The 72,089-nt window shown below is 34.4% G+C and overlaps 2 protein-coding genes and 3 pseudogenes across 2 annotated transcripts in view; 4 read left to right on the top strand and 1 right to left on the bottom strand.

Moving 5' to 3' along the window:
* The window catches only part of LOC103551488 (olfactory receptor 6C3), a 936-nt gene extending 801 nt beyond the window's left edge, over window positions 1–135 (top strand). Inside the window, exon 1 of the mRNA XM_008521021.2 lies at window positions 1–135. This exon is cut by the window's left edge and continues 801 nt beyond it. Coding sequence (XP_008519243.2) covers window positions 1–135 — 135 coding nt within the window.
* A 20,145-nt stretch (window positions 136–20,280) lies between these two features.
* Window positions 20,281–58,617, top strand: LOC103551514 (olfactory receptor 6C76-like; annotated as a pseudogene).
* LOC139083403 (olfactory receptor 6C75-like) lies at window positions 21,256–26,198 on the top strand (annotated as a pseudogene).
* LOC103551515 (olfactory receptor 6C74-like) lies at window positions 30,831–31,787 on the bottom strand. The gene has a single exon (XM_008521039.2). The coding sequence runs from the start codon at window positions 31,785–31,787 to the stop codon at window positions 30,831–30,833; it is 957 nt and encodes a 318-aa protein (XP_008519261.1).
* LOC103551486 (olfactory receptor 6C76-like) lies at window positions 41,426–42,369 on the top strand (annotated as a pseudogene).
* Window positions 58,618–72,089: the final 13,472 nt, after the last annotated feature.

Here is a 72,089-nt window from a genome sequence, read left to right as displayed (position 1 = left end):
ACAAAAGGAGTAGCTATTCTGAATACCTCTGTGGCCCCCATGCTCAATCCCTTCATTTACACCCTGAGAAACCAGCAAGTAAAACAAGCTTTCAAGGATGTGGTCCATAAAGTAGCGTTTTCTGCAACTAAATGAATTGGGGATTTTTGACAAAAATACAGGACGTTCTACAGAGCATTGAAGGGAAATCTTGAAATTCCTAAATATCCATATAACTATACGTGTTCTTCATAGTGTCTTTATATGCCACATTACAGTTAATTTAATATTTTCCCAGAGCATGTTTTCTACTTCCATACCCAAGTTTCTCCATTGAGTGACTTATTGACTTGTTTAAAAGTATAATAAGGCTTATTTGTCCTACAGAATTTTCTGGAAGTGAAATGCATTTCTTTAAGACATACTCTATGGTACAATGTAAAAAATAGTTTTAATTCTGTTAACATCAATCCCTAAAAGGTAGGTATGATATCACATTGTACTTCAAATGTAGAGTTTCAAAATTAGTTTGTATTTTTTTCTGTATTTTCAAGACAGATATTGATAATTTCCTAACATTTAAAGAACCTACATGTTCTGTAGATTCAGAGTTATTAAATTCAGCCCTAAGAGTCAACATGTCCTAGTGCATTACACTTTAAATGTAGAGCTTTATACTTTGTGAACTTCAGTGGATATTTTCAATGTAAATATTGATCATGATATTAAGTATTAGTTATAGAATTTCCATGTTATCTAGTACTTTTTAGAAAATAACCATATTTTAAAAAATGCAAAATAAATACAATAAAATGAAAACACATGCCACTTTCCTGAGCTCATTGAGCATCTTTATGACAGTTATTTTGAATTCTTCGTCAGGTGTTCATATACCTCCATTTCTTTAAGGTCTGTTTATGGGGATTTGTTTCTTTGATTGAGTCATTTTTCAGTTTCTTGTAACTTTGTGTTGATATCTGCACATTTCAAAAAACAACCACCTCTCCCAGTCTTTTTAAACTGGACTTTTACAGAGGAAGACCACCACCATTCAGTCCACCTAGAGATTCTGGGGTCCTTTCAAATGTTTTCCGAGGATATTCCTAATTAGAAGATTTTGTCCATTTTTTAGATGGATCTTGTAATCTCTTGCGCCCTCTGTTTTTGTCTGCTGTAACACTGGTACTCGAAGCAACAGCATGTACTCTGCTCTTTTCTGTTCTCAGCAGCATCCAGGCATCTAGGGTAAGTCAGGTCTCATAAAAACTTCAAGATAGGCTACAGACACCAATCCTTGGGCAGCCCCTCAAAAGCCCAAACATTGGACCCATTCTCCACTCTTCTCTTCTCCCCTGAGCGAGGGATTACCGAGCGGTCTTGGCCCTCAGTCTGCTGTAATAGATCCTCTGGAATATGAAATTTTCAAAAAACCCTTTTATAGTCTAATAAAACATGCTTTCTTTGAATTAAATCCTTCTAAATTAGTTGCATTTCACTATGGGCTAGATTATAGTCAGAGTTTGGTAAACATTTAAAAACATTTGTAAAATGTTTTATAAAACATTTGAAAATTATATGTAATGGTAGTTGAGTGCAGGGTCCTGTTTCAGTCAACTAAGTCCAGTTCATTAGTACCATGATTTAAATCTTCTGTATTTTTACTATTTGTATAATTACTGAGTTATTTAAATCTCCCAAAACAACTATGGAGTTGATTCTTTCTCTTTGTAGTTACGTAAATTTTTTTTTAAATATTAACACTGTGTTTCTACGCAGGCACAAATTTGGAATTGTTATATCTTCTCTGTGAACATGTTTTTTTTATCCTTATTGAGAACCACCAATTCTTTTCTATCAAAAGTATACTTTTTTCCATAAAATCTACGTTGACAAAGATTTAGATAGTTAGACCAGCAATTAAAAAATATATTGTCTACGTGGCACATATTTTATCTATCTGTTATTCACTTTTCAGTGGATGCTAGCATATTATATAGAATATCTGTAACTAGGTACAGATTTTTATTCCTTGATCAAAGTACCTAGTTATTAGGTATTCCCAATGAGGCCAAACATATGGATAGAGGAAGAGGATGTCATGCGGTAGAAATTTGTTCTGAAGGAGTCTAAATCATCAATTCATAAGCCTTACTTATGCCTCTGGACCTGCTCAAGTCTGATCTCCTAAGCACTATCTCCCTTTGATGATAGATTGCTGTTGTGAATGGCCAGCATTATATCTCAGAGGGTCCAATGACACTCAATTCATTATGGGAAGCTCAAATCTAATGGTCAGTTGATGTCCTATGGTTTGGTCTTTAGTCTCTACTCAGAACCAGTAGCAAGCCAGGAAGTGTTGTTCAAAGGCAAAATGTATGTGTGCAATAGGCTGCTCCAAAAGCACAGTTTCTGTTTTGAATTTCCACTTGTGGGGAAGCAGAAGTGCCGTATAGCATCCTATTTGTGATTGACACTTCAAACAGCATTAGAATTTCTTGGTCACTTGGTCCAAGTGGAAGAGTGCTAATACTAAAACCAGTATTAAATTTCATATGGAAAAACAAACATGCAATATTAATTAGGAAATCTTGAGAAACAAGAGAAATATGAGAGGACTAACCATACTAGTATTAAAATATAACATGTTCTCAGGTATGAAAACAGAGAGATCAATGGAGTAAAACATGTAAATGATACATTTCTGAGTTTAGGTATTTGTATATTTTTAACTTCTGAGATCTTCTTATTGTTTCACATATTTGAAATATTTAATTTAAAGTGAAATGAGCAAGAGTGGGAAAAATCCTAAAATCAATACAAACAAGTGAACATAATTCTAAAATAAATTGATAATCATGTACAGGGGAGAACAAAGAATTGAGGCAAGTGATTTTTTCAAGATAGCGTTTTGACAATTGTCTAGAAACTGCAAAAAAAAAATTTTTTTAGTAGGTTTGTTGTGCTAATAATAGGAGTATAACAATTCAGAAACTATTTTATGTATGTTGTAGAATTGAGTAATTGATAGGTTAATAGATTGCTGTTGGAGCCAGGTTTCTCACTGCGGAGGAAAAGAGAAACAAATGTGATATAAGAGAAAAAGTCGGCAAATTCTGTGTTATTGGTCTGGAACAAGAAATGTCAATGTGAGACTATTATTGTTTTAAATGTAATTCCTTTCTCTGTTCCATGAAAATTCCAAGGAATAATGATAACAGAATAGTAAGGAGCCCGCAAAGCATGCAGGACTTGGGCTCTAAGGACAATATTTGCTAAAAATAACCCCTGAGAACTGGAGAAATGGTTGATTCCAAGACTAAACTTTGAAGGAACAGGATGGGCTGGAGTGTCTTATTCCAAAAAAGAAGTGTGCAAAAAAGTGTCGCAACATGTCAAATGATATAGGATTCACTTGGAAGGAGTTCCCACAGACAATATCAGGACAAACGAAGCACTGAAATGAATAATGCCAAAAATTGATAATAACACATTAAATAAAAAAAGGCACTAAGAAATAAATTAACAATAAATTGATAAATCAATAGGATTAGAGAAGATAATGCTGTTCTTTGTGGTAAAATCCCAACTAATAAATGTAGAAGGAATGACAGATTTAGAAAAGTATTAATGTGATACTAATGTATATTACTGTTAGTTAGATTAGGGAAGGAATAAAAATGAATAATCAGGTAAAAGTTCATTAGACAATATAATATTTACTCTGATAATATCACTTTACAAATTACCTTTTTATTACTTGGGGGGGATGCCTTTACAGTGGAGAACTTTACAGTAGAGAACCACATGAACAAATGATACGTGTTAACATCCTTGATAATATAAGGCTGACAAAAAGTGTTTCTTAATGTGATGCACTGAGAAGGTGTTTCAGTCCCACTGACTAGTTGACTATCCACTTACAATACTACACAATCTTAATTATGGTAGCTTTACCTGGTAGTATAAGTACACAGGTTTCCTCCTGTCTCCCTTCTTCAGAATTCCCTTGGCTGTATTGTCTTTCAATTTTTATTGAGATTATATTCCATTGAAGAAAGTACATATATATTAAGTGTGTAGCAAATTGAATTATGAAAAAAATGTACACACACGTAACCAACAGAAAGAACAAAAATAGACCATCATCAGATATCCATTTAGAACTGATATTATTATTTTTCTCTTTTAAAGATTAGCACCAGAGCTAACAACTGTTGTCAATCTTCCTTTTTTTTTTCTGCTTTTTCTTCCCAAATCCCCCCAGTATATAGTTGTATATTCTAGCAGTGGGTCCTTCTAGTTGTGGCATGTGGGACACTGCCTCAGCATGGCCTGATGAGCAGTGCCATGTCAATGCCCAGGATCCAAACCAGCAAAATCCTGGGCTGCCAAAACAGAGCGCTCTCACAAACTTAACCACTCAGCCATGGGGCCGACCCCTAGAACTGATATAACTTTTATCTAATACCTCTCTGATCAGAATTTTTTCAATTCTTTGAAATTTTTAATACTCGGTTTATTTTGAACCAGTTGATAACCCATCATATGGTTAATTTTGGTATGTATTGCATGTGTGGGGATATAAAATAAAGCAGGGAGGAGTGACATCAGCAAGATGGCGGAATAGGAGGTTCCAACTTTCATATCCCCACAGAAACACTAATTTAATAACCATCCATGGGAGAAAATTCCTTCAGGAGAGCTCTGACATCCGAGAGAGGGTACAGCACACCAGTGGAGCACAGAAATGAGAAAAGAAGAGTTGATAAAGGTAAGAATAACAGTTTCACTGTTTTGGTGAGGACATAGATTTTAACATTTTTGAGTAAATACTAAGGAGAGTGATTGCTGGATTGTACAGTAAGAGTAAGTTTTTGGGGGAAGAAATCATCAAACTGCCTTCCAAGTGACTCTCCCATTTTGCATTCCCATCAGTAGTGAATCTTTAGATCATGTTGAGAAGAACTGACATCTTGACAATATCGAGTCTTCCTATCCATGAACAAGGGCTGTCTCTCCATTTATTTAGTTCTTCTTTGAATTTTTTCATCAGAGTTTCGTATTTTTTCTCCCAGAGATCTTATATGCATTTTGTTAGGTATGCATTTTTTGGGGGTGCTAATGTAAAATGATATTGTGTTTTTTGTAATTTCAAATTCCACTTGTTCATTGCTGGTGCATAGAACAGTGATTGACTTTTATGTATTAACTTTACATCCCGCAACCTTGCTGTAACTGCTTATTCATTCCAGGAGTCACTTTGTTGATTATTTTGGATTTTCCCCATGGATGATCAATTTTACATGAAAAGAAACAGTTTTCTTTCTTCCTTCCCAACTTGTGTATCTTTTATTTCCTTTCCTTGCCTTATTGCATTTAAAAGTCCTTCCAGTATGATGTTGAAAAAGAGTGTGGTGAGATGGGCTATCCTTGCCTAGTATCTGATCTCACTGGGATAGCTTTGAATTTCTCTTCAATAAGGATGATGCAAGCTGCAGGTTTTTGTGAATATTCTTTATCAAGTTGAGGCACTTCCACTATAGTCCTAGTTTACTGAGAGTTATTAGCATGAATAGGTGTTGGATTTTTGTCAAATATTTTTCTGAATCCGTTGGTATGATCATGTGATTTTTCTTTTTTAACCCATTGTTATGATGGATTACATTAATTGATTCTAAAACATTGAACCAGCCTTGCATACCTGAGATAAATCTCACATGGTCACAATATGCAATTATGTTTATACATCATTGAATATGATTTGAAAATATTTTGCTGAGGATATTTTCATCTATGTTCATGAGAGATATTGGTCTGCCATTTCCTTTTCTTAAAATGTCTTTCTCTTGTGTTGGTATTAGGGTAATCCTGACCTCATGGAATGAATTAGAAAGTATTCCCTTGGCTTATATCCACTGAAAGAAATTGTAGGGAATTGGTATAATTTTTTCCTTAAATGTTGGATAAAATTCTCCAGGAAACTTATCTGGACCTGATACTTCCTGTATGAAAGGTTTTGAATTATTTCTCCAATTTCTTTAATAGAGGACTGTTCAGATTGTCTATTTATTCTTGTGTGAGTTTTCACAACTTATGCCTTTCAAGAAGTTGGTTCATTTCATTGCAGTTATCAAATTTGTGTGCAGTGAGTTGTTCATAGTATTTCTTTATCATTTTGATATCCATATGATCTGTCATGATGTCTCAGTTTTTCATATCTGATGTTAGTAATTTGTGTCCTACTCTCTTTTTCTTAGTTTGGCTGGAGACTTGTCAATCTTTTTAAAGAATCAGCTACAGGTTTCATTGACTTTTCTCTATTGATTTCCTGTTTTCAATTTAATTGATTTCTGCTCTAACTTTTATTTCTTTTCTTCTGCTTACCTTGGATTTAGTCTGTTCTCCTTTTGCTAGTTTTCTAAGATGGCAGGTTAAATTAATGATTTTAGATCATTCTTCTTTTCTAATATATGCATTCAATGGCATAAATTTCTCTTTAAACACTGCTTTTGCTGTATCTCACAAATTTTGATGAGTTGTCTTTTCATTTCATTTAATTAAAATATTTTTATATTCACTTTGAGATTTCTTCTTTGTTCCATATGTTATTTAGAAGCATGTGATTTAATCTCCATATATTTTTGGACTTTCCAGTTGTCTTTCTATTATTGATTTCTAGTTTAATTCCATTGTGGAATTAAAGCAGACATTGCATGATTTCTAATCTTCTAAATTTGTTAAGGTGTGTTTGAGGCCCAAAATGTGGTATATTTTGGTGAATGTCCCATGTATACTTGAGAAGATTCTGTATCCTGCTGTTGTTGAGTGAAATAGCCTCTAGATATCAATTTTATACAGTTGATTGATGGCATTGTTGAGTTCATTTATGTCCTTACTGATTTTCTACCTGGTAGATCTGATCATTTCTGATAGAAGGATGTTGAAGACTCCAACTGTGATAGTGTGTTCACCTATCTCCTTTTTGCAATTCTATTAGTGTATGCCTCACATATTTTCATTTTCTGTTGTCAAGTGCATACAAATTATAAACTTTTATGTCTTCTTGGAGAATTAACCCCGTTATCATTATCTAATGTATTTCTTTGTCCCTGTTAAATTTACTTGTTTATATCTCTGTTCTGTCTAAAATTAATATAGCTGTTTATGCTTCCTTTTCATTAGTGCTGCTATAATATATTTTTATTCATTCATTTACTTTTAATCTGTATGTGTCTTCATATTTAAGGTTGGATTCTTATAGACAATATATGCTTGGGTTTTGGTTTTCCTTTGACTTTTCATTTTTGCATTCAGACTATTGACATTTAATTATATTCAACATGTATCCAATATATATTTGGATTCATATCTTTCATATTGATTGCTGTTTTCTATTTTTGCCCATGTTTTTTATACCTATTTTTGTCTTCTACAGGTTTTGCCTTTTTTTGTTTATTTGAGCATTTTATATGATTTTATCTTCTCTCTTTTCTTAGCATATTGGTTATATTTTTTTTTTTACTTTTTTTCATGGTTACCCTATGGCTTGCAGTATACATTTACAACTAATCCAAGTCCATTTTCAAATAATGCTATATGACTTTATGGATAGTGTGAATACCTTATAATAACAAAATAACCCTATGTCTTCGTTCTCATTGCTGCCACTCATTTCACTTATATATAAACATACATAAGAATATATACATATGATACGTACATAGGCATACACAATCAAACACATTGTTGGCATTATTATTTTGAGCAAACTTTTATGTATAATGTTATTTTTAAAATAATATATATTTTTTTACCATCACTTATTCCTTCTTTAATGTTCTTTCTTACTTTATAGAGATATGAGTTTCTGACCTATATTATTTTCCTTCTCTCTGAAGAACTTCTTCTAACATTTCCTTCAAGTCACGTGTACTGGCAACAAATTCCCATAATTCTTTTTATGAGAAATACTTTATTTTTTCTTCACTTTTGAAGGCTTATTTCACAGGTTACTGAATTCTAGGTTGGTGGCTTTTTTCTCTCAACATTTAAAATATAAACTCTACTCTATTCTTGCTTGTATGGTTTCTGAGGAGACATTCGATGTCATTCTTATCTTTGTTCCCCTGTAGGTAAGGTTTTGTTTGCTCTGGCTTCTTTCAGGATTTTTTCTTTATTTTGATCTTCTGTTCTTTGAAAATGATATACCTAAGTGTAGATTTTTGGCATTTCTCATCCTTCGTGTTCTCTGAGGTGGTCTGTGGTTTGGTGTCTGACATAATGTAGAGAAATTCTCAATCATTTTTGTTTCAAATATTTCTTTTGCTATGTTCTCTCTTTCTTCTCCTTCTGTGTTTCCATTAAATCATTGTGACACCTTTTGTAGTCGTCCCACAGTCCTAGATATTTCTTCCTTCTTTTTCCATCTTTCTCTTTGCTTTTTGTTTTTGAGGATTCTTTTGATATATTCTCTAGCTAGAGAGTCTTTCCTCAGCCATGTCCAGTCTACTGATGAGGCCATCAGAGGCATTCTTCATTTCTGTTACATTGTTGTTTTTTATCTTTTGCTTTTCTATTTGACTGTTTCTTTGTATTTTCAACTCTCTACTTCCCTTGCCCATCAGTTCTTGCATTCTATCAACTTTCTCCATTAAAACCCTTATTGTATTAATCATAGTTGTTTTAAATTCCCAGTCTGATAATTTTAACATCTTTGCCCTGTATTGTTCTGAATCTTTCTCTGTCTCTTCTAATTGTCTTTTTGCCTTTTGGTATGCCTTGTACTTTCTTCTTGACAAAAAGACGTGATGTACTGGCTAGAGTTAACTAGTTTAAGTAAACCTTTGGACATGTGGTGGTGAGGTATGGGGTGAGCGAAAGCATTCTATAGTCCTATGATTAACTCACAGTCTTTCAGTGATCCTGTACCTCTGGACTGTGAACTTCACAAGTGGTTTTCATTTTTTTTCTTCTCATTTAGGTGAGAGAGGATGGCTAGAGTGGGCTGGATTTGAATATTTCTCTTCTCTTACATGGAAGAGTAGAGGACACTAGAGTTGGGTGTTTCCCTTACCCTGCTTCAGTTAGGGTCTGCTTAGCTAGTTTTCCTTGAGGGCAAACCATTTTAGGAACAAAGTGCTCTGGTTTATTTCAGAATGGTTCCTTTTCCCCTCCCCCTGGCACATGCATGAGGTAATTTTTCTCTGATATTTACAGTGTGAACTGGTCGAGCTCCTGGAATCAAATCTCACAATATTGTGGTGGTCTCACTTTTCTTAGTATCAATAGAAATTTAACTCTCCAAGTTCTCCACACTAAGCTTCCAGCAACTTATCCTTTATAGTTCATGTTTTCCTGCTCTGGGACTGGTTCCCATGGCTGTTTCTACTCATGAGTCTCTGCTCCAGTAAAACTTGACTCCCTGTATTCGTCTGTCTGATTCTCCATACTTGAGGGCAGTGATTTACCCTATGTCTTTCCCGCTCCACAGATCCAAAGAGAGATTTTGGTCTCTTTTTAGTGGTGACTTCCAAACCCTTACATGCGGAAATGGAAATCACAGTGTCAGATCTCTTTGAACACATTATTTTTTTGTTTAATCTCACATTTCTATATGTTCTTTGCATGACTATGTGTCTGTCCAAGCTACTCCATCTTATAGAAACAGAAGTTTCCACATATTATATCTCATTTAGTACTTCCAAAAATTTGGAAATTCTTTCTTATAAACCTGTTTTAGAAATGAAGAAAGTAGGAACTTTAATAACTTTTCCAATATTGCAACATGAATAAATGGCAATGCTTGAACCTATTTATCTTGGATCTAAGATCCCATTTTTTAAAATCATACTGCCTCCCATTGCTATTATTACATCATAAGCAATTACATATCAAGCTGAAAACATTTTCTGAAAATTTTGACCCCTGAAGATCACAAAAATTATCTATAATTGAAACTTTAATATAAATTAAAAATATCTATTAAAATTACTCTTTTAATAAATATACTAGTTATATTGGCTAGCTGTGATACAAATATTAGATCATCATGAGCCACAAGTTAATCTCCAAGCATACTTCTATTGAATATTATGGTTGACTTAGAATAATTTAGAATATAATATTTAACAAGTAAGGAATCACTATTTTTTTGATAATTTTTGGTGTACATGTGATTCAGCAGAAAAATTAGGAAATGATGAAAATATTATTTTTATAAATTCATATTAAAAATGACCAAGAAATAATGAGGTCAATAGTATATATTAGTGCATTGGAATAAGTTTGCTGGTAAAAAGTGGTTTGGTGTAGTAGAAAAAGTTTTGAACTGAGAGGTTACTTTACTTATATCCATTCTGCATTTGGCCCTTTATTATATGACGTTGGTTGTCAATTTTGTCTCATTGGTTTGCCCTTGATTTTTAGTAAGCTACATGAAGGTGGGCGTCATGTCTCTTTTGATTGCATTTTATCCCCAGTGCATTGTGTAGTATCTAAGCATACTAAGTCCTCAAATATTTGTTGAATGAATAAAATAGTGAGTAAATCAATAGACTTCTTTTTTGTCATTTCTAAAATGAGACTGAAAGAAATATTAATTGTAAATTCTTGCAAAGTTTCTGTATGCTTTTGTTAATTACCGGGATCAACCTAGCACATCAAATGAAAAGGGACCTTCTGGATCGTAGATCCCTCTCAACAATTAGCCCCATTGCTGTCATGGGAGAAAGTTATCAAGTGATTCTTGAACAAGACTGAAGAGTTCAACGGGTGTTTAGTCCAAAAGTTCTCATGCCTTTTGATGGGAGCTCACCAAGCAATAAATTCTATCTCATTCTTCTTTTTTTATTGCTCCATATTTAGTATTTTTGAATAATTTATTTGATGCTTAATAGCTTAGAGAGCCGCATTTATGGAGACATTTTATTATATGAGGAGGGAAAATGTAATGTTTTTATATAAGATTAAGTCATCCCAGTATTTTGCTCAGGAAAACAAAAAAAGCTCTATTCTTAAGAGAAGTCTGATTTAGGAAACTCAGGAAATCTTTCCCAAAACCTTTGCACAGTTCGATATTTTATCATTCAGATAGTATGCAAAATATTCCATCTGCTTCTGGTCTCCTTATGCCTTTTCTGTCTCTTTGGACATTGTCCCCCAAGTTTCCTGTTCCAATATCAGCACAAATGTTGATAACATTCTTATTACCCTTATAATGTGTTTTCCTTTCGGACTTCGTTGACACTTTTGATTCTCTGGAACATTTCCCATAAGCCTTGGGCATGTACGGTAGATAAAACCACATGCGGCTTATGCAGGTTAAAATTCAAATAGAAATGACGTCCAGAAAGGGCCAAAGTAACAGCATATCTAGCTTCTCTTCACTATTTTTGTTCCCATGGTTACAATGGAAAATGTATCAAAGAATATTAACTATAGAAATAAAATAATTCCAAATACATTGAGAGAGAGAGTGATGTTTAGAAATGCTGGATTTCTTAACCCAAAACTGAAATTGGGTTAGGTTAAAACTGAATTTCCCATATTTATTTTTTATCATTTCAACCAGCTGATGGAGTGTGTTTGTATGACAAATGGAGGCAAGGCTGTAAAGTTGAAGCTGATGAAAAATTTCCTTTTCTTACCACAGACTCATTAATTCTTATCTCAGCTTTTCATAAGGTTGAGTAGAATAATTTGGGGTTGCTATTTATTTCTGTGTATATCAAGGATTATGAAAAATGAGCATGATTACATTTCCTGTTTGTCATAATAATTTATTTCTTTATTAATTTTCAGAAAATTGGGGGCCGGCCCAGTGGCGCAGCAGTTAAATGCGCACGTTCTGCTTCTCTGTGGCCTGGGGTTCACAGGTTTGGATCCTGGGTGCGAACATGGCACTGCTTGGCACGCCATGCTCTGGTAGGCGTCCCACATATAAAGTAGAGGAAGATGGGCATGAATGTTAGCTCAGGGCCAGGCTTCCTCAGCAAAAAGAGGAGGACTGGCAGTAGTTAGCTCAGGGCTAATCTTCCTCAAAGAAAAAAAAAAAGAAAAAGAAAATTATTGTCTCTGAGTTTGGTCCTCCTTGTTGAATATAGGTTTAATAAGTAGCACAAGCTTCAGTTTCAGGCAGAAATAGTTTAGAATGCCAATTCTACCATTAAATACCTGTATGATCTTGTTTATGTTATTTAACCTCTCTCAGAGTCAGTTTCTTCAAACTTAATATAGGGTTGTTTCAATGAGTGAATGAGACAAATACATAGATCCTTAGCATTGTCTCTCAACTAACTTCCTTCAAAAATGTTTACTATTCTTATTTTATAGTGGGACTATCTTCCTGAAATGTGGAAATTGTTTTTATTTTTAGGAATAATAAAAATAATAGTATCCACTCTCTGAGAGTACATACTATAAAATTTTCGTATAATTTTACTTTTAATTTAAATTAACCCTCATAATAATTCATTTTTTAAAATGAAAAACTCTAAAACTCAGAGAAAATTGCATTTTTAATCCCTTTCTCTTTAAATGCAAAGCCCACAGGTTGTCCCTATAATCTCACACATTGTAAATTAACATTGTCTGATGTCATACTTCTTATGAGAATTCCTTTTCTTTTTAAAGTTAAAAATTATCTTCAAATATAGATACTAGTTAACAAACTAAGACAATTAGGGTATAAGTAGAACATCTCTATAAAAATCTACAGATTTTGAGATTGATTTAAGTACTCTTTTTCCTTCATGATTCCTATTCATGCTGGTTGGTGCTTTTGTCTGACTTGATCTAACTTGCCTTTCTATTGGGAAAAAAAAAGAATTCCCTTTTTGTTCAGAGGACTCAGGGAAACAGAATTGTGAACCAATTTTAGGAATATTCTAAGGCAGTCCTAAACTAATAATCTAAAAAAAAAAAGTTGTCCCAATTAAATACCGAGGAGGTCAGCTATTGCTGGAAGTTCATTGAGTACTATTTCCTTCCTCGTAATGGAACTATAATTTCTACACTAAATTGGAAAAATTTGAAAATATTAAAGTTTACACTTGATTGATAATTGTTGGTTCTTAATCACTCTAGAAATATGTATCATAAAGATCAGATACTTGTAGATCTGGGAATTAAAAGAATTGTAAAGTTATTACAAAAGATATGAGGAAGTCTATGCTCGTATTATTGGATGACTCAGCTCTCCCTATAACTCTATACCAGCTTCTTAGTGGCTATTATAAATGTTTGGAACCTGTATGAGCATTTTGATCACCATTATCAGAGGTCAACAAACTTTCTCTGTAAAGAGGGATATAATAATAATTTAGACTCTACAGGCCATAGAGTCTCTCAGGCAGCTACTCAGCTCTCCCTGTTGTATGAAAACAGCCATAAACCATGTGGAAACGAATGGGCTTGGCTGTCTTCCAATAAAACATTTTTTAAAAAATTGATGATGGGCCAAATTTGGCCTTGGAAGCATAATTTGCCCACCCCTGTCTTAGATTTTTCCATAAACATTGACCCACTTATTATTTCACATTGACTATAAGATTACTTGACTAAAATGTGAAAAATCAATAATAGATATAAGATTTTAAAATTTAACTCCAACTTTTATTTTTTTATTCTGAATATGAATGAGAATAATCTTATAACACATTTCCAGAGAAAAAGAAGAGGTAAGCCTTTCTAACTAATTTTGTGGACTTTGATATCATCCTTGATATCAAAAGACAATACAAGGAATGAAAAATCACCAGCAATTTGATTCATAAACTAGAAGATCGAATTTTAAAAGAAATCAATAAACCTACTACTTCATGTTACACATGATTTTATTCCAAAAGTAATCTATGATTAGAAAATCCATTTGTGGGGTTTACCACAATAATAGATTAAAGATGAAAGAAAAGTAAAATAAAAAGGAAAACACATTCTCTGACAAAATGCAGTGGCTATTTATGATTTTTAAAAATGTTTTAGTTTAATAGAGAGAACAGAACATTATTAACCTGATAAAGGTTGTCTACCAAATCAGTAGCGTAAAATACCTGTGCAGATATCACAACCAGATATGCTGTATGCTGCTTGTTTGCCTCTAATTTGAACAAGTCAACTATGAAGTGATATTTTGGAGGCAATTACAGGTCATACAAGTATGGGCAAGGTATTAAATGATAACCAAAGATTTTTTTGTTAATTTTTCCAGCTGTGTAAATTACATTGTGGTTAAGCAAGAAAACAAGCACACATTTTAGAAATTCACACTGAAAGTATATAGGAGTGATAAGGTACAATGTTTAGGTTTTCATTTAAAATACATTGGCAAAGGGAAAGAAACTAAAAAAGATAAAGCAAATATGAAAAATCTTCAATTATTCAAAATATTTATTGAGTCTGCTTGATCTGTACATGGGATTTTTTTCCAGTTCTCTATCCTTGTGCGTATTTGATAATATTCATAATTAAAAAGTACAGCAGACACCATGCTTAAATTTTGAAACAATAGCAGCATCCTTTGTAAAATCAGTTACGAGACGAAAACGCCCACTGGCACTGCTTTCATTCAGTACTCTGTTGGAAGTTCCATCTGGGGCAACAGCACAAAAACACAAATGTATTTTAAAATATTGGAAAGGAAGAAGAATCAGTCTTTATTTGCAAATAACATGATTTTCCACCCAAGACCTTAGTGCATTTACACTAAATGTTTCTTAAACCTGAAATTCTGCTCTTCCAGGTAACGGCATGGCTAACACCCTCAACTCCTTCAGCTCTCTGTCTAGATGTCACCTCAGTAAGGCCTATCCAATGACACTTTGCAAAATTATAGTAGCTCCCCACTTCCAAGTTTTTAAAATTTTCTCCTCCTTTACAAAATACTTATTATCTTATAAGATACTATATAATTTACCTATCAATTAAGTGCATTGTTAATTGTCTGTATTCTCTCACATCCCTCACCACATGAAACCAGGGATCTATGTCTACTTTGTAGACAAAATTATGTGCTCTCAGCTGTGGTGTGTGGAGCCTGCCTGTATCACTTCCCAAGAGCCAACTGTGCGTGTCTCTCCTCAATTCTTTATTCAGTGAGGTCTTTTTAGCAGCTTGAAATCTGCCATCGTGGGAGACTTTACATCATAGAAATTAACAAACTCTACACCTCTACCCCTCACTTCTATCCCCTGAGAGGCAGTTGTTTGACATTTACCAGAAGACACCAATCCTCTTCATTTAGAACATGCGTCTGCCATGTGGTGGGTCTTCAATACATATTTTTAAAATAAATAAATAAGTTTAAATAATTTAGAATGGTTCCAGGGTGACAGCAATCAAAAGCATTGACTAAATATTTTATCCAACATAAACACTATTTATATAATAATGTATATAACATTGACTTAGCTTTTAAAACAATATTCAAATAAAATGTGTCTTTCATCATAGCTAGAAATAATTAATTGAATATTTTCTAAGGCATTTGGTGTTCTTTTTACTTGTTTTATTTTCCATTAGGCCGTTTGACAGCTGCTTTTTATTTTGTATGTATTGACTTTTCATGAAGTCAGTAATAGCTCTCACATTTTGAGCATTCTAATGGTACGAATTTCCAAATGGTGCAAATTCATATTTGTTTCATAAAAACAAAACATCTTTTAACTATTTGGGTTACACCTGGTAATAGATGAGATCCAACACCATCTGACAATAAATGCATTTCTGAGATTATAAACTCAATTTATAGAATAAGAATTCAATTAAATGAGGGTCCTCAGTAAATGGTAGGCCAGTCAGACATCCTGCTGGTAGGCTTGCCTATAAAGGCTAATAATATATCACTGGAATTAATTAGTAACATGTTCTGGAATTCATCAGCAATGTAATGTCTCAGCTCACACCTTAAATAAATGTCCATTTCATGGTAGATTTAAGTCCACATTTTTCACATTTTGTGTTTGTTTTTATGGGTGATTTCATTTCTTAAAATGGTTCTCAAAGGACAGTACTAAATCCCTGAGGCTCTTATGAGCAAAATCACTGGGACGTGATTCACAGAGAAAACACCTGTTAGGTGGGTTTTTTTAAGCATGAGTCCTAGGTCCTTTGGAGGTGAGTTTAATGTTAATGAGTCCACAACGTAGTACATCCAGCAAAAGGACGAGGAGATCCACTGCTCTGTGTGAGGCCTCTCCTGAAAGTGCTGGATAACATCTGCAGCGTGTGACGATGCTGGGGAAAAGACGGAAAGCAGATAAATTCCAGATTCATATGATGGAATAAATTTTTGTTTAAGAAAACATAGTGGCAGCTTTGTTGTGAGGTTGAAAGCCAAAGAAATATATGGTCATGTTACCAACTGTTATGAAAATGTTAAACTCTTCACAACTGCTGCTAGTTGGCTAAAGATTTACAAAAGATGACAAGGTGTGAAAAACGTTAAACTTTCAGGTGAGGCAGAAAAACAAGCTGTGGAAGAGTTTTAAAAGAATCTGCTACATATTATTCAGAAAAAGATTATGTTGAAGAGCAAGTTTTCAATGCTGACGAGACTGATGAGACATTGGCAAGCTAACATATACAGCAAAAATTATGGGAACCATATAATAACAAATGGTTTTGGTTGATGAAAATGTTGTGATGGGGCCTGGCCCCATGGCCTACTGGTTAAGTTGCCAGTTCGCATACTGCGTGCGGACATGGCGCCACTCGTCAGGCCATGCTGAGGCAGCATCCCACATGCCACAACTAGAAAGACCCACAACTAAAATATACAGCTATGTACTGGAGGAATTTGGGGATAAAAAACAGAAACAAAAACTGCAAAAAAAAAAAAAAAACCCTCAAAATGTGATAGAGGCTTGAAGGAATTCAATACTCTATTTGCCTAGGAGCAAGAGTTCAGTATTGCTAATTCTGTGTTTCTGGCAACTTTATGGAACATAACTACCTCAAATAATGAGAATTAACTCTCCCCACAGACACATTGGTATATAAATGTAATAGATATGTGTGCACATGGATTCATGTGCCTACAAAGATTTCCCATCTCTGTTCACTAATAGATCCTAGGAAGAACTCAAAGTTTTTGTTTTTTTTGGAGAGATTAGCCTGAGCTAACTACTGCTAATCCTCCTCTTTTTGCTGAGGAAGACTGGCCCTGAGCTAACATTCATGCCCATCTTCCTCTACTTTATATGTGGGACGCCTACCACAGTATGGCTTTTACCAAGTGGTGCCATGTTCGCACCCGGGATCCGAACCGGCAAACCCTGGGCTGCCGAGAAGCAGAACATGTACACTTAACCACTGCGCCACCGGGCCAGCCCCTCAAAGTTTTTTTAAAAAAAAGATAAAGTCAAGTTGAAAGGACTTAGGAGCCAACTTAAAAAGGCGGCCAGAGGCGAAAGCTGAAGAATTTTAAAAATAAAATAAAGAATATACTATTGAATTATAACCCAAAGAAAAGGAATTAATATTCATTAGTGCATATTGTTATGAATAAATGATTAAATAACTAATTAAAAGTGGAAAAAGGTTAACTGTTTCTTACAGAAGAATGCCAAACAAGAAATGTAGAAAAAATGAAGGAAATACAGAATTGCTATCTTAAAAAACACAATAATAATTTCTGCAGCAAATCACTGTAGAATGCTACAATTAGGAAAATTAGAGAAAATATTTCATAAGACTTTTTATCTGGTGGGGGAGAAGACTTTAGGATGTACTAAGGAGCGTTACTTTGTTTACTATTGAAGATAAAATGAAAAAGCAGAAAGGAGTATATTAATATGCAATATACAATTTTCACTCATTTTTTTAAGTTCTCTTTTGTTTCTTTACAGTTTACACATGTCTATTTTATTAGTTTTTATTTTTTAATTTTGTAAAATGAGGGCAAATACCAAATATCGTATATTTATTTATTTTTGTGTGTTAGGAAGATGGCCCTGAACTAACATCTGTGGCCAATCTTCTTCTTTTTACTTGAGGAAGATTGTCACTGAACTAACAACTGTGCCAATCTTCCTCTATTTTATGTGGGATGCCACCACAGTATGGCCTGACAAGCAGTGCTAGGGCTGCACCTGGGATCCGAACCTGCAAACCCCAGACTGTCGAAGCAGAGCGCATGAACTTAACCACTATGCCGCTGGGCTGACCCTCATATAGTTCATTTTTTTACTATGCATACTGGATAACTAGCTGATAAACAGCACCACTTCAATCACTGGGGAAAAAATATGGTCTCAGGTGTGAATTTGAAAGTAAAGTCGAGCTAAAATACTATTATATGGATTTTTTTTGGGGGGGCATGAGGAAGATTGACCCTGAGCCAATATCCATGCCAATTTTTCTCTATTGTGTATGTGAGATGTCATCACAGCATGGTTGATGAGCTGTGTGTATGTCCGTGGCCAGGATCCAAACATGCGAACCCCGGGCTTCTGAAGCAGAGCACGGGAACCTAACTACCACTCCACCTGGCCGGCCCCCATACATGGATCTTATCGTTAGTAAACCGATATGACATACCATGGGTTTAAGACAATCTTCAATGGATTTGTTTTTAAAGGATGCTTTAAAAGATTAAATTGCTTCTTAACTTGTTTATTTATTTATTCTTAATTTAACAGATTTAATGACTTATATTCTGTCAATTTTTATGCACGTTCCATTAATTCATTACAGACAATATTGATAAAAAGCAGATGCTGCTAAAAATTTTGAAAGCACATAAATTGCTATCTGTTATTGTTTAAAATTATTATTAAAACCACTTGCTTTGCATACTGTACTGGTTTACATAGTTCCCTTCAAATATTCACGTCATCCTGGAATCTGGAGATATAAGCTTGTTTGGAAATAAGAGTCTTCACAGATGTAATCAAGTTAAGATGAAGTCATATACATTAGAGCAATTTTCCATGTATCTTTATTAATAACATGTTCTCCATAATGTATAATATTAAATAACACTTTGGCCTACAGATAGACATCATATAAACACCATTGTGATACTGTTTGTAATTAAATATGAGCTTGTTTATGGCACCTTATTCAAGTTTTCAACTTTGAGCAATAATAATATAATAGGTTGAGTTAAAATAGCTGCTGTGTTTTAATAGGCTCTTTCCTCAGTATGACCTCTGCACTGCTTAATTCACACATCCTGAATAACCTCATTTGTCTCCCAAAGAAACAGTAAAAATCAATTTAGAATCTTTGTTCAGAAAGAGTCTGGCATTTTAAGGTTATTAAATACTCCAGTTTCCATTTGATTTAAACTACTTATATGTCTATGGAACTCCTAAATTAAATGTCAAAGTAAATATGTCTCAAATAATGAATATAAGGCAACTATTATAGATGTCTTTTCAGATCAAAGCAGTGAGTAACAAGATGATGCCAGGGGAGAATATTGCTTGTACTGAACATGAGAAAATGAATCTGAGATTTCAAAAATAATGTAGAATTCTCACACTTTTCCGTAAGAAGTGAAAATTGTCCCAAGAACTATCTTTCTCATCTCTGTATTCTCAGAACCTAAGCTTGATCCCAACACATGATAAGCATCCAAAAAAGTAGTTATTGAATGAATTAATGATAGTGATTCCAATCAAAATCAGGTTTTTCTATGTCATCATTCAGTGGAGAGACGTAAAACCTTAAAGACAAGCCTGACATCTCCCGTGGTGTAGAATAATGGAGACCTCAGCCTCAGTCTAAAACATCACAATGAATTCTTTTTTTTTAAGTCTGAAATGGTTTTATTTTTTGGATTGATGCCTGAGCTAACATCTGTTGCCAATCTTTTTTTTTCCTCCTTCTCCCCAAAGCCCTCTAGTACATAGTGGTATATTCTAGTTGTAGGTTCTTCTGGCTCTGTTAGGTGGGATGCCACCTCAGCATGGCTTGATAAGCGGTGCTAGGTCCACGCCCAGGATCCGAACTGGTGAAACCCCAGGGCCACTGAAGCAGAGCGAACGAACTGAACCACTCGGCCACTGGGCCAGCCCCTACAATGAATTCCTAATATTTTCCTTGAGATTAAAGAAAAATCTACCGTTCACAACTTAGTCTGTTGCCATTTAGAAACTGCTAACCTCTATTACTTTAAGTCTCTTCTCCTTGTGAAGCTATGGATTATTATGAAAATGTCAGTACTCCTCTATATTTTTTGCCTCTGATTTCAGGCCACTATCACCCAAATATCGTATTCTAAACTGTGTACTAATTTGGACTATTGTTTAAGCTTGGTGACTTGAGAACACCTGTCTCCATGGTGCCATTTGTTTGTTCATCAACAAATCCCCCTGAGTCCATTGTAAATGAAGCAGAAAGAATTGTGGCCAGGGCTAGCCGGAATAACATTTCCTCTGCACACAAGATCATATCATCCTGCCCACCAAGCTTGGGAAGACATTACTCAGCCTTCAGTTCAACTATAACTTATTTCATTTCAAGTACCAAGATAATACTTCTTAAGTGGCAACAGGTAAGGTATCCCAGAACCTCAGATCCTTAGAGAAATCTGGGCTGATGTATAGAAATGTAACATACACCCTTTTTGTAAATGTTGTAGAGGAGTTCTTGGAATTATTCTTTATTATCAATATTTTGGATATTTGATTACAAATATAAGATGACAGAAGAGAAATAGATTGCAAAGCTTTTTGAAAAATCCCAAAGCACGTTATTTAAACAAATTAAAGAAGCCATTAGAAATGACTTTGACTAAACCAGTCATATTTACCATAAAAGTAAGTACATCTTTGATAGTTTCTTTGAGGAATATATTTTCTGCTTTAATGGTGTACAGTTATACTTTATACAAGTAACATCAATTATGCACGGCATTATGTATAAATAAAATTAAACTGCACACTTTATACGAAATATATAAACGAAGGAAAGTGATGATTGAGTCATCTCTGAAGATTGTAAAAGTTTGAATGGGGAAGGAGAAAGAAATGCTTATTTAAAATGGAAAAAATAAAAAATGTATATGCAGAAGAAAGTAACAACAGAAAAGTATCTTCAAAAAGTATTATGGTATATTGGGAGTAAACTCTCAGAGTTTTACTTGAGAAGGTTTAATCTCAGGGGTTTTAATCTTTTTTTTCTTGTTTTCTAGAATATATAGAAACATTCAGAAGACAGAGATTTATACTTAAATATGTAAGAATACAATGCAGGAAACATAGAAATAATGAGTTATACGCCATAAGGTATAACAGAGTTTTAAAAAATATTTTGTTTCTATGTACTAGAAAATCATTTTTCTCTAAAAGCAAAAGACAGAAATAATCTTTAAAAAAAATGTATGTCCATGTACAGGCATGAAAGTTTGTGCGTGTGTGAGTTTCTTTGCTGATGTCACAGCTTTCTTATTTCTTCCTCTATTTTATAACTAAAACAGAGTGTATCAGTATAAAAAAAGAAAATAATGAGAACTTACACAGAAGTAACAGAACTTATTCTTCTTGGATTGACAAATGACCACAGTGGCAGGTTGTACTTTTCCTGTTTCTGCTTGCTACTCACATGCTAAGTGTAACTGGGAACCTGATCATTATCATTCTCACCCTTTCAGATCCCCATCTGCAGATTCTGATGAATTCTTCCTTCCAAACTTCTCATTCCTAGAAATATCATTCACATCTGTCTACAATCCCAAATTACTTGTCGCCATTGTGACAAGGGACAGAACCATTTCCTATAATGGTTGTGTGGCTCGGTTATTTTTTCCAACTTCCTGGGGGTAATAGAATTTTACCTTCTGGCCGCCATGTCCTATGACCGCTATGTGGCCATCTGCAAACCTCTACATTACACAACCATAATGAGCAACAGAGTCTGTATCCTTCTTGTCCTTAGCTCATGGCTTGCAGGATTCCTGATCATCTTTCCACCAATACCCTGCTGCTGCAGTTGGATTTCTGTGCCTCCAATATAATTGGCCATTTTATCTGTGACTCTTCTCCAGTTCTGCAGCTTTCTTGCACGAACACTCGCTTTCTAGAACTCACGGAATTTTTTTAGCTGTGTTAACTCTCATGGTCACCTTAACACTAGCTATTCTCTCCTACACATATATCATCCGGACAATTCTGAGAATTCCTTCCACGAGTCAAAGGAAAAAGCCTTTTCCATGTGTTCTTCCCACCAGATAGTTGTCTCCCCGTCTTGGACAGCTGCATCTTCACGTTCATTAAGCCTTCTGCAAGGGAAAGACTGACTTTAAGCAAAGGGGTAGCTGTGCTCAATACCTCAGTGGCTCCTCTCTTGAATCCTTTCATATACACACTAAGAAATGAACAAGTGAAGCAAGCCTTCAAGACCCTGCTCCAGAGAATGGTCTTTTCTTCAAATAAATGAATGTGATTATGTGAAAAATGTGCCCCTGAAAACAAAGCTGAAGGAAATTCAATGCTCCTCTCTATGCGCATTCTGTCAACACTTCATTTCATTGTTTCAGTTAGGCATATTTATATATCATCAATGCCTCTTGTTATTAGCCTAAAAACGAGGTTCTAACTATTTTAAGTTATATAGAAAATGGTCAATCTCTCACCTGTGTAATCAAATTTTATATGTCAATAATTTCCATTGTTTCTCATATAAAAGTGAGGTAGATTGTGAATTCATCCAGAAAAAACAAATTGCTAAAACATAAGAAGCTTGAAACTTGAGGATATTATGCTAAGTGAACTAAGACAGAGAAAGACAAATACTGCTTGATCTCACTTATATGTGGAATCAAAAAAAATTAAATTAAATAAAAATAAATTTAAAACCCAAACTCATAGTATAGAAGATCACACTTGTGATTATTAGAAAGTGGTGGACGGGAACGATTGGATGAAGATCCTCAAAAAGTACCCACTTCCAGTCATAAGATGAATAAGTACAAGGGATGTAATGGACAACCTGATGACTATAGTTAACACTGCTGTATGATATATAGGAAAGTTGTTCAGAGAGTAGATCCGAAGAGTACTCATCACAAGGAGAAAAACGTTGTTTTTCTTTTTTTGTATCTATATGAGATGAAGAAGTTTAACTAAACTCTTGCGGTAATCATTTCATGATATATGTAAGCTGAACAACGTAATTGAAATGAACTATGGGTATCTCAATTAAAATATAAAAAGCATTGCCTTGTAAATAGTGAACATGCTTTATTTATATTAACAAAAAAACATAAAACTATTCAGAAAATTTCTAAGTATATTGTTGAGAGACGACTATACAAATTTTTGAAAATTAAAGATACGTTAATTTCAGAGTTGACATTTATTTATTTAACAAACATAATTGAGCGACACTGTACCACACAGTGCTGTAGGCTTTGAGAACAGTATGTTGAACTAATTATAGCCCCTATTTTCACTAAGTTTACATTCCATGTGTGAAAAGATTCTTAACTATTGAATAATTGATATTTGTATGTGTATTTATACGTGTAGGTATATTTGTATGTATGTGTATCCAGGTAGTTGTAGTTTTCTGTAAAGAAAAATTAAGATAAAGTGAGAATGATGAAGTTGCTATTTAAGAAATTACATTTTAAACAATAAAATGCTATGTTTTCTTCATCACATTGTCTAACTGAATATGTATTTATAAATATATATGCCTTTTGTTGATGACGTAGAGACCCATGAACTCACACGTATTAGATGAAAAGTGGTGGCTTAAGAGAAATTGGCCTCTCAATAAAGATAGAAGAACATTAATAATTATTCTGAGCATGGCATTTGGAATATAAAGAAAAGAATTCCAGAGGCTGGAAAGAGTATGTATAAAGACAGACTAGTGAGAGGAAATATGACACACTGCAAGATGGAAAACAGTTCCGTATCAGTTAATATACATGTGTGTTTTGTTTTTGGGGGGAAGATTAGCCCTGAGCTAACATCCACCACCAATCCTCCTCTTTTTGCTAAGGCAAATGGCCCTGAGCTAACGTCTCTGCCCATCTTCCTCTGTTTTATATGTAGGACACCTGCCACAGCATGGCTTGATAAGCAGTGCGTGGGTGTGCAAACTTAATCACTGCACCACAGGGCTGGCCCCAATATATATATTTTGAAAGTCTCAAACGTACAATTGAGTGGTCTCCTAGAGTTTTACAGAACCAGTCTTTGCCTACTAGGATGCCTTTCCAAAGTTTTTCAGACAGCTGTCATTTATCCTCAAATTTCCAAGTTAATCAATGCCATTACATTCACATGGAAAGTCAATATTTTCCCAGGTGTTTTTGCATAAGATTTGAATTTTAAAACCTAGACACAAATTTAAAATCTAACATTTGTTTGCTGTTTGACACTAGGATAATCTACCTAGGCTCTTTAAATTAAATTCCAATATAAAGCCTGCTTTTCTAATTGAAAAAAGCCTTCTTTGATATACCATAGAATAGAGATGTGGAGATATTTTTTAAGTATCATCATCAAACTTGAACATGAATACTTCTATTTAGGTTCACTATTATGTTTCTGAAAACATCACATATTTAGTTAAATATTTCCTAGAGAGTTATAAAACCAAATTAATAATTTTAGACTTCACAGGTGATCTATATTCTGGGCAGATATGTTAGAAAAACATAGCGGTATTACGTTTCCAAAATGAATTCATAGTGGAATGTTTTGAAGATGAACAAATCAGAGAAATAAATTAAAAAATGAAGTGAATCTAGCCATGCATAAGAGAACATCACAGATTGAAATTATATGATTAAAATGATAAAATTTTAGCAATAGATTAAGTATCTATTTGTGGGTGACTTCAATCACTGTCATAACATAAAAATAGAGAAATGAATATGAAGAAAGGGTAGCTGATATGGGCTGTAGTTTTCAATAGGCTTTAGTGGTATTCTTTTATAAAAACCAAAGGTAATATTTTAAAGTAGTAAAGATGCATTTTTTTTTTTTTTTTTTTGCTGTATCCTTCAGGGCTTGTCTTGTTTATTTCTTAGAGTATATATAAAAGGGCTTAATGCAAGTGTAACTGAAGTACTGAGTACTGATACCCCCTTGTTTAAAGCTACCCTTTCCTCTGCAGAAGATTTAATAAACATAAGAATACAACTACCATAAGAGACAGAGACAACAATCATGTGGGAGGAACAGCTAGGAAAAGCCGCTTTCTTCTGCTGGGCAGAAGGGATCTTCAGATTTGTTCTTATGATATTTGCATAGAAAACCATTACCAGTGCCAGGAGTGTGACAGTGGCAAAAAATAGTCACAATTTTATGCTTATTTTGTCCAATTCCAGCACTCTTCGTTTCTTCGTATAGATCCAAGTTCTGACTAATATCATATTCCTCCTGTCTGAAGAATTTTCCTTAGCATTTCTTGTGGATTATGTCTTTGGTTAGTAAATTACTCAATTTTTATTCGCATGAGAAATTCTTTATTTCTCTTTCTCTTCTAAAGCATATTTTTGCTATGCAGAGATATCTTGGTTGACTTTTTTTTCTTTCAGAACTTACAGATGTCATTACATTGTCCTTTCAGTTTCAAGGTTTTGTATGAGTCTGCTCCAATTCCTATTCTTCTTCTTCTGAAACAATCCTGCCTCTCGCAGCCTTCTCAATTTTCTCTTTGTCTTTGGTGCTTGGTAATATGAATATAATACGCCTAGGTTTGTTTTTCTTCATAATTCTCCAGCTTGGTATTCTATAAACATTTTGGATTGGTGATTTCATATCTGTCACCAATTTTGGAAAATTCTTAGCCATTAATTCTTTAAGTATTTCTCCAAGAAATTTTGTATTCAGCTAGTCAAGAGTTGAGCTCTGTTTTAAGTTTGTTGTGGCTATGAGGTCCTTCAGTCATCACGGATTTCAGATCCCTCCAGTGACACTTATGTTTATTGTGCGGGCTATTTTACCAGAGTGTTTTCTGAATATGTGTCCTCACTTGGCTTGGGTGCTCCTGTGTGATTTTGGCTGTTTTCTTTGCACCGTTCACAGAGAATCTGTCTTTTGCAGCTCTTCTAGCTGTATTTGCTGTTACGATTACTCAAGTGTTTGTTAGCGTTGGATGAGGTGGGATGCAGAGGAAGGTCACATTCTCTGATGTTCTAATTGAGCCTGAGTCTTAGGGAGATAATGAGAACCTGGATTTTGAGCATTTTGTCTTCACAAGTGTTTCTTTTCATTATCCTCATTTAATGCTGGATCTCTCACACATTTCTACCCTTTTGCCAGGACACAGATATTTTTCCCCTGTTCCTCTTTGACAACTCCATGGATTGCCATCAGGCCATCAGGATACAATTTTGTGGCTCTACTCCCAGAAGTTTGAGGTGTTTTTTCCTTAATGGATATGTGGGAGATAAGTCTTGTCTGAATTTCACAGGTAATTGACGTTCCTCTCTCATAGCAGGGGCCCTTAGATTACATTTTTTTTCCCCTCCCTTGAAGATTTGGTTTTTGTCTCATAGACGATTTAGGGCAATAAGTCGGAGGGGAGTTTCAGCAGCGGTGGCTGCTCCACTCCCCAACCCACAGCACCATGGGGAGTGCTTGCTCAAGATTCTCCCTCGTGGGCGTCCTAGGGGAAACATGTGGAAGAGAGTTCAAATCTCCCTCTGTTGGCAACTTCTACTGGCTCTACATTCTCCTGCCAGCCACACTTAGCGTTTAATTCGTTAAAAGTTTCTAGCTGCATACTCAAATATTTGCAGGCTTACGTGATGTTTGCTTTATTTCTGGCACAGAAAAGCAAATATTTGGACTCTCTTTCTGCCTTAGGGTGCATATCTGTCTTTAGAGTTAGGATTAATTGTTTGATTAAAATCTTCAGTTCTTTCATGAGTTTAGAAAAGTCATTAATTTGTAGTTTATCAATTTTTTATATTGCTGTGAGAGTGGGAAATTTTTTTCAACCTTTTTACTGCTATGAGCTAAAGTAGAGTCCCTTGATTATCTTTTAATCACTCTTAGTTGTCTTAAGTAATGTCTCCAGAGGCCACCTAGTTAAAAATGTTTCTGTCTAAATATAGTGTGAATTCCATAGTGTTTTCTCTCTCTTAGGATTTTTTTCTTTGATTTCCCTGAAAATAAATTCCCCATGTTCATTTAAAGTTATTCAAATGAAATATATGTGATTTTATCGTTGAATCAAGCTTTTCCCCAGAAAAATCACAGAAATGATTAGAGATAATAGTCTTCAGATAATCTTCTCAGTAATTTGTAGAGAAATAAATTCGTAGATTGTTTATTATATTGTACCATATATCTTAAATCATTGTTTTCTAATATGATAGACATCAATAATCCTGCAATTTCTGTCAAACCATCCCCCCTCATGATTACTCAGGTACACAAATTTGACAAAATTAATAAAGCTGTATGATCAAAAGAGTGTGTCTTATACTATGTCTTTTTATCTTACTTAAAATAATTATAATATTAAAAATTGGGAAGGGGCATTTTAATCACACGATCAAGTGGTTGGCTATAAGATAACACCAGAACATAATCTATTATGTTATACTTTTTCTTTCATAAAGTAAGCAGTGATTTCTGCATATAACTTCAAAGTGTATTTTCAGATCCTAAAACAAACACTAATTTCTAGTGTGAAACATATTTAATGATTAAATACATCATTTAATTTTATGCTAACACAAAGTTAACTCATTTTCCCTGAATAAATATCATGTTAGTGGAAGCTGTCGAGGGTGAATATAGACTTTGACTTGATTTGTTTCATTTTTATTAAGATTAAATTAGGATTCGTCATTTCATATAACATTCCCTATGATGTGTCTACCAAATATAGTCTGAGTTTTATTATGTTTATTTATGTCTAATTAAGTGTGAAGGATTGGCGTTTTCTCTGAGTGCCAGTAAGAAATTAATTATTTTTGAATTGCATAAGAAACTGTGGGAGGTGAGGGATTTTACAATTTTAGTGTTTTTTTTTTTAAATAACTTCTGTAGTAAAACACAAATAAAGTAGGAAAATTCCTTTTAGGGCTTCAGAAATATTACTTTCATCCTTCATTGACAAATATAATATATGTGTATCTAAACACTGTAGATTTAACTTTTGAAAACAGAAGTAACTACTGTAATATTGTTTCTGTTTATCTTTAAATTCATTTAAGTGAGTAATAACTAATATCCTCAGACTTCTTTGTAAAACAAGTAATGTTTTATTTCCACTTCTATAATTTCTCTACTCAAACAGACCCTCTACATTCCAACTCACGCAGGACAAGTGTCAACTTAGGCGTTTAGAGTGGCCCTGGTAATGAGAAAATATCCAGAAATTGCGTCTCGTACCTTTAAATACACAGCTTGCTTTATTAGATCCCCAGTGTAAATAGAAGGGGAATTGATCACAGAAATAGAAAATTAGAAACTTTTACTTAAACATCACAAATATACATTGTTCACTATTTCCTCTCCTTCTGAAAATCCATAGTAAAATATTGTAAATTGTGAAAAGCATACATTAATTGAAGAAGAGAGCATTAATGGGGCCAATATTGGGTAAAATCTTTCGGTAACTTTTGGAAGGTGGAAAGATGAAGAATTGTGGATTGATATAGTTAAGTAGAAGAAGCTAGAGCTTTCTAGATTTAAAAAAGAACCTGGTTAAAATTTTCCTCTGACCCCTATATTCTGTTTCCTTTTTTTTTTTTATTTTTTTTTTTTGAAGATGATTAGCCCTGAGCTAACTACTGCCAGTCCTCCTCTTTTTGCTGAGAAAGCCTGGTCCTGAGTTAACATCATGCCCATCTTCCTCTACTTTATATGTGGGATGCCTACCACAGTATGGCGTGCCAAGCGGTGTCATGTCCGCACCCGGGATCAAAACTGGCAAACCCGGGCCGCCAGGAAGCAGAATGTGCAAACTTAACCGCAGCGCCACCAGGCCGGCCCAACCCCTGTAAGTTCTGAAGTGTGAAATAGTCAAAGTGATGTTTTAGTACATAATCATGTATCTCTAGTAGATAGATATGGCCACACTCTTAAAGCGTGAAAGAAGTGCGTACTGTGTGGTGAGCAGTGGTGGTCACTCAGTGGATTTTCAAAAGTATTCACACACAAATACAAGCTTTATTGGGAAAAGTGTTGGGCATAAACCATGTTGATAAGACTTTTTTCTTGATTGATTCCTTTAACCCAAAGGATCAAATAAATAGGCAGAGGAAATAGTAAAATGAGTCATACACAAAAAATTAGTAATGGGAGTTGTATACAACACACTGTCTTACAAGGCTGTACCTTTAAATATTTGACTGTGACAAGAGAGGAGAAGAAGAAAAAAAATAGAGCAAAAAATTAGTAGATCTATGAAAAAATAAGAAGAGAAAGAAAATATATGGAAAATAACTGTCATCCAACACAATCAAAAAATAAGAAAGGAAATAAGAGCGGAAATAGAAAGAAAGAGAGGGAAGAGAAGAGAGGAGAAAAGGAGAAAAGAAATTGAAAAGGAAAACAAGAAAAAGAAAAGGTAAAACATATTTCTGAAAAATCACAAATCCAGAAGAATATTTGAAAGACTGCTTAGTAAGTTCAATACCTTAAAAGAACATAAGATTAAATTAAAGGATAAATAGGGACCGGCCCCGTGGCTGAGTGGCTAAGTTTGCGTGCTCTGCTGCAGGCAGCCCAGTGTTTCGTCAGTTCAAATCCCGAGTGCGGACATGGCACAGCTCATCGAGCAACACTGAGGCGGCATCCCACATGCCACAACTAGGAGGACCCACAACTAAGAATATACAACTATGTACCGGGGGGCTTTGGGGAGAAAAAGGAAAAAAATAAAATAAAATCTTTAAAAAAAAATAATTAAAGGATAAATAGAAAGCCACACAAAAAGAACAATCTAATTATAGTAATAGTAACAAAAATTAAAAGGAAACAAGAGTATAAGAGAAGGTTTAAAAGAAAGATTGATAATATAAGAAAGTTCTACAAAGATGTAAACTAAAGTGGAATCACAAGTCAAATGTATAAAAAACCAAAAATCTAATGTTGCATCAGTTGAACGTTGTGATTAATAGAACAAACATAACAAAGCTCTATCAAAATTCAGAACATGCTTTAAAATGACAAAAAATAATTTAATAGATGTGTAAAAAAATAATGGAGATTCTAAAATGTGGTACTTTAGCATTATTGCTGGAGGGAAAATTAGCAATGGAAAGGAAGAGAAAAGACAGATAAATACCTAAGAGAACGGATTATAAAAGCAAAATATAATCACTTATGTTAAACTATGATGAACAATGTGTCTCATAGTTATTAAACACAAAAATTAAAGATAAATATCATTAGATTGAGCTGAAAAGGTAATTAAAATGAACAATCAGTAACCTCAATTAAAATATAAAAATCTTTGCCCTGTAAATAGTGATATGGAAATCTTTTAGGTATTATCTTTAATTTGAACATGAATACTTCTATTTAGGTTCATTATTATGTTTCTGTAACATCACATATTTAGTAAAACATTTCCTAAAGGGTAATAAAATCAAATTAATAATTATAGAGTTCACAAGTGATCTTTGCTGTGGGCACACAGACATTTTGCTATGTTAGAAACATAGAGGTGTTAGCTTTCTAAAGTGAATTCATAGTGGAATATTTTGAAGATGAACAAATCAGAGTAGTAAATTAAAGAGTGAAGTGAGTCTAGCAATGCTTAAGAGAACATTATATATACGGATTATATGATTAAAGGATAAAGATTTAGCAATATTTTAAAACCTTATTTGTCAGTGACTTCAACTACCATAACATAAAACTAAAAGAATACGTTAAAAGAGTGTCTGAGATTGGCTGTAATTTTCAATAAGCTGTAATGGTATTCTATATCAAAGCCAAAGCTAATATTCTAAAGTAGTAAAGATGCATTTTTTTTACTGTATCCTTCAGGGCTTGTTTCACTTGTTTATTTCTTAGAGTATAAATAAAAGGATTTAATACAGGTGCAACTGAGGTAGTGAGTACTGCTACCCCCTTGTTTAAAGCTACCCTTTCCTCTGCAGAAGGTTTAATATACATAAAAATACAGCTGCCATAAGAGATAGAGACAACAATCATGTGGGAGGAACAGGTAGAGAAAGCCTTCTTCTGCTGGGCACAAGGGATCTTCAGAATTGTTCTCATGATATTTGCATAGGAGAGCAATACCAGTGCCAATGTAATCAGGAGTGTGACAGTGGCTAAAATAAAACTTAACAGTTCTATGACTTGGGTGTCTGTGCAGGAGAGTTTGAGGACAGGAGAATAGTCACAGAAAAAGTGGTCAATAGCATTGGCATCACAGAATTCCAACCTCAGGCCCATGATAAGTCCAGGAGAGACTGTTAATAACCCAGCCAACCAAGAGGTAACAACCAGTTGGGTGCAGACTCTGTTGCTTATAATGGTTGCATAATGAAGGGGTTTGCAGATGGCCACATAGCGGTCATAGGACATGGCAGCCAACAGGAAAAACTCTGAAACACCCAAAAAGATGGTAAAAAACAACTGTGTCACACAAGCATCATAGGAAATTGTTTTATCCATAGTCACTATGCTGACCAGGAATCTAGGGATGCAGACAGATGTCAAGGATAATTCTAAGAAGGAAAAATTCTGAAGGAAGAAATACATGGGTGTGTTGAGGTGGGAATGCAGCAGAGTGAGGAGGATAATGGTCAGATTTCCAGTGACACTCAATAAATATGTCAGAAGTAGAAAAAAGAAAATTATAATTTGCCAGTTTGGGTCATCTGTCAGTCCTAGGAGAATGAATGTTGTCACCATTGTATCGTTTATCATGGTGAAATTCCTTCTAATACCATTAGATCTAGGAAAAAAAATAGATAATCCCATGTTTAAAAATTCTTCACTAAACATAGATTTAAAAGTGATGTGAACAACCAAGTAACACATTTTATCTAGCAGTCAGAACCACAGGCTTAATCCTACTTATTTCATCTCCTTTTCTGGATACCCATTTTCCTAATTCTCTCAGATCTTTACTTTGCAAAAGAATGGCTATATTATCTCCTGTTTTAAGAATCTGCAAGTTTCTCTGGTTTAAACTTTTATCTAAGATACTGAGAAGGAACTTTACTGAATCTTTCTGACATCTTACTGAATCCACAAGAAAACATTCTTTAGGTTGGCTTGGTTAATCTCCTTATTGTTAAAATAATCTTCTGCTCACTTTGTTTTGGCAAGATATATCTTTTCTGTATTCTTTTGCATTTTAAACAGGTAGTCAGGACCAAACTTTCGTAATTAATCTTTTCTTAAATGGTTACTTTCTGACGATATATTTCTGCTTAGTCTTCAGGTTCCTTGGTACTGTCAATTAGAACTTTTTTCAGTGGAAAGAAGTTTTTATGAATTTTAGTATAACATGAATCTCAAAATTGCTATGTAGAAATTAAGGTGAAATTTTACATGGAATTTGAAGTTAATTTATTAATTGTTCAGTGAGCTTCATCTTCATTAATAGTTTTATCAATGTGAGGAATATTTTACATTCAGTCATATTAAAGTACCCAATCATTTACTAAATACGTATCACCCAAATTTTCAATAAAAACTTTTGAGAATTGTTGTTCTTCTAATAGATAAATTCAAACACTCTTTAAAATACATACATTGAATCTTGACTCACGAGTTACATAAATATTTTCTTTGTTCCTCAAATTCTAGATTTAATTGGTTTAAGCTGTGGTCACACATTCCAAATAGAATGGATTATATTGTAATTGCTTTGTACACAAAACAACAAAATACTGAAAATACTTACTTTCCATAAATCCTGCAGGAGTTTTGTTTACTGATGCTTTGTGAAATTTTTTTGTATCATTAACCAAAAATATAATATGAATTATTTCCCCAAAGAGATGTGTATTTCTATCTATCCCATAGTTTTCTTTGCTTCCTCACTCTTCAAGGAGACCTTGTTTACGTTAAAATCTAGGAACGTTTAATAATAAACTTAAATGTGTGTGAACCTCTCTCTTTCTTCCTCTCTCTCTATGTCCCTCCATTCATCATACAAGTGGTGTTTGCAAACACATTTTTCTGATTTCCTGACAAATAAAAATGAATAACATCTGGGTTCAGCCTAACTTAAAATCTGAATATCTAAGTTACTTATCTAGAATCAAAAGAGTAGAGTTTGTGTGTGTGTGTAAAGAGAATGCCGGTCACTCACTAGAGACTCTCAATCTTTCTTGAATACAAATGGTTTTGCCTCCATATAGCTATAGATTTATCTTTGTTCTTTAATAATGAAGAGAGTATTTACTCAGAACTTGTATAGGACCCTGGGGATTCTTGTGGAGAAGGTATTAATTGACTATTTTCATCATTAACTAAAAACAAAATAACAAAGTTAATCAAGAGTTAGTTATGATATCTATATGGAGTCTTAAATGTTGATGTTAAAATAGACTCTAGTGAGGATTAAAAGGACATATAAAGAACTTTACACTTTTCAAAGTGTCTGAGCTGAGACTGACCCAAAGAAAGAAGAAAACTAGAGCTCTCTCACTTTCCATTCCAAATGTAGAATCAAGATAGTAATATTGACATCTCTTTAATGACAACATTGTCTATAACCTCTAATTCACTGAATATTCGTTAATTACATATGTTTTTTCCTTAGGCCAAAAATACGTGTTTGTTATTTTCTGCACACAACCTATTAGCCTTTCAGCCTTACTAAAACAACCTTTTTTATACCAGTAAATATTAGCATATTTATTATATATTAATGTGGTGACCAGGAAAAAATGGCTTAACTGACTTTTTAGGAAGTAATTAATAATAAAAATGTAATTAAATAAAATCCCTTTAGAAAAAAGTACATCTATATTTTTGTCCATGTGTCCTCTAATCCAAGGAAATGATTTATTCTCTCATGAAATATTATGTAAAATAACAGAAAAATAGGAAAAGTAAATCTTTCATGTTTACATTTTACTAAGAAAACTAGCGAAAAATGTGTAAAACTTGATGAAAAACAACTTGAATTCATAACAGAAGAGGCTAGAGTGATTTTCTGCAGAGAATGATATCAGTAATTGATTATGGTACATATATAGAGTAAGAGATTTTCTTTGGGGAGGATTAATTATATTTTAGAAAATGTCAAAAATTTAAATGCTAAACCAGCGAGGAAAATTTTTTCACTTTTTATGTACTAATATATCCTTTTTACATGAGCATTGAAAATAGCAGAGGGGGGGCTGGCCCAGTGGCACAGAGGTTAAGTTCGCACGTTCCACTTCTCAGTGGCCCGGGGTTCACGGGTTCCGTTCCTGAGTGCAGACATGGCACTGCTTGGCAAGCCATGCTGTGGTAGGCGTCCAACATATAAAGCAGAGGAAGATGGGCACGGATGTTAGCTCAGGGCCAGGCTTCCTCAGTAAAAAGAGGAGGACTGGCAGTAATTAGCTCAGGGCTAATCTTCCTCAAAAAAAAAAAAAAAAAGAGCAGAGGAAGATGGAATACTTGTGAGAGTTTGATAAGAGAAGCAAATCTCTTATGAGTGATATTGTACAAAAGAAATTTTAGAGAATAGACCTACTAGGCCATGCATAATTGTGGAATTGTTGAAAAAACATATGGAAGATTGTTACCTCTGTTGACGATGGTACTCTGAAGTTGTATAGAAAGAGCAGGCAGTTCAGAAGAAAGCCTGATGTGAGGCAAGAGGAAATCTTACTTTTAAATATAACAGATTATTGAAGAAGCAACGTGGACTCAAGAAACTAAAATTTCAGAAAGAGAAACTTTCAGAGGAGATGCCAGTATCTTCATGTGCTTTTCACTGGGATCACTTGCTATATCTGACCAATGGTTAAAGATGAGAATTTGGGCTTGGCACTGGAGAAGATTGCTTTTGTGAGTGAGATAAATTAAGAAAACTATTGGCAGTCCAGTATACTTGGAGTGAAAAGTGGGAAAATTGAGGACATCAAACAAATGGCTAATTTTACCACTAAACACCTATGATAACTTCTAAAGTTGTGTGGTATCTGAGGCTAAAGAGTAAAACAGACCCAGCAGTCTCCCTCAAGATATTTGCCAGATTTTAAAGATGAATAGAGAAGGAGTCTAAAGAGCTAAACTGTACATTTCTGAAATGTACACGGACCCCGGGAGCTCAGAAGACACGCATCCCACCCCCACCCCCACCCCAGGGTATTAATGAGACTCTTTGAAGAGCCACACATTATATACAGGAGTAACCCAGAGATAGGTTGAGTCTAGCTAAATAAATCCAGCTTGAATTCAACATAATTTCCTTTTGGGATGAACTTGATTAGCCTCACCTTTATCTCCAAATCAGAAAAAAACAATAACTTACCAGAAGCATACAAGGATTTTTAAAAACAATGTCTGGCATCCAATGCAATATTTAAGCCAGTAAAGATATAGGCTTATGGGACCAATAAGAGACAATAGGAAAAAATGATACAAACATTGGAGTTAGGATATAATGATTGTAGATTTATTATTAATGGTACGTTCAAGGGAATAGAAAAAAAGAATAAAATGATTAAAATATGGAGACTGCAATAGATATTGGAAACCCATACAAAGGAATCAATGAACTTCATAGAAGTAAACAATGCTATATCCAAACTTAAGAACATATTAAGCCACTTTAATAGCAGTCAAAGGCTAGAATTGTAAATTAAAAGACAGGTAAATAATAAATACCCAAAATAAAGAAAGAAAATGAGAGCATGGAGGATACAATACATGTGAGGCAAAGTCAACAGTTCTAACATATATATATATATAATATATACGTATATATATATATATATAAAATTGGAATCTCAAAAGAAGAAGAGAGAGAATGTAGGGAGGAAGCAATATCCAAAGCAGTAACTCCAAAGAATTTTCTAAAGTGCTAAGAGATCAAGCCACAGACTCAAGAAGCTAAGTGAAGCTGAGTGAAAACCACGCTTCGTGGTCTCCTCATTGAAATTTACTGAAACTGAATACAGGCAAATCATGAGTTCAAAACCCTTGGTGATGAGTTTTATTTATTTCTCCAGTCAGTAATGAAACGTACCTTTCTGAAGTCTGGGCCATTGGCAAAGGGAAGATAGACTAGTAATGGAGGGATGATGTATAAAGACCCTATATAGTAATAATTTTTGTGATTCAACAATATTTGTTTCTTCTCTGTATCAATTAGTGTCCAGAAAGGAAAAGAGAAACATCACTAGAGGGAATTTCACACAAGGAACTGCTATTTAGGTTGAAAATGGTGAAAGACAAAAAAGGCACACTGAGGTAACCCGGAGATAATAACTATACCCTCAGGGATGAGGTTAAAAAAAAGGAAGTGTATGACATCTGAGGATAGATCACCAGAAGCATTGACCCTTCCATCTTGACTCCTTGGATTGCCAATTCTGGGGAAAGAGGTGTATTTCTAGAACACAGGTGCTCAAAGTAGGTGCTGCATGGAGTTGGTGCTGTTACTTATAAGGATGTGAGGCCGTGTGGATGCTTTGGTCCCTGGGAACTCAGAAAAAGGACCCCATATCTCTGAAGATGAGGCAATGCCTACTCCTGCTTACACACATGAGAGTCATGATGTGGCTAGTTCTGAAAATGGCTTATTCTAAGATAAGCTGAAGCCTGGAGCCAACTGCCTTTATGAAGTCAACTTCCACTGCTAGGGCTATCAGACAAATACCAAAACTAAAAAATTGGAAAAAATAAACCCCTTTGTTTTCTCCCACTTTCTAATTTTTCTGTAGTGCCTCTCATTGTCAGTACCTATCAGGAAGCCTGATTGCAAAGTTTTCAGTGTCTGATCCCCAACATCACAGAGTGAGGTAATAAATGGTGGATTTGAAGCTAAAAAAAAATCAATAAAAGTTAGCATACTTTCCTTTCTTTTCTAACATTTGCTATGATTTTATTTCCTTATATTCAAGATTATAAATATTTTCACTTTGCTAGGTGGGGCCATCAAACATAAATAGAAATGCTGTGTCACTTACAAATGCAGGTATATAATAGCCTCTACATTATTCTCTACCTTAGCTTCCTCCTGACTGTTACTGACGATATTTTAAATGATATTAACTTGGGTGCCAGAAGGAACAAGATGGGGAGGAGAGTCTTTAGTCAACATGCATTTGACATGTGTTGCGAAGGAGAAAAAATTTTGTTTTAACCATTGAAATGTTGATATTTGTTAATGAAGCACACCATAGACAACATTCAATAGTATTCCAATGATAGCCTCATGAACAATTGCAGAAAAACAATTCAGTAGTAGCTACCCATTTGTTTCCCTTGCTCTGTTACCTCTCTACATTTTCACAACTATTTTATACAGAAAAATATGTTGGCGGTGGCCCTTATAATTTAGACATAATTTTGCAAGATATTAAAGAGAGATTTTCACTGAACTACAATAGGAATGAATGTCACCTAAAGAAAAATAAAACTGATGACAATTTCCCCTTTCCCTTGGTGAAGAGATTGACTTGCTTTTGATTGTCTGAGAGATATTGGCTTATATTAGTACGTTGTTTTTTTAAAGATGCTCTTCTTGATATTTTATATGCGTTTTTGATATTTTAGAAGTGTTTTATTGATGTAAGAATTAATGAAGGAGCCTATGGTAAGTGGCATGAATTTGCTAATCAACTTTTTTTCTATCTTCTTAGTTGAAGCCATGAAGAGGAAAAGTACTCTTCCAAGCCTTAGCTTCTTTTAGGAAAATCTTGTCCCCCAAATAAAACTCTTCCCACACACTTTATAAAAACAATGGATTAGAAGAAAGAGTAAATATGATTACCAGTAGCTCAAGCCCTCAGCCTAAGTAGAAGACTAGAATAGCCATCTCTAAGTCCAAACCCAAACAAGGAGGAACGTGGGAATGTTGTGGAGTGTAGGAAAGTTAGTTAGTCTTAGATGTGGCAGAAAATTTAAAACAAAAAATAAACACAAACTGATAAGATCAATGACAGTTCACTACAGAAAGAACATCTCTCATTAAATGGAAAAATAATGAATCTAGTGCGTCAGTTTGCAAAATACTAGGGAGTCCAAAGGAAAAGGATTGGAAAGCTTGCAAGATCTGAACTGGCTTTCTTAAAAAGGCACCACTTACAAGGCAGAAAGGGGACCTTGTGTAGTAGTTTCGTAGGCTGCATAACAAATTACCACACATTTAGCACCTTAAAACAGCGTACATGTATCATCTCACAATTGCTGTAAGTGAGAAACCTGGGCACTGCTCAGCTGGGTGATGGTCTGCAAAGCTACAATCAAGATATCATGAGGGTTGGATCATCATCTGGAGGCTTGACTGGGGATGGATCCACTTCCAAGATTACTCAGATTGTTGGAAGAATCACATTTTTTTATGGCTGTGGATTCCATAGGAGCTTATTTATTCAAAGACAGCAACGGAGACAGAGACTCTAGAGCAAGTTTGCCAGCAAGAGTTTTCTGTAACATGACAAAAATCACGAGTGACATCACATCATCTTTGCCCTATTGTGTTGGTTACAAGCAAGTGACAGGCTCTGCCTACACTCACGGAGAAGAGACTGCACAACAGCACAAACAGCAGGAACTGGGAATGATGAAGACTGCCTAGCAATCTACCTGCCATATCTTGGAAAAGAGATATTTTCCAGGAAACTGGGTGGTGAAAAATTGTTTTTGAAATGACTGACACACTAAATCATGCTAAACATAGCATAATATTTACAAAATATTAGAAAAAGAGGGAAATGTATCATTCTTGGTTAAAAAAATATTGACCTTCATTTAAAGTTCTCTTGAAATAAAACAATCACCCTAAGCCACCAGTACTTCTCCCCCACTCCCACGGATTCACTTCTGACACCAAGTCCAGGAAAATAGTGCAAATATGTAATTCTAAGGACAAAAAAAGTCAAATTTGGCATTGATAGAAAGCATACTGAAACAAGAAGACAAAAAATGATAATCAAATATCTGAGTATCTGAAAACAATGTACCAGACCCCAAACTGTCTAAAAGGAATAATTAGACAAATAAAACAGTACACACACTTTTCTTGCTTCGTTTTCTAACGTGAAAGAAACAGTACCTAAGAAGGTTTTTCAGATACCCAGTTTCATGAGTTTTAGGTTTATATATCAACCTCTCAGTTTTTACTGTAGCTTGATGATGTGTCTATCTACTAACTTTATCTTAACTAAAGTACTTTTTCAATATATTTTTTATTAACAAATAAAACATTGGAATGGCAAATTTTGTATCCTTTTGACCCTTTCCTCTTGCTACCTTCTGCTTCTTCACAAGTTTACACGTAATTGGATTGTATTGCCTTGGGAGACATTTATTTCAGGTAAAAATAAATAACACTGACAATACAAAACCCAAAAGAATTCAAAGACTATTTCCTCTCTATTGTTCTTTGCATCGTACACCTTTCTGACATTCAGTATTTTTTTTAAATCATTTCCCAAGGATATCTAATTAAAATTATTTAACTAAATTTAGGGTGCATTCCTCATACCATATCTCTCCAGAGACATGCTAATTCTGCTTCCTTGCAACAATCCCCTGTGACTATTTTGAGAAGAAAACAGATAAAACCAGTTTGTTTTGGAAACAATAGTTAGAAAACAAGACTACCCACTGGAAGTTCAAGACAGTTAAAAAAAAAAAAAAAGATAACCCATCTTTCTTTCCCAAAAGTTACTGAGAGCCAAGTAAGATTCTATTACTAGGTTCTCCTGGCATCTAAGCTTAAGACCTTGGTATTTTTATGGAAATTTTGGAAAACCAGAGATGCTCAATGTCTGGCCTTGGTTTTGCAAGTTGGGATAGTTCCTTGCATTTCAGGATTTTGTTTCTACAAACTTTTACTCACAGGCATGGAGCTCACCTCTTTTCCATAGCTACTATTTCTTGATTCACACTCATGTTTTAAGTCCTTTCCTTACAAAATAAGAGCTTCACTTCATTAACCAGCAAAATATGCAAGTTTATCACTTCTATTTGCCTGTTTCACTGTAATTAGTGCCCTGATCTCACCTTTCTTTTCTTTTCCCCTTTCTTGTATCTGTTTAGTTTTTGAGAGTCTTACCCACATTCTAGGAAAGCGTAGTCTCTGGTTCTGCTGTGTCACCAGTTAAAAACCCAGGACAAGAGTCCATTTTGCTACTGCCCTACCCCATTTCCATGCCTCTAGCATTTCTCCTAAATAGCAAGTTAGTATCAGAGACATGGTTACCAGCGAACAATTTTGCAACACTACTTGAGTCTCAGAATTTCAGACTTAACATGAGTTGATCACTGGGGACTGCCCACAGAGCTTTTGCCACCATATCACTGACTCTCATGGATCACAAGTTGCGGGACCTCTTGAATACTCTGCTTGCAGTCTGAATGTAGCACCTTCCACCAGCACCTGGGCCTGTGTCACCTTTCCATCAGGCCCTTCTCGATTTAAGGAATGAATTTTCTACACGACCTATTATTCAATATGTTCCATCTCACTCTTTGCAACCAGAATCATCCTTCCAAATTCAACCTGCACATGATATAAGTATGTTATTGCTAAGAAAATCAAAGGCAGAAACAAGTTGTGAAGTCCATGAAATGCTCCAAAAGTGAAGCATCAGGCACGGGCTCTCAGTTAAAGTCAGGCAGCAGAGCTTCTGGGATTCAGCAGGCAAGTGGCTACCACATGGGATTGTATCACTGTCAGTATATTTTTCATTTCTCATCTCATCTACTTTTTCCATTTTCTAATCAATTTATAACTTAGATCACTTAACTTTGCCTGTTAGAATCTCTTCCAAATAGTAATAGATTACTATTTAATTCAGAAAGGAAAAACTGTAAATTCTGAGTTTGTTTAGGAGTATATAAATATTAGTTTTGATGGCCCTGATTCTTTTGTTAAGTTATTGATCCTCCACATAGACAGAAGTGACATTAAACATCTTGGAAAGATTGTGGAAAATAACTCCCTAAAAAAAGCAAACTGCAAAATGTTTCATTTCCAGAAAATCATGAGAACATGTCGTCAGTGGTAAAATATTCTAATAAAAATAAAATAATATTTTACATTTTATAATGTTCTACCTAATTTTCATACACATATGATCACATTTTTAAAAGAAAATAAAATGCATTTGATAAATATATTTTTCCTATAGAGATGCGTTTATTAGTTCTAACAAGTGACTCCCTCAATAGTAAACGGCTAGTGATCTACATGGTGGATACTAGATATAAGTTTCTTTGTCCTGGCTCACATATATTTTTAGAATTCAGTAACTTGGTGGCTAACTTATTGGCCTATTTCATTATATTTTTCTTAAATCAGCAGAAGTCATTAAAAAATGTAATCCTGTACTCACTAAGTCATCATTTCTTGTTTGCATTTGCAGACCTCAAAGAAGTCAGCAGTAAGAAATGAAAAATCAAACATTTGTGAAAGAGTTCATTCTTCTGGGATTGACATATGACCTGGAGCTAAATGTTTTGATTTTTCTATTTCTATTTTTCACATATATACTAAGTATAACCGGAAACCTGACAATTATCACCCTTACTCTGATAGATTCACATCTCAAGACTCCCATGTATTTTTTCCTTAGGAATTTCTCTTTCCTTGAAATCTCATTCACAACTGTTAGTATTCCTGATTCCTGGTCAGCATTGTAACAGGCGATATGACCATTTCCTATAACTCTTGCATGGCCCAGGTGTTTTTCTTCATATTCCTTGGTTCAACAGAATTTTTCCTTTTGACTGCTATGTCCTATGATCGGTACATGGCCATCTGTAAGCCATTGCACTACACGACAATAATGAATAGCAGAGTTTGCAACCAGCTTGTAATTAGTTCTTGGCTGGCTGGATTTCTCACTGTCTTTCCACCTGTGATCAGGGAACTTCAACTGGAATTTTGTGACTCTAACATCATCGACCACTTCAGCTGTGACACCTCTCCTATGCTACTGATCTCCTGCACAGACACAGCGTTCCTAGAGCTCATGGGATTTTTCATGGCAATATTAACACTCATGGTAACCTTAACATTAGTGATTCTTTCCTATGTAGTCATCCTTAAAACGGTTCTGAGAATCCCCTCTGCCTAGCAAACGAAAAAGGCCTTTTCCACTTGTTCCTCACATGTAATTGTTGTCTCCATTTCTTATGGAAGTTGCATTTTCATGTATGTCAAAACTTCAGCAAAAGAAGGAATGGCTTTGACCAAGGGGATAGCCATGCTCAACACCTCTGTTGCCCAATGCTAAATCTTTTCATTTACTCCCTAAGGAACCAGCCGGTAAAGCAGTCCTTTAAGAACTTGGTAAAAAAATGCTTCTCAAACAAATTGTAATCATAAAGAAATTCATGGCCTGAACTTTCAATGAAATCGTATGTCTAACACAATATTAATATTGTTATATTTCTCCACCCACTACTGCGTTCAACTTCCTTTTCCTTCAGGTTTAATTATAGATTTATTTCATTTTGACCTCACTTAGTTCAACTATTTTTTTTAAATTTACATTCCTAAAAAATTTCTGAGCATGAGTGATTTGACATCACATAAGTGAGAATAACCTTTAACAGGAATGCCAGGATTAAGTTTTCACAATCATTGAAGAACTTTCCCTTGGACACTAATCAAAAGTAAATAAAAATTACCATCAAGCCATCCTAAAAAATTATTTCTCCCGGTGCATAAGCACAGAGTATTAAAAGAAAGTCTTCTGGGAGATGAAGTCTCCTACCTCTACTGTGCTTCTGTTTGTCCTTGTATCTCCTTTGGTTTTTACATTATAAATGTTGATCTATGCTATTTGAGGCAGAGGTGTCATATCTTCATTGTGAATTCCATCTTTTAATATTACAACATATTGTTTAATAATATTTTGCACCAAATTCCCAAGGTGCTAGGAGTATGGTATTGGTATTTCTGTAAGACATCAGTTCATTCACCATGGAGCATCTTTAATGAGCTACACTGATGATTGCTCCATAGCCACTACTTCCTTTGAATTTGCTGATGGTGAGTCTAGAGGTCATCTGAGAAAGCTCAGCTCCCTTAGAAAAAATCTGGGTTGCTTTAGGTTTCCTAAGATCCAATCTCCTCTCTTTGATTTTTTTTTTTTTTTTTTTTTTGGCATTTAAAACCATAAGCTGTCTATCTCCCAGGTATTTCTTAAAATTTCTGGTACATTGATGATACGCAAAAATGTTTTACAATGTTTGTATGGTTTCATTCTTTTTAAAAATATATGTCTTTCAGAATTTCTGTAGACATTGGAGAGTGTGATTTAAGCATGTTTCCACTGTCCAGACTTTGACATAAACCTTTCCTATGAGAAGTTCTAAATTACAGCTCTCCACATGGAAGAATTAAACTTTGCTTAGTATTCATCCGTTTGCTTCTTTCCTATCTTCCTCCACAAGGGACGCATGAACACATGAGATCATTTAATTTACCATAAGAACATTTTTCTTTAATATTCATTTGAATTCTCAGGGTTTGGGTTCTCTTTTCCCACCACTGAAAAATGAGTTCTTCTAACAAGTATTTGTAGAAGCAGAGTTACACATAATCAAAAACAGATGAAAATTAACAAATTCTATCTGAAAGTATGAATGTCTAAAACATCCATATGATATTTACATTTTGGATCTCAGGAAAAACGTTTAGTACATCTGGTTGTAAAAAATATTTTGCTAAATTTGATAGTAACTTCAGGTAGAATTGGGAAGTATACTGGACTTTCTTCTTAGACATCGTAGATGAATTTTCCAGCTATCCCAGAATTACGTTTTTCTTTTTCTCTTTGATTTACAAGTCTTTTCCTTTTTCCAGTTGTTTCTTTGGAGATTCTATGTAAGTCTAAATACTTGCTTTGCCTCTATTGATGCTGATCTGACTCCAGCAATGTGGTGCTCAGGAAAGTCCAGACCCTTCAGTGCATATGGGCAGAGAGACAGTGTGCTGGGAAGTGTTTAACAACCAGTTATCAGAAAAAATACACAGACATATTATAAATTTTCCTAACATAAATTACAAGTAATAATAAAACACGCAAACACACAGTTATAGTCAGAAGTATCAATACACTCAGGATAATACTTCGTTGAGTGGAAACAGATGGGGTATCCAAGGACCTCAGATCCTTAGAGAAATTTGGTTGGATGCACAGAAATGGGTAGATATGTCCCCTTGTGAGCATTGTAGAGACGCTCTTGGGATTTTTCTTTACTGCCCATGTATTGGATATTTGGTTACAAATAGAAAGAGAAAGAGGCAGAACAGTGTGCAGAGGCTTTTGAAAAATTCTGAAGCTTTAAATTTAAACAAATTAAAAGAGCAACTAGAACTGACATTTTGATTTATCAAATCAGGTTTACCATAAAAATAAATGCATACTTTTATTGTTTTTTGAGAAATATAACTTTCTGTTTAATAGTAAATATTTACGCTTTATACAAATAATCTTAATTAGGTACAACATTAAAAGCTGTCTGGACATTGGAGTATTTAAAAAAATGATATTAAGTTACAGCACATCTAGGCTTTTATGGTAGATAACTAAACCTGAACGAACAAGTAAACAAAACTTGAATAACATCAAGGGTGATATAGGAAGCAAAAACCGAAGGAAAAAAAATCACTGTGTCATCCAAAACATATCTTGAGTGTTGAACAATTCTCATTCACCACCCCTCAAGAAAAGGACACTCAATATTGTGGAGAAATGCCACATCGGTCTGGAAATAAGAATACCGGGAACATTTGCAATTTTCGTAAATGCAGTTAGGACTTAAGTAAAAGTACTACTTTACATAATGGAGAGTAGATTCATGACAGGTAGTAGGCAAATAAAATCATATATCCAAGAAGAGTAAATTTACAATCTAATGAGCCCATGGCAGTAGATTATTAACTAAAAATCTAATAACTTGCATCAAAAACATTAGGATTAGAGTGGAAATCCCTCCCAGACATTAAACATATCTGCACACCATTATCAGAGACAGATTACTCCACCAGAGGAACACCTGAGTTAATTTCATTGATTGTAAAAATATGAACAGCAGAGGAAAAATAAATGATTATTCAAAATAAAAAAAGAAAGGAAAGTAAAATAGAAAATCAAATAAAAATATGCTGATGAGTGAGCTCTCAGAATTTATTAAAAGAGCTTTTAATCTCAGAAGTTTTAATCTTTACTTCTCATTTTCAGGGAATAGATTGAGTCTTCAAAAGAGATTTATATTGAAATATATGAGAATACAATGAAAGAAATATAGGAATAGTGAATTCACATATAAGGTGATAGAGTTACAATTATTACTACAAAATTGTTTTTCTCTGAAGGAAAAAGGCAAAGATGATTTTTTTTAAAGTGTGTGTGTGGTGTAAGATTATTTACTTATGTCTTAGCTTTGTTATTTCTTCACATATTTTGCAGCTAAAATAAAGAATACAATGTAGGGCCTGGGCCTTTCTTGCTGTCAAGAGCCCACAAGCCCATTGCAACCAGGTATCCTCCTTGCCCTCTTCTGGGCAGGATGCCCAGCTGCTGGGGTTTGTGATGATCCATGGCCTGGGCAGCTCAGATCTTACCTTATCTCACTCAGAGAACATCATATCTTAAAGGAACACAGAGCCCTTCACGTGATCTGCTGTTGCCGGGAATGCTGGCCATACCGTGGAGATGCCCTCTTAGCAAACACATAGCTTTGGTGGCCCTTGCCTATACAAACAACTCCCTTCCCACCTGTGATAGCGGTGCATACTTCTGTCCAGCTAGCTGCCACTAGACATTCCCCTTGAATAAGTCCCAATAAACCTATATGTCTCGTTCATCATCTCTTGGTCTTTTTTTGGTCTCTCTGCAATCTGTCCCGCAAGGCTTACCCAATTGGGCATGTGGCCAGACAATAATAATAAAGAAAAAAGTAATGAGAAATTGAATGGAAGTAACAGAGTTTATTCTTGGAATGACATATGACCACAGTAGCAGGCGGTACTTTTTATGTTTCTACTTGTTACCTACATGCTAAGTGTGACTAGGAACCTGATCATTATCACTCTCACCCTTTCAGATGCCTATCTGCAGAATCCAATGTATTTCTTCCTTTGGAATTTCTCATTCTTAGAAATATGATTCACGTCTGTCTGCTTTCCAGATTCCTTGTCCCCGTTGTGTGGGGCAGAACTGTTTCCTACGATAGCTGTTGGGCTCAGCTATTTTTTTGCATCTTCTTGGAAGTAACAGGGTTTTACCTTCTGACTGCCATGTTCTTTGACTACTCCATGACTCTCTAGAGATTATCTTAGAAATGAGAAACAATTTATGTCTTAGTTTTCCTTTATTACCAAGGCCGTAATACTGCCTTTATCCTTCCTTTATCTCTTTCACAGTAGGTCCCAAAACTCTATCCTCATATTCAAGAAAAAGACTTTTGGAGGTATGTGAGAACTGAAAAAAATAAGTTGAAACCAAGTTCCTACATCTAATGAGTTGTTCAACTCCAACATCTCATTAATAAAATTGATTGTCTCTGGTTAATAGCTATGAATCTGACTAGATACGAAGTAAATTGATTTGATCTTGGTTTCTTGATTTTCAGCCTGGTCTGAAAATAAGCATTTTTTTTAATTTTTAAATTTATAACTTTTTATTGATATATAACTGACATTGACACAATGTACAACATACATTTTTTTCTTCTGATGAGAACTTTTGAAGATTTACTGTCTTAGCACCTTTCAAACGTATAATACAGTATTATTGACTATATTCACCATGCTGTACATTAGCTCCTCAGGACTTATTTATCTTATAACTGAAACTTTGTGGCTTTTGACTCTCTTCACCCATTATCTCCACCTTCATTCACACCAATCTGTTCTCTGTATCTATGGGTATGGGGGTTTTATTGTTTCATCTTTTTTTTTTTAGATTCCACATACAGTTGAGATCATATTTATTTGCCTTTCTTTGTCTGATTTGTTTCACTTAGCATAATGCCCTCAGAGTCCATCCATGTTGTCATAAAAGGCAGGGTTTCCTTCTGTTTTTATGGCTGGATAATATTTCATTGTATATATATATATATATATACATACCACGTTTTCTTTATCCATTCATTTTTCAATGGACACTTAAATTGTTACTATTTCTTGGCCATTGTAAACAATGCTGCAATGAACATGGGGGTGCAGATATCTTTTCAAGTTAGTATTTTCGTTTCCTCCAGATAAATATCTAGAAGTGAAATTGCTGGATCATATGATAGTTCTATTTTTAATTATCTGAAGAACCTTCACACTGTTTTCCATAGTAGCTATGGCAATGTGTGTTCCAATCAACAGTACACAAGGGTTCCCTTTTCTGTATATCCTTGTCAATAATTTGTATTTCTAATATTTCTGGTAGTAGCAATTCTAACAGGTATGAGATGATATATCATTGTGGTTTTGACTTGGATTTCCCTGGTGATTAGTGTTGCTGAGCATGATGGCCATTTGAAGGCATTGTCTGGAAAAACATCTATTCAATTCCTATGCCCATTTTTTACTTAGATTATTTTTTTGCTATCTTTATATATTTTGGATATTAACTCCTTATCAGACATACAGTTTGAAAATATTTTCTCCCACTCTGTAGGTTGACTTTTCATTTTGTTTGTTGTTTCTTCTGCTGTGCAGAAGCTTTTTAGTTTGATGTAGTCCCACTTGTTGATTTTTGTTTTTATTCTCGTGTTTTTGGTATCACTTTCAAAAAATCATTACCAAGACTAGCGTCAAAGAGCTTTTTCTCTGTTTTCTTCTTTTTCTTTTATGAATCATTCATGAACTATGAGTCTAAAACAACGAGCACAAGTACTCTTTCCAGGTGAACTTTTTTCAGAGATTCAGTTCCTTTTCTTTAATGTGACTCAATAAAAGAAAAAAGAAAGAAAACCAAGCGAGAGAAAGAAAGCAAAAAAAATCAAATTCAGTTGGATAACACCGTGTGTGTCTACTGTCCAAAGGTCAGGGATTTCCTGGCTGATATTGGTATAAGAATGAGATAACTTCTATAGACAGACTCATGCTATCAGGCTTTATATTGTCTTTACCACTGCCTGATAATTGGAGACCACTGATTACCAGTCATTACTTCAAGCCCTACAAATGCTTGCTATTTATGCAAAGTAACAGGAATTGTTTTAGCTTTGATTATCACAATAGAGCATAAGCCACATGGTCCGGCATTTCTATGACACCATTAATTGAAGACTACATTGCGCTAGTGACTTAGTAAAAATTAAACTACAAAATACCCAATCTTGGGTCACACATTTAATCTATTCTTTCTAAACCCAAGTACGCAAGTATTTATTTTAAGAAATCTCTAATACTTTGCTAAAGTACTCAACTAAAAATGCGTGGCCTTTGCCAAAGAGAGCCTCACTTCAGCTGTACTCAATAAAATATTTCATCCACGTTTGTACTGTAGAATCACCTAGGTTGGGATATCTTCTAGGTCTGAATTAAATTCCAACCTCATCATGCATGTTTTCTCATTGAAATTTATGAGAGTCAAGGTGAATGTCTCTTCTTTTAAAATAATAATTGGAAGAATAGTCTGAAAAATAATCAAGGAAGAAATAATTTTTTCATCAGTCTTCCTCTTTGCTTCATGTAAAGCATAATATTACAGGTAGAATTCTACATTCCTCCAATACCTAATGGCTCCCAAGGGAACCCAATTAAAAAGTGTTCAGATCCCGGGTGCGAAACCCAGGCCGCCAAAGCGGAATGTGTGAACTTAACCACTGCACCACCAGGCCGGCCCCAAAGTTGTAAATAATTAATATACAAAAGTTAAGTAGTTTTATAAAATGTGTTAAGAAAAACACTTTTTTTATCTGAAACATTATGTTTCCCTTATTACAGATAATCAGAAAAACATCTAGGTTTAAACTCTGAATCGGATCCATCAAGGACTATCATAAAAGTAAGTATGTTTCCTTTCTATTCACATTGTTAATTTATCTTTCTGAATCATTGAACTCTAACAATTACTCTCTTTGAAATGCCTCGTAAGGGCATTTTGTTAATTCTTGCATTATTTTCTCCACCTATAACTTGCTAAATTTTTCACTACTGAGCTAATGAATGTATCACACTTGTCTCAGGAAGGAGTCAAGTAGCTTTTTTTTAGTAAGACCTCCCTTGTTTAACTAAGTATAATCATACTAGCCACAGGATGCATTATCCCATGCCATTGTCATCTGCACATACCTAACATCTCACACTTTGATTCTGTTATTAAATCAGATTACCCTCATAGTTCACTCAATTATCATCAAACTGGTTCCCCTCTTTCTACTAATGGTAGCAGCACTCCATGCTGAACTACACGAGTAAATATATTTAACAATATTAAGCATTTATGTCACTGAGATTCTAAGATTCTCATTACCTAAAATTCCCGTTATGTTGACACACACGATTATTGGAATCTTTGTCCGTCAGGATTGACTAGTTCAGAATAATTGATCTATGAGTACAGAGCTAACCCATAGAGCTAAGGAAATCTCTGGATGTTGAGGCCAATTCTAATATGAGTTGCATATACATTCAATCATTAATTTGTTCTTTAATTCATTAATTAAAATTGAATTAGAATCTGTGTTAAGAACCAGGAATGGTGCAATAGAAGACAGACATGGATGCCTATCTATCTATATATACTGCTTATGTGACCTTGTGCAAGTTACATAACCTCTAGACCTCAATTTCATCATCTGGAAAATGAGTATCTTTGGCTGGCCCACTGGTGTAGTCATTAAGTTCATGTACTCTGCTTTGGTGGCCCAGCATTCACAGATTCAGATCCCAGGTATGGACTTACACACTTCATCAAGCCATGCTCTGGCAAGATCCCACAGGCAAAATAGAGGAAGATTGGCACAGTTGTCAGCTCAGGACCAATCTTCCTCGCCAAAAAAAAAAGAGACTCTTAATAGGACCTACAGAAAACATTTTTGAGCACAGGGTGAAGGCTGTTTAGATCTTTGCTTTAACATTAATAATAATGATGATAATGATAAGAATAATAATAGATACTAATAAGACATTTTATTTTGTTACATGATTGTTATTGCTGTGTTATTATCTTCCTTTGGCTATATTTCCTTTCCTATCACACCCTTAAAAACTACAGTTTAATAAACATGAAAGTTAGATTATTGTTTTTGAAAGCAAAGCTTGATAAAGACTGTCAAGTAAAAATTTTCTGAAATAATATATTTCATCTTACAGGGAATAATCTTACTTTTTTCATTGTTTATATGATTGACTATAGTTAAATGATTGAATTAGTAGTTTTACACTATGATCTTGTTTATTTATAAGGGCTGGCATTATGTTTGTGGCAACTTTAGTCAAAGAGGAGCTAATAAGGTCAATTTTGCCTAAATGCAAAAGGGAATGAATTGCCTGAAAATATAGTATTTTCTGTTTAACTTTTTACTGTGAATAGAAACAAAGAGTTTTTTAGAAAAATATTTCATTCTGACTCAAAAATACCTTTTCCCATGGCGACATTAGCATGTAGAATTTTATGGGAATTAAATTTTCAAAAATACTATATATTTCAATACCTTGTTTAATCCTCCCAAATGAATTACTTCCACAATGAAATAAGCTAAGCATTTATCATTATTGCCTCTTTTTATGACTGTAAAAAACAACTTACAGTCTTTTAAGTAAGTAACCAAAAATATATATTAGGAAATTATCAAAGCCAGGATTAAAATCTGTTTTTTAAAGTAATAAAACACAGGGTAACATTTCCTTACTAAAGACATTCTGAGACAAATTTGCAATTCTTGTAGGTAACCATTTTGTCACTTCTTGTTAATGCCTGTTTTATTGTTCTTTTACAGAATAAGAGCACTACAAATTTGTTTGCAATCGTATCAGGAGTTGACTTCTACTCTTATTTTTCCCTGGAGGTGTACAGAATTCTGAGTTTAGTCATGCCAAACAAGACATCAGAGAATTCCTCCTTTTATGACTTACAGATTACGCAGTTACAAGCTGTGATATTCTTCTTTATGTTGTTCACCTACTTTTTGAGTGTAATTGGAAACAGGACCATTGTCATGTTAAAACACTATCTAATGTTTATTTGAAGACTCCCATGTATTTCTTCCTCAGGAATTTCTCTTTCTTAGAAATTTAATTCACAACAGTCTATATCCCTAGGTTTCTGATCAGCATTGCTACAAGAGATGTAACCATTTCCTGTAATGCTTGCATGACACAAGTATTTTTTTAATCCTTCTGGGTTCCACAGAAATTTTTTCCTGGCTGTAATGCCTTATGATCAGTATGAGGTTCTCTGAAAATCTCTCCCTTATACAACCATCATGAGTAACAAAGTCTGAATTCAGCTTGTAATCAGCTCTTGGCTGGCTGGTTTCCTCATTATCTTTTCACCAGTGATTATGGGCTTCCAACTGGATTTATGTGATTCCAACATTATCAACCATTTCACTGGTGACTCTTTCATGCTGCTGATTGCCTGCACAGACACAGTTGCTAGAGCTTTTGGCATTTTTCTTAGCTGTATTCACACTCACTGTAACTCTGGTCTTGGTGGTTCTCTCTTCCACACTAATTCTTAGAACATTTCTGAAGATCCGCTCTTCTGAGCAAAGAGTGGAAAGTGGCCTTTTCCACTTTTCTTCCCCATATGATTGTATTTTTCCATTTCTTATGGGAGTTACCTCTTCATGTATGCAAAAACATTTGCAAAAAATTTGTTGACTAGGGTGGTCAGCATCATGGTAAAGTGAGCTCTTTCCTTAGATTCTCCCCACAAAGATAAAATGAAAAGGACATTCATATACAAATGGATGACATGCACACAACACAAAATACATCTGAGAGACCCACACAGCCGTAAGTCTGAAGGTGGAGGTGCTGAACCCATGAGAGGAAGTGGAAGGAGGTAAGGGGATCTCCTCTCCCTCTATGTCAGTCATCCGGGATGTGGGGCTGCACACAGCTCTGAGAGCACAAGGGTGAGGGGTAGCAGTCCATGGGAACATCTTTGCTCTCCAAGCTCCCTCACAGCCTGTGGGAAATCCCCACACAGAGGTGGCTAAGTTATTGCAGGGGTGCCTTTATCAAGCCAGCACCCCAAGAGAGCAGAGGGTGAGGGCAAAGTGAGTATGCCCCAGGGATTGCACATGTGAAAGAAAGTGCCCATTCTCCACCTATAATCTCCAGCTCAGCTGGTAGGCCAGAGCACCCATGCATGCAATAGAAAAGCTACAGCTGTGAGTGAGTGAGCTATGGATCATGGCAGGCTCAGAATGCACAACTTGACTCCCACCCAGTGGTGGCAGGTGGAAGCTGTGACCACATACTATCACTGTGCAGAGGCGCAAATCCACACCATCAAACAGTATGAAGAAATATATTAACACACCAGACGAGAAAGCAAGTGACAAACACCCAGAAATCAATCTTGAAAGCACAGGAATTTACAATCTAAAGGACAGAGAATGCAAAGTAGCAATCATAAAAAGACTCAATGAGATACAAGAAAATACAGAAAGACATTTCAATGAAATCAGGAAGAAAATTAATGAACAGAGGGAATTCTTCACAAAAGAGATTAAAGCTAAAAAGAAAAACCACTGACAAATGTTGAAGATGAAAAACACAGTGGGTGAGATCAAGAAAAATCTGGACTTCCTAAATAACAGAGCTGATATTATGCAGGAGAGAATTAGTAGTCTGGAGGATAGAAATATAGAAATGTTTCAGAAGGGGGAGGAAAGAGAACTAAGACTAAAAAGAAATTCAGAAACTCTCTGAGAAATATCTAACTCAATTAGGAAATGCAACATAAGGATTATAGATATTCCAGAGGGAGAAAAGGAGGGTGGAGCAGAAAGCTTGTTCCAAGAAATAATACCTGAGAATTTCCCAAACCTAGGGAAGGAACTGGACATAAGAGTAAATGAAGTTTGGGCTGGCCCAGTGGCGCAGCAGTTAAGTGTGCACATTCTGCTTCAGCGGCCTGGGGTTCACCAGTTTGGATCCCCAGTGCCGACATGGCACCACTTGGTAAGCTGTGCTGTGTCAGGCTTCCCACATATAAAGTGGAGGAAGATGGGCATGGATGTTAGCTCAGGGCCAGTCTTCCTCAGCAAAAAGAGGAGGATTGGCAGCAGATGTTAGCTCAGGGCTAATCTTTCTCAAAGGAAAAAAATAAAGAGTAAATGAAGTTAATAGAACTCCTAATTATCTCAACTGAAAAAGGCCTTCTTGAAGGCATATAATATTAAAACTGTCAAAAGTCAATGACAAAGTCAGAATATTAAGGCCAGCCAGAGAAAAGAAAATAACTTACAAAGGAATCTTCATCAGGCTTTCAGCAGATTTCTCAGCAAGAACTCTACAGGCTAGGAGAGAGTGGAATATGTTCAAAATATTGAAAAACAAAAACTGTCAGCAAAGAATACTCTATCCGCAAAGTTATCCTTCAGATATGAAGGAGAAATAAAAGCTTTTCCAAGAAAACAAAAGCAGAAAGAGTTCATTGCCACTAGAACTGCCTTACAAGACATATTGAAAGAAGCCCTCTTACCTGAACCAAAAAGGCAAAGGTTTACAAAGCTGTGAGAAAAGTGATAAATAGAATCAGAAAATTACAATTCTATATCAGAATAGGTCAGTAAACGATTATAACACGAAGGATACAGGGAAAGAAATCATCACGAATAACTATCTCTGCTTCAATTTGGTCACAAATTCACAACACAAAAAAGGATAGTTTGTGACAACAAAAACATGGAAGGGGAAGAGGAAAAGGATAGAAACTTCACAGACTAATGGAGATAAGATGCTCTCAGCAGAAAAAGGACAATTTCATCTATGAGATCTTTTACAAACCTCACGGAAACCACAAAACAAAAAATAAGAGCAGAGTCACAAATCCTAAATAAACAGAAAACTGAGAAAAACATCATAAAATATCACCAATCTGAAATGGTGGACATAAATATAAAGAGAAAAAAAAGCACAAGGGAAATATAGAACAACGAGAAAACAAAAGACAAAATGGTAGTATTAACCACTCATATATCAATAATCACTCTAATTGTAAATGGATTGACACAGGGTGGCTGCAATGGATTAAAAAACAAAACTCAACAACATGGTGCCCTTGGAGACACATCTCAGCTCTAAAGACAGACATGGAAGATGACACTCCAAGCAAATGGCAAGCAAAAGAAAGCAGTTGTAGTCACACTATATCAGAAACAACAGACTTCAAGACAAAAAAGATAACCAGAGGCAAAGATAGGCATTATACAAAGATAAAAGAGACATTCCACCAAGAAGACATAACACTTATTAATATATGTGCACCTAACACAGGAGCCCCAAAGTATATACAGCAATTATTAACAGACCTAAAGAAATAAGTTGACAGCAACACAATACACTGCAAAGCTATAGTAATCAATACAGCATGGAATAGCAGAAAACACACAGCTCAGTGGAACAGAAGTGAGAGCTCAGAAATAAAATCACACATCTATGGACAGGTAATCTTTGAGAAAAGAGCCAGGAACGTCAATGGAGAAAGGAAAGTCTCTTCAACAAATGATGCTGAGAAAACTCGACAGTCACATGCAAAAGAATGAAAGTAGACCATTATCTTACACCATACACAAAAGTCAACTCAAAATGGATTAAAGACTTGAATGTAAGACCCGAAACCATGAAGCTCCTAGAAAAAAACATAGTCAGTGCACTCTTTGACATTAGTCTCAGCAGTGTCTTTTTGAATACTGCGTCTCCTCAGGCAAGGGAAACAAATAAAAACAAAAAAGAACAAATGGCACTATATCAGTGCAAAATCTTCTGCATGGCAAAGGAAACCGTCAACAAAATGGAAAGACAACTCACCAACTGAGAGAAAATATTTGCAAATCATATATCCCAGAATGGGTTAATTTCCAAAATTTATAAAGAACTTATATAACTCAATGAGGAATTGTTTCATAGACCGTGGACCCAGGTACTTTTTCCTTAATAGTCCTCTGCCTGATTGGCCTTTCATGTGTTTTTCTTTTTAAGGATTGGCACCTGACCTGACATCTGTTGGCAGTCTTCTCTTTTATTTTGCCTCTTCTTCTCCCCAAAGCCCCCAAGTACATAGTTGTACATTCTAAGTGCAGGTTCTTCTAGTTGTGCTGTGTGGGACACCGCCTCACTATGGGCTGATGAACAGTGCCATGTCCACGCCCAGGATCCAAACCTGCGAAAGCCCGGGCCACAGAAGTGGAGCTCGCTAACTTAACCACTTGGCTATGGGGCTGGCCCCTGGCCCTTCCTGTTTTAAACTGATTCCCCACAGTGTTAAGAATGATACATGGATCATAGAAAAATGTACATCAGAAAATGTTGGTTTATTTTTGCTAAGCTTTCCCCCTCCCCAAATACCTGACCACTATCCTGCTGGATAATTGCCTCAAACCTCTCCTGGGACACAGATCCCACAACAAGCCAATTAAAATATACTCCCCAAAGTTGATCTTGTGCATGATTCATCAGTGCCCTATTAGTAGTTTCCCAAAGTCATTAAAAATTTTTCTCAAAGAGTATTTCAGAAGCAAAAAAAAATTTCTGTAGCAGAATACTTAAAGGTGCTTGGTTTACTTTTTTCCTGAGGAAAATAAATAGAAATGATCCTCTATCAGAATAGTCTATCAAAAATAATTGTAGAATGTTTTTCTTCTGTAACTTTCATCTGAAGATTTGGTGTTAAGATTGCAGGCGGAATATTTCAGGATTTCAGATTTTGGAAAACCTGAGGAAATTGTTCCATTAGCTATTTTGTGGAGAAACGTCAAGATTATTGTTTTTTGAGGAAGATTAGCCCTGAGCTAACATCTGCTGCCAATTTTCCTCTTTTTGCTGAGGAAGACTGGCCCTGAGGGACCATCCATGTCCATCTTCCTCTGCTTTATATGTGGGATGCCTATCCAGCCTGGCTTGACAAGCGGTGCGTAGGTCTGCACCTGGGATCTGAGACAGTGAACCCCAGAGCACTGAAGCAGAATGTGTAAACTTAACTGCTGTGCCGCTGGGCCCGCCCCGAAACATGAAGGTTTTTGTGATGCAATATACAGCTTTGTGGGAAGAGAGGTAAAACAGTTATTTCTCCAGGAAGCATTAGCCTACTGCTTGTCGTCTGATTTAAGATAATTGAGCACACTAATTTGCATTCAATATTTAACACTAAACCTCAATCTTTTGACAATATGTAACTATTCTCAGCTGATTTTTATCTGATATTTCAACTTCTATTCACTGTACAGCATTGATTCTGCGCTCTGGTGAGTTTCTCTTCCTATCTCCATATATTCAATTAATAGTAAAATCAATAAACTGAAATTTAAAAATATTTTAAATGATGATTTCTATCAATTAACTGAATAATGTGGAACATGGCATAATTAACTTTAGTTAGACCTGATGCACATTCCTGGTGTGGGTGTCCAAGATAGTTCTAAATAATATATGTCAAGTATTTGTATGTTTCATATCTAAATTCTATATATGAATACTCCTATATTTCGTTAACAGATCTTTTGAACATATTGTTTCATGCTTAATGATTAACTAGATTTTTAAAACGTATTTAATTAGGAATTTTGAAACAGTAAAGTTAAAATTGGTAAGTTAATTGGATTTTCATGGAAAGGCACCTTTTATAAAAAAAAAATCAAGAATGAAGATAGGGGTTCAGAGGCTCCATCGCCATTAGGAAATAGAATGCATAGTGGATTGAAAAAATATGGATACTATTTATATAAACCATTGTTTAATATAAATAAAAGTTGGTAATGCAACATTAGAATGACTTTCTGATATTTTTTATATAAACAAAAGGTCAATAAACAAACTAATATTGGTAGTATTCACTATTTCCAAGAAGAACATTTAGAATTTTCACTAGAAAACATCGGTTAGGCTTGGTTTGATCACTGATTTCCATCATCAGTAGGAATTTTATGCCTCAAAAGACAACACAAGAAAATCATCATCTCTGTATTTTGACTCTGTTTCTTTAGTATTTAACAACAAAACACGAGAAAAGTTTATGATCCGTTAATAGATTTCCCATGTAACAAGTGTTAAGCAACGGAGGCAAAGTAAACATGCAGTAAGTAATCAGAGGACATTATCCAGAGAATAAGACTGATATTAAACACAAAAGGTACACCAGTAAGATGTATAATAAAGTTGGGGAATGTATCTGTAGAAGGATTTTTTTTTCTAAAGACCCAGATCCTTCTTCTGAAAACATAACTATTATTTGAAAAAACAGGTGCAGACATTTATGCTTTTCTAACTGGTTTATTACTGTCTGTCTTGATTCACCAGTAAGATGTGTTAAAAATCAACCACTAGAAATGAAAAATACAACATCAGTGACAGATTTCATCCTCCTGGGCCTGACGGATAATCCAGAACTACAGGCTGCGATTTTCCTCTTCTTAGTAATCTTTCCGCCATTGACCATGGGCCTGCAGCTGGATTTCTGTGACTCCAATGTCATTGACCACTTCACCTGTGATTCTGCCCCTTTACTGCAAATCTCCTGCACAGACACAAGTACTCTAGAGCTCATGAGCTTTGTTTTAGCTGTGCTTACTCTCATGTCCACTTTGACGTTAGTAATTCTCTCCTACTCTTATATCCTCAGAACAATTCTGAGAATCCCCTCAGCTCAACAAAGAAAAAAAGCCTTCTCGACCTGTTCTTCCCATGTGATCGTTGTCTCTATCTCTTATGGGAGCTGCATCTTCATGTATGTGAAAACATCAGCAAAGGAAGGGGTTGCTTTGACAAAGGGGGTAGCTATGCTCAACACCTCTGTCGCTCCTATGCTGAATCCATTTATTTACACCTTAAGGAACCAGCAGGTGAAACAAGCATTTAAGGATGCTGTGAGAAAGATACTCTTCGCAAAAACAATGATCTGACTAGAATGTATAGATGAAACATACGCAATTTTAACCAGAGAACCAATGAATAATTCCTTTTTGTAAATATCTTCTGTCTTCTTGATTTTATTTCCTCTCAGAAATACAATTCTTCATGCTATTTTGGCTTTAATGTTCTTACATTGCAAATCTTTCTTATATGAACTTCAGCACAAAATCATTATGTAATGTAATGATCAAATGTAATGCATTTTTATACAATACAACTGAAAGTCAGCACTGAAGTTACTTCACATATAAACATATGCACTTCAAATTATACATATGGTGATGATATTAATCAATGCCTAAAATATTTGAGCAGAATAAGGTTTATTTAGTTATTAACTCATGTATGTCTAGATTCAAATGCATGTGCGTATTTATGTACAAACATATGTATATATATGTATATGTGTGTCTGCGTATATATACACATACCCTGTTTTTAATGCTGTCTTTGAAATGAAACACAGAGGAACTCAGCCATATGGATACAGAAATAACTGGTATAAAATAAACAGTAAAATAAAAGTTAAACGTGAAAAAAGAGTATGTTAATTTTTGTATTGAGCATGAAATTTAACAGTTTACTTATATTCTACATAAAAATTTTAGAAATATATTACATATTTGTAATTGTGACAGCAAATCAACACATCAAAACTTTATGCTGGCTTTTTTCAGTTTTTAGAGCAATTTATTGTGAGTACTTAAGTAAGAAAAATAATTAATAAAGAAAAATAATTAATACGATGAACTGACTTAAAGAACAATTTCATGAATGTAGAACTTTTATAATTATACGTATTACTTAAAAGGCAATAACATATAAGCACATCTCTATAAAATATTTCTACAGGGAGCTAGCAACATTTGGATTGCGAATAATACTCTTCTCTCTGGGCAACTTATTTTACCTTATTTGTGAATAAGGACTCTTTATCCATATGAATACTGGCTAATAGTACGGTTTTCTCTATTATCCATGTCTCAGTCTAACACTGATAAGATTTGACCATTGTATGATGTGAGATTATATTAGTTGCCAAATAAACATTAAACATAAAATCATGCTATGTAAAAAAAGATTTACTAGAGTGAAAATTTTAGAAAGTCTTGTAAGATCTTGTAAATACTCTTCTTAGCTCAGGAGCTGGAAAGATAGATTTATACCATGACTACATATTGATCATAATTTCTCTCACATACTTCCCTCTCTCTGTTTTTAACATACAACTTTATTTGGCTCAATTTTGTTTCCTTCTTCCATAGAAGCTTGTCTTCTGTCTTGTGATAAATAGTACAGTTCCTTGTAGACTTCAGTTCATTCTTTCAGTTCATGATAAAAAGTAGTAAACTTTTTGTCACCAAGTTCAATAAAAGTATCAGTCGGAAGATGTTGATGGATACATCTTTCCATAGGTGTCAATTATTGAGCCATCTTTTTAATACATGAGCATCGATTATATGTTCTATACTCATAGTGTGTTTAACTGTATGTGTGCTGGAGTTAAGCTGTCTAGATTTGTCCTCTGACTCTGTCATTCGCAAGCATGAGATTTTGAGGAAATTTTAAATTTCTCCAGGATTCAGATTTTTCACGTGTGAAGGAGGTACAATAATTTTACTTAATCATAGATTTGTTGTTATGATTACATATAAGTTAAAATATCTAAAACATTGCCAGTAATCCAGTAAGTACTCAATAATGTTAGCAATTATTATTGTTATTGTTATAATAATTATTTTTATTCACATAGTCTGGGTCATATTATCAATTGAGAAGTAAGGTGGGGTGACAGATAATCTTGCTTGACACGAGGGAAAGATAGTTCTTGGGTATAGATGAACCATTCAAATTTATTTCAGCCAACTCCATTTGACTAATTTGCTTGTATGGAAAACAGGGCACTTCCCAAGCTAACGGCCACCTGGGGATGTTCTTTAAAAGGTAGCATAGACTTCATAAATTTATGATAGCAGAGAATTGGCCCTTTGCCTTGTGCAAGTGTCCTATTTTATCAGATTTGAATTCTTACCGATCAGAGTCAAATGATAGTCAAACGTATAAGACAACGTGAATTAATAACTTAAAACAAAATGTTTCAGTGGCTGAAATTTTCATGTGTAGGGAGCCACATTCCAAGCATCAGTATACTAATGAGGTAGAGTATATTTGATAGCAGATTGGTAGAGAAAATGAATATCATTGTTTTTTCTTGTTACTGTTGTTTCTTTTTAACTAGACAAACAGATATATGAAGAAGCGTCCCTTCCCCTAAAACCACTTGTCAAGTCTACCTGCTCCAGACCTCACGTGTTTCTTCACTATATTGTGCTAAATCAATACTGCTAGACTCTGACATCTATTTGATTTGTGCACCTTGTTTTAGCTGTGATATAAGCTAAGCATCCCTAAATGATTTGCGCAAGTTTATCTAACCGCTCCTTGCCTTGATTTTAAAGAACACATTTATTTCTTCTCTCTTCCCTTATGTAGGGCTTTCTAGCCCAGTTTACCCATGAGATATTTGTCTTCTGTAACTAAATGTTGATTATACTTCTGTACTCTTATTTTGTACAACTCCTTTTTAAATATGTCTCAGATTTTCATGTTATATTCTGTGATAATGACTCTAGATCTATGAATAAGCCACTTCTTTCAAGTGCCGAAGGCCTACATATCTTTCTTATTTTCACCATGAAGATGTCGTTTGGGTAGTAGATAGCAGACCATGTTCTGTTTTGACTCTTAACTCAATAAGTAACTTCAAATAATGATATATTTGAAGTGAGAACAGCATCCTATTTAAAACACCTAAAAAGTAATTAAACTAGTCATAAGCCCAGATATGACTATTCCCCTGACAAGTCATCCTTTCACACAGCATGTCTGAGACTGCAACTGCAATTATCCCATTTATACTCCTGTGTAGATATTTGACTCCTTATCAAAATCAAGACTGGAAAACTGGAAATATCATCCTTGCCCTCCTACTGAAACTTCTCCGTATTCATTATCTTGCTTGATGAATTTTAGCTTACTTAATTTGCCAAACAGAAATCTGGAATTCATCTTTTATCGCTTCTTTGCCTATTCTTAATCAAAGTTTTCATCAAATCCTGTTGGTTCTGCTTTCAAATGTTTCTCACATCTTCTTACTGATCTCTGTATCAAATGGGATTATGTGGAGAAAATAAAAAATACTCATGACTTTTCAGAAATTAAGGGAGTTAACACAGGGAATTAGAGAGTACATAACCAATGGAAGAACCAGGGAAACAAAAATCAAAAAGGAAATAATAGAATTGCATAAAATACTTGAGTAAGAGAAAATATCTATCAGTGATCCTGGGTATCTTCAGCAGTGAAGCTGGTAATTCTCAGGATGTACGGAAGTCGCTGGCAAATCTCATGTTGGCTGACTGCTGACTCCTTCCTGCTGGTGATAGTCACTGCCAAACTATGTTGGCTTCTTATTTTCATATCTCAAATTCCATGAGCTCCTTTATTAGGTGAAATCTTGTGAAAGAACACTGTTGGAAGGCAGAATCTTAAAAAAGTTGCTGTAAATTTAATAAATTAGTTTAGCTAGTTTGCAGGATACAAAGTCAACTTGCAAAAATAAGTGTATTTTTTTATAGTAGCAATAAATAGTTAGAACTCAAAATAAAGTACACAATATCATTTACTGAAAAAAAAGAAAGAGGAAATAGTTCTGTGTAAATTTACCAAAATCCTATGGGATTGGGAGGCTGAAAATATAAAACCTTGATAAAAGTAGTTAGAGAAGACCTGAACCAAAATGAAGAGATACATTGTTTTTCTGAGTTAGAAGACAATATTTTTAAGATGAAAATTATCTGCAGTTTGACCTATACATACATTGCAATACCAAATTCCTAACAATTTTATAGATATTTACAGCTTGATTCTAGGTTTTATGTGGAAAGGTAATAGAAATAGATTAGACATAAATAATTTTGAAAAAGAACAAAATGTGAGGACTCACATTACAAATTTCAAAATCTGCTGTAAAACTACAGTAATCAAAAGAACATAGTATTGGTGAGGAGATAAATACACATCAATCAAAGAGAATACACATCCCAAAATAAATACAGATATATGTAAGTGATCTTTGACAAGGGTATATAGACAATTTAGTCGAAAAACTTACCTCTCTAATGAATACTTATGAAAGAATTGTGTCCATATTCAAAGAAATAAACCTCAATTAATCCCTCACATCTTATATAAAAATTAACTCTAAGTAAAGTATAGACTCAAAGTCAAAATGCAAAACTCTAAAACATTTAGGAGAGATTACAGGAGAAAATACATGACCGTGGTTTTGTCAGTTTTCGTATTTGACACCAAAACCACAATCCTTAAAAGGACAAAAACCTGATAAGTCGAAGTGTATTCAATTTATTTTTTAAAAATCATTGAAACAGCATTGCTAAGGGAATGAAAAGATAAGCCACAGACTAGGAACAAAAAATTTTTAATCACATTTCTGACACTTGTATCTAGAGTACATAAAGGACCCTCAAACTTAAAAATGAGAAAACAAGGCAATCCAATAGAACCTGGGCCTAAGACTTGCATAGACACTTTACCAAAGAAGATGAAGTCACGTGTCACTTAACAACGGGGATATGTTCTCAGAAATGCCTCATTAGGTAATTTCGTCATTGTACAAACATCATAGAGTATACTTACACAAACCCAGACTGTGTAACCTACTATATACAACTAGGCTACATGGTACTAACCTTATGGGACCACCCTTGTATATGGGGTCCATCATTGACCAAAACTTCATTATGTGGCTCATGACTGTATGTAGATTTCAAATACAAATATGAAAATACTCTTGAATTCATGAATTATGAGGGAAATGCAAACTAAAACCTCAGTGAGATACGACTATATGCCTATCAGAAGTACTAAAAAAATACTGATAGATCTAAATACTTATAAAGATGTGAAGCTACTGAAACTCCAATACATTGCTAGTGAGAATGCAAAATTAATTTTGGAAACCATCTGGCAGTTTCTTACAAAATTAAACATACATTTACCATATGAGCTAGCAACCCAACTCTTTCCCTAAAAGAAATAAATACGTACGTTTCCTCCAAAACATGTATGTGGGTGTTCATGACAACTTGATTCATAATCAACAAAAGTTGGAAACAATATAAACCTTCTTCAACTGTTAAGTGGGTAAACAAACTCTGGTACGTGCATATACTGGAATACTACTCGTCAAAATAAAGGAAGAAATTATTGATTCATGTAACAACAACGATGGGTCTTAAATGAATTTTACTAAGTAAAAAGTCAAATTTCAAAGACTATAGATTTTGTGGCCCATCCCTATGCAAAGTCATGCTTTTGTTTCCTACGAGAGATACAGGGCATAATACGCTATTTTGGTAAATGCTCCACATGGACTAGTAATGGAATGTATATCTTTTGTTTCATTTAATTATATGTAAAATGAATAATTTACTACACAGATAGAAAAGTTCTTTAGTAGCTTACTTAATTTGCTATTTGGCCAACTATTAAGAGAGCTGCAGTAAAACTTCCTGTTAAAGTTGTGGAATGATCTATTTCTCCTTTTAATTCTATCAACTCTCGCTTTCTGTTTATATAAAGTATGTATGCGGATGCAAAGACACACTGAATTTAACGTGTTTCTCATAGATTTGCTTCAATCATCATTATATCATTTTCTTCTTTATTTCTAGTAATGGTTCTTATCTTAAAGTCAACTTTTACCTTACTGTACTTAGGTAAGTTTCAGTTAGTGCATTATCACATTTTTCATTCTTTTAATTATGTTTTTTCTGTGTACTTTTGTTTTGTAGATGCTTCATTTATGTAGCTTTCAACATTTTTAAGTCATTCTGTCTGAAATCCTTTTTCTTTTATCCTGAGGATTTAATCCATTAAAATTTAATGTAATTACTCATTTGAATGTAATTATATTTACCATCTTAATAATTGTTTTGTATACAGCCATGTGATATATATCCCCTTTCCATCTTTCTGGCTTTCATTTTAATTATTTTCATTATTAAAAGTTATTTTTATTGTTCCGTTTTTTCATTCATTGATTATTAGTTATATTTTTCTATTAATGTAATGATTACATAAACTTTACAGTTTGTATCCTTGTATTACTGTACTTTAATATGAATTATTACTTTCATCCTTGCTCCAAGATGATAGAACTACACGATACACTAACTACTTTACATTATCTTCTGTCTTTTTCATTTTATGGACATTCATTTTACTTCCACACAATTTTCAATTATATAGTATGATATTATTAATATTTTAATAATTATTCATATATGTGTATCCACATATGTATCCTTTCCATTCCTTTGTGAGTTTAATGTTTCCGTCTTTCCTTAAAGAATCATTTTCATCTGCTCTAAAGTCCTTTAAAATACTCACACACACATTTAAGTAAATGTGCTAGCAGTGAATTATCTCAGTTCCTTTTTCTCCAAGAATGTATTTCATTTTTCTTAAAAAAGTATTTTTAAGAGATCTTCTGCTGGATTTAGATTTCCTCATTGGCAGTTCTTTTCTTATAGCATTATTCTATGGCCCCCATCACTTTTGTTCTAAAGTCAACAATTAGTATTTATTTTTGTTTTTTCTATAGTAATCCAGCCTTTGTCTTTTCTGATTTTAAGATACCCTTTTTAGTTTGGCTTTTCAACAAGTTGATTATGATATACTTAGGTTTGTTTTCCTTTGTAATTATCCTCTCTTTTTCCCCTTAACTAGTGCTTCAGAAAAATACATTTATCTCATTTATCTTCTTAATCCAGTGACTAGACATTTATGGTTATCTTTCTACTAAGGGTGCATCATAATGAGGGTTTAGAGTTTAGGCAAAGTGATCATTTAAGTCTTCCATTTAGAACAAATTCAAATAATTATTCCATGACCTTTTGTATCCATTAAAATTGAAGACACTGGCTTGTATGGTCTACTTTTATGATCACTTATGTTACTCTACGTCTCCATACACATTTTACAAATTGACTGTCAAGTGCATGCTTCTCTCTGGCACATCAGGATTCTCTTCTTTTTCTTTTAGGTGTACATGCATATACACTAAACACACTGCAAGTGAACAGATTAACTCATATTAACCAATGACTTAGATTCCAACACGTTCAATAGCATGGGCTATTTCAACTTCAAATAAAGGGATTAACAGTTGAAGATGATGAAATAAAATGTGTTATGAAGTGACATAATGAGTTTTCCCCTATATTTCAAGTAAATCGTTATTTACCTGTATAGGGAAATCATCAGTAGCTCTTGGAATGTAAGTGTAATATGGGGGGCTTAACTGAATCTCCTGCACTTACTTGCCTGTAATCATTTACATGAGTGAGGACCTCTTGTATTCTGGAGTTGTATTCTATAAAATAAGACCAAATGGGGTATTCAGGAATTTATTATGTCACAACTTAAAATATTACTGTATCAAATGAGATTAAGTATCACTGAGCATTAAACACTTATTTATGTAGATTTATTATATATTCAATGAAAACAAAGGAGGTAAAAGAAGTATGGGGACAGTTTGCAATGGAACAATGTCAGAAGTAAACGTACATCAGAGTAAACTATAAATCTGTTTAAAGCTCATATTCCAGCATCCTTACTATCAGATATAAAAATAGTAATTCAATTTCTTTCCTTCCATATCTGCTTTATCTGATTCCTCCTCATAAATTCACTATTTTATTTCCTATAAACTGGGCCTTCCTGCGACTAGAATTTTCTCAATGAGGAAATGTCTTGTAGTTCACCATGTTTACCAAACTAAAATCACTCAGTATGTCCTTGATGACATGAAAATCAAGTGAGTATTTTGCGCATTTTGCATCTTAGAGTATTCTATTTCTCAAAAAATATTGCCTTAAGATTTTACCTATGTCTAAGTCTTCTCTGGAAGCAATCGATGGTATCTTAATTCTAAATATTCTGAAAGATATCATGCTTTATGTGAAATTAAAATCTCAATCACCATATGTTTTGGTGTCACATATTGAAAGTGGACAATATGTCCTTTCTTATGTGTGTCCAGTTAGAAATCAAGACTAGCGTTTTCTTTCCTTAAAAAACACATTTAGAAATTCATGGTAAATGGAAATTTAATTACCATAAAAATCAATAAAAGAGAAAGAGACAACTATACGGTTATAAATATAGAAGAGCTATCCCAGAAATAGGCATAATAAACACCATTTTTTCTGTAATGCATTGATAAGAATTAAAGTAATACTCTGTACTAGTGCTCAGTTTGTGTTAAAATAGTCATTCTTATAAATACATGAGACAAAAACAAATAGTTCTGTGGAAGTTTTAAGTAGGAAAAGTTTTGACCCAGTAATTTCATTTGTGGAAAGCTACATTCAAAATGTAATAGGACAATAATATCAACATGTATATATGTGACTATTCATTCTAATATTTTATATAATTGGGGAAAATTTTAATGAGTCATATTGCCAACAAACAAAAATTTGATCATGGTACATTCATACATTGACATACTATTCAGCCATTAAAAGTGATGATGTAAATATGTATGCTGGTGTTGAATGCCTAAGTATTGCTTAGTGACAAAGGAAGTTTTCCAAAATAAGAGACACATCTAAAGTATGTGTATGGATTTCAACTAAAATTTTGGAAAATAGATATAATAAAAATACTGGGAAAAAAAACCCAAAGCTGGTGAACCTACGTTAATAACACAGCCAAGTATCCCTTAATTCAAGTGAAGAAAAAATTCCTGGGAATAAAGACAAAGTTTTCATAAGGACAAAGTTTTTTCAGCTAATATAATTATAAATTCATATGTGTTTAACAGCAGAGAAACAAAATACACATAGCAAAATCACTATAAATTTCAAGAGAAATAGACAAATCCAAGTGAAATATTTTAACAAACTAGTCTCAGCAACTGATAAAGAAGATAGACAGTAACAAATGTGTGAAGATATAAAACGTAACTTTAAGGATAAAAAGCTTGGCAAGTATACCACTTTGAACTCAGTGATATATATAAAATACTGATTCCAACTACTCTAGAATGCGTATTTCATGCAAGTACTTACAAAATATTGGCTGAAAAGAGCCAGATGTAAGGTATAAAAAAATTTAAGATTTACAAAAGAATGAAATTACCCAGAGTATAAATTCTGACCAGAATGGTAATAAATGAAAACATTGAAAATCACCATAGATTTGAAAATTATGAAATAGCATCTAAATAAAACATTGCTCAAAGACTAAATCACATCAAATATTGTGAAAAAATGTTTCATATGTCATATAAAGATACGAAGTACCAAATTTGTGAGATAAATAAAAAGTGGTGATTAGCAGTATGTTTGGAGTGAAATCCCATTAGAAGAAATGATAAAATCTTGAAATCGACAACCTGAACTTTAATCTAAAGAAGTCAGAAAAGGCATGACATTAAACCTAGTTAAATTGAAGAGTAAAAACAGTAAATATTAAAGCAGAAATTATAGAAATGGAGAAAAAGCAAATAGAAAGTGAGTAGAAAATAAAGAAGACATAAAAGCCAAAAGAGAATTCTCTAAATGGACCAATGAGATCACTAAATCTCTCTCAAGAAAGATCAAAAAAAAAAAAAGAAGAGAGGGATCCATAATTACATTAGGAAATAGAGTGCACATTACTACACATAATATAGACATAAAAGTAAGAAAATGAATTACAATTTTGCCAATACATCAGTAATTAGTGTTGAAATTACTACAAAAATACAATATATCATAACTGGTACAGCAAAAAAATATAAACTCTGAATACTCATATTTATCACAAATTTTGAATCGCCAATTGAAAACCATCTCATAACGAAACTTCCAGAATCTAATGTTTTCAATGAAGTATTTAGCAAATATTGAAGAAAAACTAATACCAGTTCTACACAGACACTTCTAGGGTATAGTTGAAGGAGTATTTACACATTTTTAAAAGATGAGAACAGCATAATCTTGATACAAAACTTGACAATGATATTATAAGGGCCTTCCACGGCTGAACAAAGTCAAATCCACTAGAAAGGGAGCCTGTGAATCTCTTCTACTCTGGTCAGCCTCCCCAGATGCAGAACTGGATGAAGGAGAGCGCAAACAAAAACTCAGTGAACTCAGTGGTCCAGTAATTCATCTATTAGAGACAAAGAGGGATTTGATCAGAGAGGGATAAATAGGAGGTTTCTAAGTTACAGCCCAAGGACTGCAACACGACTGGAAATTGAACATTGGACTCTTACTACAAGCAAAGGGTCCCTCATTCAGAAAGATCCAATGTTAAAATTCCTCCCCCACCTCATCATAAATGTTTAGAACTCTGTCACTAATGTTTAAAACCTTGCCATAAATGCTTGAAGCCCACCAATCAAAACTGTCCCACTAGCATTTCTCTGTGTCAGCCTGTTCTCCCTAACTTCTTAAATTTCACCACAAATCCTGATTCAGGAAGATCTGAGGGCACATGCCCTCTCTTCTCCTTGTAGAGCTCTCTCACAGAATAAAGCTGATCTCTTCTCCCAAAAACTGATGTTATAATTAATATGCTTGTTTATGCACATCGGGCAAGTGAATTCCAATTTTGTGCAGTAATATTAGATCAACGATTTTAATTAGATGAACTGTTTTGGAGTCATCCATGTAACCATGGTCTTACTCAGCGTTGACTGTAGGCACAACAAACAATGTGTCTGTCGTATATTTTGTTGCTGTTTTTCAAATGTTGGCAAATGCTCCTGTGATTAAAAAATATACAAATTCACTCTCAAATATTGTGACCACAGGACCAGGAACATAATTTGTCACCCCAAAATATGCCTCTTTGGCATAAGAATTATTTTAGGCTGATTATCTTTAAAAAATAGACACAGGGAAAGTTCTGAAAACCTAGAATTTACGCATTTGTAAGGGCAATTTAAGTTTTTAAGAGAAATCTGTATTCCTAAGGATGCCCTCCACTCTGACCTAGGAAGCAGAAGAGGACTAACTCTCTAGAAACTCTTATCTGTAGAGAGGAACGTGACTTAAATCTAAATAGCAACTTCACCCTTGTTTACTGTGCTGACCTCATCTTAAGAACAGAATTTTAAGGTTATTTTTCAGGAGCTGCAAGCCAGCCAGGAGGGTGCACAGAAGAGAAAATTTTGAACACTTTGATCTGCCAGGGGAAAGTCATCCTGCCAGCACTTCACATGCCAGCCTGCCCTCCTTGATTCCTTCAACCTTACCCTATACCCTGGATCCAGGAGGGACAGACTTGAGAGGACTTCTCCTGTCTCCTTACCAATCAGTTGCATAACACACTTTCTTCCCTCAAAGACTGGTGTACACAATATCAGCTCTGTGCACACTGGTGGAGAGAGCCCTTGCTCAATAACAACTCCATTGAATACATAGTAATTGTTCTCAATGTGTATTTTTGTACTAAATAGATATTTAACAAACAATTATGTCGTGGGAGATTAGGTAAAGCAAAATATTTTTATTATTAAAGTCTCTTAGCTCAACATCCTTAGAAACTGTAGTAGGTAATTGAATCAGATTGGTGCTTTTTTTCTCATTAGTCAAGTTCACATCTGGCCTCGGTCTGATGTTGTTGTTCTATCTCCCTGTCTCGAAGGACCATGTCCCTGCTGCCTATTTTAGCTGCTTTGCCAAAGTTCATTATGCAAAAGGTTCAGTAGTGACATTAGAACCTCGGTCACTAAGGATCCTTTCCTTTATTGATTCAGGTGATCCCAGTCCACCTCCAGACGACTGAGCAGAAGAACATAAATATCATTAATTTTGGAGTGGGAAAGCCAACTCCCTGCTCAGAATGATCAAAGCTCTTCCAAAACCCAAGGAAGCTCTTTTGTTCTCCTGCCTAAGATTAGGTTTTCTTCCTTTCATGACAGAGAACAAAGGAAAATGTTTGCAATGCTTAAAATGAGAAGATTCTCTAATGAGAGTCTCTATATAATATGAAAATGGGAAACTCAAAGAACTAAAAACACTCCCGCAGATTCCTGCAGAGCAAATTCAGGTTGATGATCCTGTTAGACCACTGCAGTCTCACGTCCCTTAACACAGTACAGGTAAACACAACAAGGAGCTGCCAGCTGAAACCATGAAAAAGTATCAAAAGAGTAAGTACCACAAAGGTAGATATGAGAATTACTTTCCATTTTGAGAGATAGGAGAAAGAAATATTTGTTGGCACTTTTTCCCTAATGTGGTTAAAGTTTTTTCAAATTTTAGTATGAAAAATTGTAGTAGACATGTCAAGTACTACTCAACAGACCTTTGTAAGACTAAGGTCATACCTAGGGCTATATTTTCACCCTATGTAGTCACCCATGCAGTGTATTTTCAAGAACATATAGATATATACCTTCAAAATCCTTGGATTTTATACTCAAAAAGAATATTACAGTGCTTAAAATGTCAACATTTTATAAATTGTAAATAGTCTTTTTTGAGAAAAATTTAAGCAGAAATGATTCCATCCCTCTTAAGCATCTATTAGTTCAACGGACATATTCCCTTAATATCTGAATTACTAAATAGAGAGCAATTCGATGGCTGAGGAGAAAGAGACACTTTTTGTTGTTGTTCATGAAGCACTGCCCAGAATAGCAAGGTTGAGAAAAAGATCTCACTAAAACAGTTTGTACTTGGTGTATGTTCAGAAGAGGAAGTATGAAAAAGGAGATGACAAGGATGTCCATTTTTAGCTACTTCATAGTTTGTTCTACTCACTGCCCTTTTTGTAGGTCTGAAGTAGTTGAGAGAGAATTAATTCTTAGATAAACCAAAATCAAAGGACAAGGCAAAGAATAAGGCATAGTAAACTATTAGTCCACTACTTTACTTGCATGAAAGAGAAACCATTCAGAAATTGATCTCATCTAACAAAGCAAAAAATAGAATTTGCATAGAAAAAGGATTGAGGGGATATGGAAAATCTCAGAGAATTTGAAAACAAAGAACTCTATTTTTCTTTTCTTATATAAACTGTTTAGTTGTGTGAGAGGCTCACAAAGAGACTACTCTTTTCGGGCTGGAAGGGTCATCAAAGGAAACAATTTCTATTTTTTATCAATTTCTTGAAAACGTGAAGAGATTCACTGGGAGGCCAGTAGATATGATAGGCTATTGCTGTATATTGTAGGCCAGTAGCTGTGTTAGTGTCTTCATCTTAGTTGTACTAGGTTTGAACCATTTCTCTTATTAGAGATTTTCTTTAGATTTCCTGCATAAGTGTCCATTTTCCAGTGATAATCCCTTTATATATGGCCTCGCCATATGTACCTCATGGGATTTTATAAAGCATATGTCCATAGGAAGAGAGGAATTCATTTTTCCAGGCTCAGAGGACTCAGATCATTTGCAGGAAATATTTTAAAGCTAATGGAGGGAAAAGTCATTCATGTAACAAACTATTGGATGTCTCCTGGGGACATACCATTTCATTCAGTGATAGCGAAGTAGCAGGAACCCTAGAGACTGTTTTTTCAGCTAGAACATATTTGCAGAACTACTATTAAAAATAATTAATGCTGGTTAATGAGTAGTAGTGGTTATTGCCCCATGAATAGAACTAGAGTCTTGTCCTCTGGCTGAGGAATATACATAACAGATGCAGATGATATCAACAATGTAGGGCTCATAATACAGCAAAAAGAACCCAGTTAATATTTTATTCATCCATCATGTGTATCAGAAATTATAACATAAGAATACAAAAGTTAATACTAATGATATAAGGGGCAGCACTGATTGAGAGGGGGGTGTTGATATAAGCAATGATGTAGAGGTTGGGCAACAAACTCTTTAATTGTCTAGGTGGATCTCAAACAGCAATATGCATATTAACTCTTCATCATCATACTAATAATATTCTAA

The sequence above is a fragment of the Equus przewalskii genome, chromosome 5, assembly GCF_037783145.1.
Source record: "Equus przewalskii isolate Varuska chromosome 5, EquPr2, whole genome shotgun sequence".
NCBI lineage: Eukaryota > Metazoa > Chordata > Mammalia > Perissodactyla > Equidae > Equus > Equus przewalskii.
The sequence above is the reverse complement of the archived record's forward strand: the minus strand, read 5'-3'. Positions and strand labels throughout refer to the sequence as shown.

Coding starts and splice junctions, on each gene's coding strand:
- LOC103551515 (XM_008521039.2), bottom strand. CDS start 31,787: ATGATAAACGATACAATGGTGACAACATTCATTCTCCTAGGACTGACA.